At 43.6% G+C, this 60948-nt stretch overlaps 1 protein-coding gene across 2 annotated transcripts; it reads right to left on the minus strand.

Moving 5' to 3' along the window:
- Positions 1 to 9069: 9069 nt before the first annotated feature.
- slc43a1b (solute carrier family 43 member 1b) lies at positions 9070 to 58974 on the minus strand. 2 transcript variants are annotated; one of them, XM_080464753.1, is made up of 16 exons: positions 58858 to 58974; positions 45207 to 45374; positions 42831 to 43014; positions 37504 to 37559; positions 35571 to 35647; positions 27398 to 27490; positions 26867 to 27000; positions 25000 to 25142; positions 22116 to 22256; positions 21858 to 21893; positions 21570 to 21696; positions 21283 to 21412; positions 21079 to 21152; positions 20334 to 20457; positions 20015 to 20210; positions 9070 to 9706 (listed from the first exon to the last, which is right to left on the minus strand). In XM_080464753.1, exons 2-15 carry the CDS (start codon positions 45358 to 45360, stop codon positions 20016 to 20018), a joined length of 1668 nt encoding a protein of 555 aa, XP_080320879.1. In that variant the 5' UTR covers positions 45361 to 45374; positions 58858 to 58974; the 3' UTR covers positions 9070 to 9706; position 20015. The 2 variants fall into 2 exon arrangements, with proteins under 2 accessions (XP_080320879.1, XP_080320880.1); XM_080464754.1 differs by lacking the exon at positions 9070 to 9706 and adding an exon at positions 9802 to 9860.
- Between the last annotated feature and the right edge of the window lie 1974 nt (positions 58975 to 60948).

Consider the following 60948-nt stretch of genomic DNA (forward strand, 5'->3'; position numbering starts at 1 on the left):
TGTGCATGGGCATATCTCCCCCTCCCTTCCCGTTGAAAATAGCTCCTTTTATAGTTTTAGAGTTGAGGCTCACCCCTGATAGTATCCGATTTGTCATCAGTTCATTTAGACGTTGGGTTCTCTTGATTTGTTTTTCACTTTTATAGTGTATTGTTCTCTGCGCACGTCTCTGTAGTTTCATTACTAAAACTAGCAACAGCACCCTCCCGTGGTCAGTCATACTATCTACATCATCGTCAGTGTGTCTGCTGCTGTAGTGTAATCGCACTCCTTATTTTTCACGGATTAGGTGTTGTCAAGTGAAACGTTGTTGTGTAAACAGAGCCTCAGACGGGTTTTTCTGAGTTTGTGTGTTGAACGTCTTTCTGCTCTTTTGAGGGTCTGTTTCTCTCTCTATTTATTTACCCGGCACGGTGGGCAGGGAACTGTCCAAAATTATTTAACTTTTTCTTTTAATTCAGAATGACAAACAAACTGTATTGACATGAAATAACGGGATAGATAGAACACGATAAAACGATCAAAACTCCCCTCCTCTGTTCCCAGACATGACTGATGCGCCGTCTATCAGTCATGACCCAACCCAAATCCGATGCACAGCCCCGGGTCCAGCTGCAATGGCTCCAGCACTTCCAAAATCTTAGCTGATATTGCCTCTGCTGTCATGTTGTTGGTTTCCACAAATCCCACAGTCCGTTCTTTCAATGTGCTGTTGTGCAGGTATCTTACGCATACTGCCACTAGCTCTCTTTTTGACAGCTCTTTGCACTCATCTGCTAAAATCGCAAAATATGTGTCTGTCTCATCATGCAAATCTGCCTTTTTTTTTTGACAAGGAGTGATGCTGTGATTTCCAGTATCTCATTTTGTATAGTGTGGTGCAGTAGTTTACCATTCTTGGGTAATTCATCCAGTCGCCTTTATATTTCTGGGTCATATTTGTAAACCAGGTTAAGTAGTTCCAAAAAGTTACCCTCGTTTAAGGCATCTTGGTTTTCCCGATCTTGGTTAACTCCGGCTAGCTCAGTCGGTAGAGCATGAGACTTGCAATCTCAAGGTAGAGGGTTCATGTCTTGCGCCGGGCGCCACCTCCCGTGGGCTCATCATCCGCCGGAAAGGTTCTTAATCGGTGCGATGTGATCTGGGTGACAATGCTCAGACTGTCACCCCCGCAACCCAGAAACGGATAAGTGGGAGAGAATGGATGGACGGATGGATGGTTTTCCCGATGTCCACGCAATGGGATTTCTGGTTTTGCACAGAACAGGATGAGATCTATTACCATCATGATGTCCTGTCTATGGCTTTCAATGAAAGTATTACTGGCATCGTTGTTCAGCTGGTTAATAATATTTCCCTGTCCTGGCTGGTGACTTTGCTTGAAGCCATCCATTTTCCCCAGCGCTGCAGCAGGTGACCTGCTGGCTTCATGTTTGCCACAACCCCTCAGAAAAATGTTTTGAGTCTTTGAAGCCCCTATTAATGAATCTATCCTCTTAAGCAGCTTCAGGGAAATGAACACCAGACTTACAAAAAACAGCATTTCTTGAGATGCTGTATTCCAGCCATGGGAATTTTGAGTACCACCTATCAGAAAAAGTCCTATCTTTCCCTGATATTTGTGTGGCTGGGAATGTACGGAGCTTGGGCTGGCTTGCAGGCTTGAATATTGATGACAGGTCCAGGGGAGGTTGTGACAGATCTTCATGGGGAACGACGTTTGTGCTGGGCTGCTCAATCCTGTCTTCTATAACACATAACGCTATCATGTTACCTTTGCCTACTGCCAATATTCTTTTTCCCTCCAGAAAATGTGCATACAGACAGCCAGACACTAACATTAACATTAGCCTGTTAGCCTACTTGCCTTGCGAGGGGGGGTGGCTATGGGTGGACTGGATAGGGAGAGGGCAGACGAGCAGGATGGTAACTCATCACTTAAAATGGCAGGAGTTTCCTCCCCTTGCTCCTTGGAGCGTTTCTTAATGAATTTTTAATGAAAACAAGCTGCTTTGTTTTGCTTTGCGTTTAATTTTCGCCAATTAACAGTAACCGCCTGCGTCTGTCTCATTAAGCTTGTTTTAAAAGTTTCCGCGCCAACTTCATTCATTTCATTGGATCACTTGCTGGTGACGATGCAGCCTATGAGCAGGCTTAAGGGTCCACACGTGGGGTAGAAGCCACTGGTTGGCTGAGAAGCTTTCCTCAGGCTGCTTATTGGATGAACTGCTAGAATGAAAATCACTCACTACTCACGATAGCCTGGGTCAAAAGCATGGTCAAAATTAGTGGGCCCGGACCTAAAATGGGTGGGCCGAGGCCCACCCATGCCCAATAGTAGGGGTGCGGGTGGTTGGACCCCATGCACCCAGCCATTTTGGACCCCCGACCCCTTCACAAGGGTCCTCTGCCAGAGTTACATTAATTTAAGTACATTTACTTATTTATTCAAACAGCAATTACAGAAACATATTACAATGTATTTATTGGTCGAATTTATACATTACCTAAGCTTATAAATTTCCAGTAAACTTTGGGCAAGTAAAAATTTGTCCGGGCAAGTGCTCAAAATCCTTAATGTCAAGCCCTGTTACAGTTGAAATACTTATCAAGACAACATTCAATGAAGACATGCAAAATATTGCAACACTGTAATTTTAACCATTCAAATACCTAATATAACATTAAATTAAAAAGTACCTAAAAGACATTTAAACATAGTAAGTTTAACAATTTCAATATTTATCAATAAAACACTATGTTCATTAATGAAGTCCAAAAATTCATTGTAACACAGTTGAACACTTCAAATATGTAAAATTAATTTTTGGACTTTATAATTGAATGTTAACATTGTAAGTTTAACAGTATAAATACTTATAAGTTAAAGTACATTCCATTATAAAGTCCAAAAATGTATTTCAACACAGTAAGTTTAACAGTTTAAATACTGAACATTTATTATAGAATGCAAAAAGACATTGGAACACATTAAGTCTATTAGTTTAAATAGTTATTACAACAATACATTAAATTATCAAGTCCAAAAAGTCATTTTAACACAGTAAGTTTAACAGTTTAACTACTTATCAATATAACATTCAATAAAAAAGTGCAAAAAAACATTGGAACATGGTCTTTTTGCAAATAGCAGCAACATTAGCCACCAGTCTGGCGTAGCCATCTAATGGCTTCGAAAAATAAAGACAGTGGTTCATGAAGCTTCATTTGGTCATCACTACTTCAGGTTCCCTTTGCAACATCACCCTCCAGGCTGTCCTCTATCTTCCAGTCACAACTGGGTCTATATTCTCCACCTCTTTTTGGGGGGAATTCTTTCCAAACAAAGCAATGCCACCACGCTGAGGCTGGCTGGAGTGGAGAAGGGTTCCATGTGAGCAGCAGTTGAACATGGGTCAGTCGGTCCTGAGGTATGGGTGAACGCCGCTGGGAAGCGCGGGGCGACGGCCCCTGCTCCTGCTGATCCAAAGGGAATCGGATTCAGATCCCCAAACCTGGAGTGGGGGGTATAGGTGCCGGGAAAAGCGCTGCAAGAAAAGAAAATTTAAGATTAATTGTAATAAAACAATTCTGTTTACAGTTGACATATTTCTTAAAATGTAATGGAGTAGACGGATTAAAAAAATGCATAAAGATGGAAAATAAACATTTTTGTTGTTACTGCCATGGAGTTTCATTTTCTACTTTATAGCTTTTGCTGTAATTTTTGCCAACTCTCACTGTGATCCTCCAGTCTGTGAGGAAATTCCTTATCCATTCCAACATTATTCCTCTTATCCTCTTGTGATATACTTTAATTAACACTCCCTCCTTCCGCATCATATCATACGAAATGGCTCATCTGCTTCTGTTAGCGCTATTTTAGGAGAGCCAATGAGGGCGTAGGAAATGGGTCACATGTTGAGGGAAGGCCAATGAGAGCAAAGCACACGGCTGATTGGTTGGTTGGTTGTCAGGCAGATTGTGAGGTAGACGGCAGGGGCTGTCATTTCAGAGAGAAGGCACAAATGGCTGTAACTCAGGAAAGTCTGGAGTCATCTTCTAATTATTACTCATTCAATTCTGAAAAATGATGGTTATCTGGCAGTGTCGGAGCATGTGATGTAAATGTGTTTGAGTTTGAATGATCTGAAAAAAAAACCGAGTGGGTGGTAGTATGTGGGCGGCGTTTCAGACACCAATAGAAGACAATCATTTTAAAAGTAAGACTTTATTTTTGGTTGGCTTTTCAGACACCAATAAAAGTAGAAAAACATTTTAAAATAAAAATTTATTATTTTTTGATGGCTTTTCAGACACCAAGACAAGTAGACTATGAGACATATGGATGACATAAGGTCAGCCACAACTGGTCCATATGTGAGATGAAAAGACCTGGGCCACATACACCAAACCAAGTTCGGGTCACATGTGGCATGCCATAATATAAACCGTGCCATCATTGCCGGAAACTGGCCCACACCTGGTTTTACATACAACTTGCCATGCCATAAGTCAGCCAGCAGTACCTGATTGATGCCGGATCTGGCCCAGACCCGACTGCTTTCACCTCATCATCCAGTTGTTATGACAGCTCCGCACTGAGCATATAATGCTGCACAAAGCTAGCCGCGGTTAACCATGTAGCACCGACATACACAGCCAGCCGCGGCCAGAACCGGATCAGCAACACACACAGCCAGTCGTGGAACACCGGAGCAGGCACATGGCTAGCGGTGGTTAGTTTTGTGAAATCTTATTGGAATGCAGCCTTGGGCCTGGTGCGTCGTCTGTAGGTTTCACGAGCATATATTTCTATTGTTCTATCTATACTGGCACTCAGCTAGTGCTTAAGTACAAAACAGACAGGGAGATGGCATCAGGATGCAAAGTAGAGTTTTATTGTGAAAACTCCGCGCCCAGATCGATCAGCAGACACACAACATTCGCTCTCGTTTCAATGCTTATATGTGATTCTGAGGGTCTTCCTCTTGGCTCTCAAGCGCGTCCCGTTTTATTTTTGACCAATCAGCCATAGTCTGGAAATAACCGGGTTCTTTTATGGTCTGGTTGGGAAGCCCCTCCTATTCCAATTCCACTAGCTAAGCTGTTTTACCGGTGTCCCCTACTTGGGTCTATTCTGTGTTTTCCCTGTTCCTGCAGAAGACACGGTTATACTCGCCTGAGGGTGCTTCCCAATTTTTAAAAAACACTTCTGAGTTTTAGTACATTGTTTTGATACAGTCAGCATGCATATTATGTTTGTTTACACAGAGTTCACACAGATTACATATCAGTACTTCTTATTTGCAATTTACTCAACTATCTCATTTATGCTTGTCTCGCCTGGTTACATGTTGAACGCTGTCTGGATCGGATGTCGTAAAAGACATTCCTGCATCGTTGGCTACTGCTAGTTTTAAAACTGAGCTTAACAAATACAAACCACACAGATATTTCTGATATACAATAGATATTTATACCACATTAGCCACGGAGCACCGACAGACAAAGTTAGCCACGGCTAGCTACGGAGCACTGGAGCAGCAACCAAACAACCAGCGGCAGCTAAACACGGTCTACCGATCCATGCACAGCCAGCTGGCTAGCCACGGAATGTTGATCCACATGAGCAATGTTTAAAATTCTTAAATTCAGAGATAGATTGTCAACCCCGTTCACCATACAGAGCGACCTGCTACTATGGGCAACGACACAACACTGCAGTAGTCCCACCCACCGGAAGTTGTAAGACAAAATGATGCAATATGGCTCGCATCCTAGTTTTGGATCCGAATAAGGTCAATGCAATTTGCTTTGTAAAACGTCTAGAACAGTCATTCTCAAAGTGTGGTACTCGGGGCTCCCTCTAGTGGTACGCCAAAGGATCACTGAAATTAATATAAATGCGTTGACATCAACAGTGATTCACGGTAGCAGGCAAGAATTGATGGCAAGAGGTGGAGGTTTTAAAACCTTTGGGCCCTAAAGCTCATTTTGACTGTTTTCACTGCTGTTGTTTTTACCTTCATATCTCACTATATAAAGGGTTTTTCTTGAAAATGTGGTACCGGCGTGTGAACTAATCGGTTGCTGGGTGACCGGCTGTGACAGTCGGCGTTGTCATGTCCACCTGATGGTGGGCACAGGTGGGCATCTCCGCCTGTACAGCTCCGGACAACGTTTCTGAACATGAATTTCCTAAGAGTTCCTCCCCTGTACCATGAATAACGACATATACAATCGAGTTCTTATAAAAAATTAACTTTTTATGTGAAAACGGTTATTCAGCGGAGCTTTCTGTGGACTGACCCCGACAAAGGGACCTCATTTCTGGGTTCGCGTCACGGCAACTCACGGTGGAGCGTTTATACCCGTAACTTAGTCTGTACTGCAGCTGAAAACATTTTGAGGATTGAGCCAGCTCTGTGAGAAAAGGCCTATCTAAGCTGATTCTTGTGAAAAAAGTATTTTGTGTGTAAAATGACTTTTCACGTCGAGTCCCGGAGGTTAGCGGGTTGCTAAGCGTAGCATTACGGGCGATCGTGACACGAAGTGCCGCCACTGCTCTAACGCTGCCCGCTGATTACAAATATGGATGAATTGGACGGTGGAAGATGAGTTACTTCGATCGCTTCTAAAGCCGTTATCTACTTCATAATGTTTATCGTCTGAAATATTCAGTCCGTGAATAAAACATCATTTCCTGAAATGCCAGCCATGTTTCATTTTCCATTGGCTCGAAGTGGGGGCCATGTGACACGAGAAGGGAGGGGGGATCCCAGATCTATAGTAGAATGATAGAGAGACATTCGCTAGAATCCAATGACCATCTTTTTTATCAGATGGCATGAAGGTTTCGTTTTTTTTAGCCTCCGAATTATTTTTTTTCTTCAGTGGCCCTGAAACTCTTCCGTACTTAACATTTAAGTACAGTACAGTTTTATTTAATCTTTAAGAACAGGTTTTTGTTTGTTTTTCATTTATTTAAGTACAATGTTTATTTAACTTTTCTGTTCAATATATTTTAATTGAATCATTATTTAAGTACAGTCTTTTATTTTCTTTCCAGGCCGAAGATTCTGGGGTTCCTCTGTCTGCAGTTAGCCCCTCTGTGCTAACTCCAGTTAGCCCCTCTGTGCTAACTCCTGTTAGCACCTCTGTGCTAACTCTGGTCTGGCTGCATTGTACAGGAGAGGAGGAAGAAGCTGACAGTGTTGGGAAAGTTCAGTTCACAAATTTTAAAATGAACTAGTTCAGTTCATAGTTCTAAATTCACAGTTCCAAAAATGAACTTGTTTGTAGTTCTTTTTTTTTTCCAATATGCTGCCGCGAGCTATTACCCTCAGAATACTGGCATTTCCCCATTGTTGCCACCTATTCAGTCCACACTAGTAGCAGCTGCAGCTCCCCACCCTGACAATATATTCTCAAAAACATGAGGGAAAACTTGCTGCTTGAATGGTCTTTTTGAATGAGGAATTATTAAAACAAAAAACAAACTATCGGACAGTATTTCTTAAGGCGCAAAGGGAAATATCCCAGGCAGTGCAAAGTGCAAGTTAAAATAATAAAACCCTTAAGGCATTTTTTAGTGACTGGCACATACCTTGAAAGGCCGGCCGGGTTCAATGAGCCTCTCAGGTTTGCTGTTGACGTTGTTGATGTACAGAGTTGCTTCTTTAAACCCGGCGGGCAAAGTTTATACAAAACGGTACGATTTTTCCGAGCTGGATCATCACTGGCTTTTTCATAAAATTCTTTTAAGTACAAGGATTTCCGGACTATTGAGAGCATCGGATTATAAGCCGCACCCACTAAATTTAAAAAGGAAAAAAAAGAAAAAGAAATATCGGAGTTCCGTGATGCACCTGAACGCATCACCCACGTAGCTCATTAACCCTTAAAAAGCCGAGTTGACCGCTGCAGAGTTTAAAGCATGTAAAAAAAAACTTTTCGTCCGGAAGGTATGGTAACCATACGAAGATGAAGTATTAATCATGGAGGGTCTGAGGTAGTGCTGCTGTCTTACATTTGTTTTTGCCGCGATGCTTCGTATTTTGATGACGCGTGCAGCGATGCGACTCTGTGGCGACTGCTGTTGCCAGATTGATTGTTTACGGTGTGCTTTCGTTGGGTTTTTGACCGGAAGGCTCGGAATTCTGGGGGGGGGGGGGGGACAGATTTTGAGTAAGCTGTGGTCTCTCAGGTTTCATTCCAGCGGCCAAAGTGGCTGGACTTCCCTGGTTGAGGCAGGCGCTGGGTGCTGGCCTCTGGTTCCTGGTGGAGCACTGACCTCTGTGTAGGATAAAGAAAAGCCACCCCCATATTTTTGGTTTGTGTAAGTGTGTTTTTTATCCTCTTTCATGTTTAAGTTAAGAATATACAAAGTTAAAAGGGTTTAAATGTTCATGTTCAAGTTTTTTGTGGTGTTTGTTTAGTTAAATTACAAAAACTCTTACTTTTGTCTCGACCTGAATACACACGGTTTTCTTGTGGCCCATTAGTAGGAATGGCTTTTTCACGCCACAAGGGGGAGTGTCTCTCCAAGTGAGCAGACTCAGGAGTAGAAAAACACTACTTCCCGTATTGGTTTTGTGAGCAGGACAGAAGCACAAGTCTGAAGGTTTATGTGTCATTATATGTGTTTTGCAGGTGAGCTTGTACACTATGGGTAACACAGGAGTTCCATAAGAATAGGAGTATTGTCAAGGGGAAGAAAGTATACCGTTATCGCCACTGTGTGCATGTTTATTTAGAAGTTGTAGCAATAGCAGCTAAGGTAATTGAAAGAGAAGGTGCTGGCCCCATGGTGTTACTCTCTGTTTAATCAAGGTCCCCGGGTGTGAGTTCAGATAGAAATAACATCATAGACAAACAGTACTGGTTTATATAAAGCATTATTTGAGCCATTTAAAACACTACTTCCTGTTTTGATTTTGCAGCAGTGTTTTTCCATGGTCTGGTGAAATCCCAACACTTTAATATCTTATATTCAGTATTACAGTTTCATTGATTTAGAAGGAACTAAAAGCATATCAAGCATATCAGGAATAACAGGACATGAATAATAGGAGGACAAACTGAACAAATATTTTTATTGAATAGTTTCATTGATAACAGATGACTGTACACATCCGATACCATTTATCTATATGGTATTGTACTGTATATCGGTCAGCCTTCCCCTCTGACAGAAGTTATCTTCAATACTCAGGAGTTTGTTCAGTGTATCTCTTGGCATGCTCAATTCCTGCAATCTCTTTCATTTCATGTTGACTTTTCACCCTTGATCACCAATAACAATAAAATACTAACAGTCATAATGTGGAAACTAAGGTAGTAACATGTTATGATAGAATAAATACAGTTATGTGAGTTTGTCAGTGAGTGACAGTCTGAAGCCTCACACATCCACCGTGTCTTTTAGTCATTTTACTCACAGTTTATCACACATGAACACAAGAGTATTTCTCACACAAATGATTTTATAATTTCATCAGTCCTCACATTTTTTTTCATTAATACTGTACAAAATAGATATGTCCCTGTTTCCTACCATGACCTAAACAGGACTGTGGTTGTCTATAAACAAGCACAAACTGAAATGATGCTTTAATGTTAATTGACCACCATATGGAACATAATACATTCATGAACAGTGCTGCTCAGCTGCTCCTGTGATCTGGAGGTCCTCTGACGAAGTCTGCTGGCAGCAAAGAAGCATATGTCATCATTTTCATTCCTCTCCAGCTGTTATGGGATGTATAACACTGAGCTGCGTACAGGCCTGATATTCACCTCTGGTTCAGGACCTGTATATCTCAACTTTGCCTGCTTGAATCTGATCAAAGTCATATCTGCACATGTGAAAGAAAACCACAATAAGTGACCTTCTTGGATCTACAGCTGCTGTGTTTTTGTTTATGCTGACAGTGACTGTTCCTGTTAAAGGAGTCACAACCGGAAATCAAAATGTTCCTTGTTAAAACAAGTATATTGGTGTTGGACCTCAGTTGAACTGGCTGAGTTTTGTTATTTTGGGCTCTTTGTTTAAACCAGAGTCACTCACAAGGGCACGCACCACAAAACGGGAGATTTTGATTGTGCTCCTGTGTTGTCGTCACCACAGGAGGCTAATATTATAAACGGCCCCCAGTGGGTTCTGTTCAGTGGGAAACGGGTGAAAATGGCTCTTTGAGTGTTTAAGGTTGCCGACCCCTGGGCTAGCCCCACTAATGCACCATCGGTGTAGATCACGAGAGAACAACCGGAGACAGCAAGAGGAGACCAGTAAGCAGGGAGTGTGCAGTCCTCACACAGGGATTATGTGCTATATAGGAGGAACTGTTATTCACAGACAAGAAAATATTGTAGATAAGCTTAAAGAATTAATAGCACACTTTGCATGCAGTCCTTTCAGATGACACCAGGTGGGGCTCATCCCCCCCCCGCCCCTAATGACCAGTCCCCCCTACTAAAGTGTTTTCAGTGTTCTAGCATTGGTGGAGCAAACTACCAGGCACCAGTGGATTAAATTGATCTACAACAATGTTCCTGCAACTCTCCCAGCTCTTCATGCCTGTGCTAAACATTTCCTGCCTGAGTGTTTCACTAATTTGGGACAATACCAGGCGAAGACGGCATCGACCCTGCGTTTGGAAAGATTTCAACTGTCAGGGACTCATCTGCAGCTCAATTGGTAAGTCGTGTGACATTATGCTTAATTGTGTACGACACACCGAAGTTACAGGAGGCAGACAGCAGCTAACTGCTAATCAGGCTAGCGCTAGGTGCTAGAAGCTAGAGCTAGATACTAACGTGGCGGGTAATAACGTTGAACTCCTGTATTTCATTTCAAATCCCTGTGGTGCGTTGCTCTACGGCTCGTTGTCCCTTTTGTGTGTGTGTCTGAGCTACAGACCGCTATCATGAAGAGCGCTAGAATATCCATGATTGAGAGTTCCTGCGACCAATCAACGTGCCCCTAATGACCACCAGTCATAAATCTTGCATGTATTCTTGTGAAACAAAGTCGTGATATGAAAAAGGGTGAGAACGAGCTCTGTGTTAGATTTTTTTATTTTTTTTTAAATTAGAAAGAATAGATTTTAGGAGAATTTAAAGGAGACTGGGTACGTGAACAAAGCAGGCGATGACTCCTTCAATACAAAGAAGATGATGCTGAATAGCCCTAACATGTGTCGTGGATATTCTGTTGTTGTCGCTGCTGTTTTTCAGTTTTTCTGTCAGGAGAAGTTTATTGGGTCCTCAGGCACAGGATCCTGCAGAGTGCGTTCAGCCGTCTGCAGGATAGAGTGAGCGTCTCACAAGTTGCGCCTGTGAGTCTTAACCAGTGGGCTGGAGGAGGAGGGGTTAGAAGCAGAACCATTGAACTGATGATTTTTAGCTTTAACAGACCGTTAACCTTGGTTCCCAGGCAGAGAAGGCTTTGCTGGAAAAGGAAGTGAAACCAAGAGTTGATAGCTTAAAGCCAGGAAGATAGGAAGCCTATCATAATAAAATATAATATGAGTAGAAGGCGCAGATAGAATTTTACCACGACACATGGTTTGGCAAAGTCCCCGAAATGTTTTATGTTCTGTAAAACCAAAAGTGGACAGTGTGATATTGGTTTTCGTGTATATACTGTGGAAGTAAATGTTTCACTATGGATCTTTAAAAGAAGAGACGGCGCCAGGCAAGCTGCTGATCTTTAACTCCAAGCAATGTAAATCTATCTCCCTGCAGCACCATATTAACACCAGCTCAGCAAACAACACTAATATGTATATTTCTTTAGACCATTTTTTTCACATCCATAGGTGCATGATTGCCGTATGAAATTTGAACATAATGGAGTTTATCATACTTTATTATTTCCCTGATTCCTTTTACACATTGAATCAATCCTATTTCTATTGTGCGGCGGGGCGGCCCTATTATGACGCTCCAGGTAGCTGATGGTTGTCAAGGGTCTTAAATCATGTTAAGTGTTGATTTTATTCAACGTTCTACTTCAAGAACAGAGCAAGAAATATCCAGTTCTAAACAAGAACCAATAAACGTTCAGTGTCCAGGTTCTCATCCATCAGCAAGGTGTCTTATCAGTCCAAACTGGATCCTGCAGCAGAACAGGGAACTCAAACATTTGTGACAAGAGGACGAGTCCAGCACTAAGTCCAGGTCCTGGCACTGATCACAGGAAAAGACAAAAATAATGAGACCTCAGCAGAGAACTTCAGCAGCTTGAATGAAGGATGCGGCTTTGCTACGGTTCTGCTCGTACTAAACTCTTTTTCATCGATTCTAAACTTCACTTCCTGCACAGCCTGTACTGATGTGCACTGAGCCATAAGTACTTTCACATCATCTAGTTCCTCTTAGTAAAGGTGGAGAGACCTGAACAGTTGTACCTACCACAACTATTATTATATCAAATAAACAGTACTGGATTATAAGTGACTGTTGGTAAAACTAATCTATGTTCTCAGCACATTTACTCAGACAAACAAAAGAGTATTTAAAACTGATATGTTGGCAATGAAGCAATAAGAATCATTATTGACTTCAAACACAATTAAATTGATATCAGGCTGCAGCGTTTGCGTCTGGAAGTATTCACAGACCTGCAGTCAGTCTGACAGAACCTCCCTCCCTCCTGCTGCAGTCAGACGAGAAGAGACCCTCACCACACTGCGTCCACACTGCGTCCACACTACGTCCACACTGTGTCCACACTGCGTCCACACTACGTCCACACTGCGTCCACACTGTGTCCACACTGTGTCCACACTGCGTCCACACTGTGTCCACACTACGTCCACACTGCGTCCACACTGCACACTGCGTCCACACTACGTCCACACTGTGTCCACACGGCGTCCACACTGCGTCCACACTGCACACTGCGTCCACACTACGCCCACACTGCGTCCACACTACGTCCACACTGTGTCCACACTGTGTCCACACTACGTCCACACTGCATCCACACTGCGTCCACACTGCGTCCACACTACGTCCACACTGCGTCCACACTGCATCCACACTACGTCCACACTGTGTCCACACTGCGTCCACACTGTGTCCACACTACGTCCACACTACGTCCACACTGCGTCCACACTGCACACTGCGTCCACACTACGTCCACACTGCGTCCACACTGCACACTGCGTCCACACTACGTCCACACTGCGTCCAAACTGCACACTGCGTCCACACTGCGTCCACACTGCATCCACACTACGTCCACACTGTGTCCACACGACGTCCACACTGCATCCACACTGCGTCCACACTGCGTCCACACTACGTCCACACTGCATCCACACGGCGTCCGCACTGCGTCCACACTACGTCTGCACTGCATCCACACTACGTCCACACTGCATCCACACTACGTCCACACTGCGTCCGCACTACGTCCACACTACGTCCGCACTGCGTCCACACTACGTCCACACTGCATCCACACTGCGTCCACACTGCGTCCACACTGCGTCCACACTGCGTCCACACTACGTCCACACTGCATCCACACTACGTCCGCACTGCATCCACACTACGTCCGCACTGCGTCCACACTACGTCCACACTGCGTCCACACTGCGTCCACACTGCGTCCACACTGACAATAAACCGCGCATGCGCAAGGCCGCCGCTGGTTTACTGAGCGGCAAGTAAATATAAATGTTTTTTCAATCACACCAAAACAGATCCAGTAAATGACTGCATTTGACTGGCAGTCCTATTTCAATGACTAAAATAAAAACAAAAACAGTAGAATCAGCAGCAGGAAGCTCATTTGCAGCTCGAAACATTCAGGGCGGGTTTGTTTTTTTTACTAACTTTGTCTCTTCTACAATGTTATTCCTCTTTCCTACAATTCCCTTACAATTACACGTTAATGTCCAATTATGCAATTTAGGTGATGACGTCGTTTAGCGACTTCTAGCGACTTTGAGAACAGCCAATAGCTCATTTCCTTACTGAGGAGTTGGCAACACTGAGCAGCAGTGGACAGCGGGATGTCTAATTACAGGACTGTAACAGGACGGTAAAACGGTCTGTAGAGACGCTGCAAAGAATATGGCTCATTTATTACGTCATGTTGTTCGTTTACATTCATATTTAGGAACAAAATCTATTGAATGAAGTCGTCTTAATCCTGGGACGGTCATTGGTCCGTTATTTAACTGCTAACTTTGTCAGTGTTCCTGAGGATCATCAACACTGGACTAAATAGTTTATCATCTTATTTCAGTACAACACAGAAGAAAAGGCTGAAACAAAGAGTTGTTGTTGGGTTTGTTTTTTTAAGAGTAATGTCATTGTGAGTAATGTTGTACTACACAAGGAGAACAACCTAATCACTCCAACATTTATCAACATGAAGGACTTTATATTAGATATTATGTGTAAAATGTCTCACCAGGAGGATGATAGAACGTAGAGCAGTGAAGCAGGTGGAGAGACTGAGGAAGCTCAGTTCAGCTCTTAAAATGATGAGTGAAATGTGGATTAGCTCCTAATACGTTTGAAACAAACTATCTTGTGATGAGATGAGCTGTTAATCCATCCAGGAAGAGACATGGGAGGAGGTGGAGCTTCAGCGTGTGAGGTCAGGTTTAAAAATCATGTTATTGATTATAATAGATCCAGAAACAAGAACAGGTGAGGACTGATGTCAAGTTAATTTGTATTTAAAGATCATTTTCAATAATTATTTCATTATTTCATAGTGCTACAAAGGTTTGGGTTAAGTTCTGATCAGCTGATGAGCAGCCATACTCCACCCGTGTTCTGAATATCTATACGCTGAGATGCTCCATCAGGACTTATGAGTGATTTTTGTTTTCCCAGTTTAGTTTTGAAATAATTCACATTCATGCTGCACATTAGACCTCTGAAGACATTCTGTATGTTCAGTAGCAGGAAGGAGAGCGGAGGAGGAAGAGGAGGAGGAGGAGGAGGAGGAGGAGGAGGAGGAGGAGAGGACGGCACAGGGCTGGAGGGGAGGGCTTAAAATAAAGTAAAAGGAAATAAAGGAAATATTTCACTGTAAAGGTGAAGTTATACTGTAAACAGAGTTAACAGTGTATGAGTCTATATACTACATCTGCATATCAGTTGTTAAAAGTCTTTATTCTGTATGACCAGAATCTGAACACTGACTTTTTTTTAGCTTTTGTCAGTCCAATGCTGTTACTGTACATTAAAATATGTAATGTTGTCTGTTGTAAATACATGAATGCCATGAAGGGACCTGAAGGGCTGGAGGCAGTGAATCAAAGTGAGGGAGGGACGGGAGCAGAGCAACAGGTAGGAGAGAGAATAACATAGAACAGCAGATGTTTTATTAAAGTTCACTAAAAAGTAAAACAAGAAGGAGCTGCTGGCTCGTAGTAAGTTTGAAGTTATTCTACTTTTATGGAGCCTTATTGGACAAGAAGTCAAGATGTGAGCAATTTATGGCTGCAAATGTCAAGAGGAAGAAACATTTAGTCTCGCTGGCTCAGGTCAGAGTTTTTTAACCTTTTGTGTGTCGGTTCATGTTCGACACTGAAGAAATCCTCTGACATGCAGATTATTTAATCCAGGGCTGTAAAGTGGAGGACCAGAGTGTCAGTGAGGCACTAGGCTTGTCTATTAGATGTGAGAGGGATCACTTGGATTTATTTTTGATGACCAGACCTTTGCACTGAACCATACGTTATTAGAAAAGAACAGATCTTGTTTATTTATTAGACATAATTTTCATTGTTCAAATTTGCTGTATTGAGTTTCAAACTGAGTCGCTCTATTGTTCTATCTATTGTTCTATCTATTGTTCTATCTAAGGTTTTAGTAAGAGGCAGAACATTAAGAAGTATAATTATATGATGTTAAAACGTATCATTTTTGCATTTTAATCATCTGATATTCGAAAGTGAATATCTTGTCACATTATTCGTCTTGTTTTTTTATGTTACAAAGTCGTTACTGAAGAACCAGTTCAGTTGCCAGACAACCAGAGTAAATGCGTTTTTTACCACAATCAAATGGATTTTCACTAATATAAACATTAAAACCTTCACCTGTGTCCTACTAAACTTGTCTTTGTTCAACTGAAATATTTAGCTTGGTACTAAGTAAGCTTGGCTGTAATCATAAACAGCCAGACTGCAGTGGTACAGATGTTTCTTTAGTGGAACATTACTGCTGAATCAGCAGCTCTATGTTCACATGTCAAACTTTCACCTTCAGATGAAACAGAGCGGTGGATAGAACTGATTGACTATCAATTGTGACAAAGTGAGTAACAATCAGTCTAATTTCAGAGTAAACACATAAATAGCGCGGTGAGAGCCGTGAGTAAAGCTGCAGTGTGGATGTTCTGGTGCAAAAACTGATTCCCGTCCTCTGGAGCTCACTGACTGTTCTGCCATCAGTCTCTGGGGACGTCTGTTCTGTTCCAGCTGCTTTTATTAGGATTTACAGTTTTAACGTACAAATATACTAAACTGTATGAACACCTAACAACTAAAGTCAGTCTCTGGGAAAGTCTCGTGCAAAAAAAAACTGCAATTGAGATGATTTACCAATGGGTTACATGTAAAATAAAGAAATTATACATTTTATATTGCTTATTTTATTATCATACATAAATGATACGTAACACAGTTTTGTATATTTTTACATTATTGCTGTAAATCCTGATAAAAGCCGCTCGTGGTTCGGTCATGTTCTCGGGAAGCACTACTGCTGCAGACAGACGACCTCCTCCACCCTCCTCCTCCACCTCTAGTGACCGAGGATAAAACACAAAGTCCACTGAGCCTTTTTACAAGTCCCTGTTCAAATATCTAATTCAAACATTAAATAAACAGATAAAACTGAACTTTATCGGTTCGCTGAGTCTCCACCAGAATGTCTCCTTCCCTCTCCGACACTCTGACACTCGCTGCCCGCCACAACCATGGGGGCTGTTTTGGGGTCCAGCAGTGAGCTCTGGTGCTGCCCCCCCATGATGTCACTCTCCTCTGGCCTCCACCTTCACATCAGATTCTTCTTCTCCACCTCTGCAGTCACTGATCTCTCTGTGACTCTCACGCTATTTACAGTGATGACGACGCGCAGCTGATCGCTTATATTTTCTTTTATTAGTGATTCCACTACTGTGGAATTTCTCTCTAAAATTCCTTTTCTCCATCTTTTCTGCCAGGATTTAGTATAAAATGCCTTCGATCAGCAGGGTGAATTAGATGCAAAGATATTCCTGAGGTACTTTGCATTGATCGTTTATGGTAGAAAGTGGGCGAGTTGAGGGCGGGATCTGAATAGCGTAACCTTCCAGAGGTCTGTACTACGAAGCTGGATTTTCTCTTATCGAGATAACTTCGTGGATTAACCCTGGGTTTTCTGTACTACGACGCTCGCTCACTTCTCACCGGGATAAATCACCTGGTAACTGATGCTGAACTTCTAACCTGCTCCGGAGCAGGTTATGTTCTCGGGAAGAGGTCAAAGCCCCGCCTCTTGACCAATCAGATCTCTTGGAAAATGACCCGCCCATTCTTAAACGATGGTGATTGGTGCGCAGGTTGAGCTCTGAGCTGCAGCTGAGAGGAGATGAGAAATTAATTGAGAGTGATCTTTTTGACATAATAAAATAAATCCTGGTCTCTGAGGCTTTGAAGGATGTTTTTGTTCTTGACTTGTTCTAAGTCTGTTTATCTCCACGAGGGTTGATCTGGAATAACGATGTTAATGATCACACCTGACAGAACTGCAGAAACATGAATTCACCGAGCGCAGAACTACTCGTGCCGTAGCGATGATGAATTAATATTCCAACACAAAACACAAGAGAAACTCAGGCTCAAAACAACTGGATGGGAATTATAAACTAAAAGAAGATCAGTGAGGAAATTCAGCCTGAAACATTTCTACTGTAATAAAGTGAAATTGATTGATGAGCGGATGTGCTGTCTGTTTATATTGCTGATAAATTAATATTGTAAAATCTCACAAAGTCAGCATTAACAAGTCAGGAATGTTCTGGCTTTGGCTGCAGCAGCAGTGTTGCTTTTAGTTGCTGGATGTGTTTTAATTATTCATATTCTCAGATAGGGCTGCCACAAACGATTAATTTGATAGTCGACTAATCACCGATTATTTTTTCGATTGGTCGACTAATCGGATCATACGTAAATTGAATGTAAAACATACAGCTTATCGCACCAGCATGAAGCTGCTCTTATATAGCCATCATTGGTTTTCAGCTTGAAGTGTTTAAGGTATATGCTAACTATCAATAAAGACAATTAAGATGATAGTTCAATGAACCTTTAATGAAATATGCTTGTCGCAGCAAACGCTTGTTTAACTGTGAAGCATAAAGTGCAGACAGCTGAGTGAAATAAGGAAAAGGCGCTGGCCTGAACAACACAAGAATAAATACTTTAGGTTTATTTTTTAGGTTTTTTTCTTTCCTTAATTTGTCTTTGGCATCAAACAGCAACAATGAGGGAGGCACCTGAACTAAGGAATTATTAAAGTCTGGGTCTCACTGACTCAAATAGAACAAAAGTGCATTTTGTGCTCAGTGCTCACAACTGTTAACGTTTACAGCTATACGAGTAAGTAGTTAGTTAGCTCTCTGTTTACGCTAATATTAAAAGCTAACTAGCCAGTTAGCTTCCCGAGACGACGGTCCCTCTTCATCGTTGTCACGAGCCACAACGTGCTTCCTGTTCAGGTGCTCGTGCATCGCACTTGTGCTGCCGTGGAAGGCAAGTTCTGTCTTGCACACTTTTCTCTTTTGTTTTGAGCTCCGTTGCCGCCGGGGAGCCGCGATAGCAGAGCCCGTCTAACTTCCGGTGACGTCACGGCTGACCCCGATCACCACTACTGCGCATGTGTGTCAAGGACTGAAAGGCAGATGGCGGTGCAAGGTGCCGCAGCAGTTTTGAGAGAAAAACAAACATAAAAAAAAAAAAAACGACACGTCGACTATTAAACTAGTTGTCGACGATTTTAATCGTCGACATAATCGTGACTAGTCGACTAATCGTTGCAGCCCTTATTCTCAGAGAAGAATTGCTACTTCGGTAATCTGTAAACTGTCCTGCAGAGCTTCTCTGTGTGTGATTGGTCAGACACTGAAAACTCTGCCCCTTTCATGTGAACGCACACATGTAAGTCTGGGTTGAACCAGCGAGTTCATAACCTGCTTCTAGTAATGGTGATCAGGATCGCGCACGTCTGGATAAGTCAACCCAGGAAACAGAGAGAGATCCTGGTTAAGTTGATCACGGTTCATAGTCAGTCAGGTGGACTGTAATCTATAAAAGGAAAGTGCATGCAGATGTGCGTACGCACGGTTTTACCGATCCAGACTTTTTGGGGCGCACGCCATTTTTAGCTTTTGGGCGCATGTACATCTTTAGTAGGAATCCTACGCAAGGTTTTATAAATGAGACCTGTAGTTTGTAATTTAGTGTCAATGGTCAGTTTCTTACGGTGGTACAAGTTAAGCTATTTGCATTTAGTTTGGAAATGTACCCGTTTGGAAAGACGGATTACAGATGAAGTGAATCATTTTAAAATTCCCCCAGTTTTCATATCAAGGTTATTACAATCCATTTATGTTTTGTTCTTACATTCATTTACAGCATCAATGATTTCTTTTTAGTCCTCTGCTGTGAGGAACATAGAGCTTTGGTTTGTTTCTATGAAATTATCATTCAATCCTGAGATGAAGATGGATTAGGGATTTCTGCTGCCCAGTTTGGTCCAACTCATTAATGAAAAAGTGTTTATAACTATTAACTATATGTATATATTTTTAACAGCTTTATCAAAGAAGTAGTGAGGAAAATGATGTTGAGAGCCATTTCTAATGTTGTTATTTAATAGATGCCATATTCCTTCCATATTGATTTTGTTTTATTCATTATTTCACAATAGCAAATTCACAACATAGCAACTCCTCATTGTTAGCAACCTGTGATATGAAGTGTTTCACCTTAAGCACTGTGTCCATTCGCTGGGAGCTCGTTAGCTGGATGCCCATTGACTTCCTTTAATGCAGTTCCATCATCTGAGTGATGGGTTGTTTCTTCACGCTCTGCCTTCGCTCTGATCAGGGTCCTCCGGTGGTAGAACAGGTAGCTGGGCAGCAGGAAGCCAGCCAGAGAGAGCACCAGGAGGCCCAGGTTGATCTGTGGTAGGGACAGACCGGTCACAAACCTGTGTGTGTGTGTGTGTGTGTGTGTGTGTGTGTGTGTGTGTGTGTGTGTGTGTGTGTGTGTGTGTGTGTGTGTGTGTGTGTGTGTGTTCCCTACCCAGTAAGGGTCTCCCCCAAGAGGTCCGAGCATCAGTATGAACAGAGGCTGTTGCAGCAGGGCGAATGCAGCACTGACCATGGACTGCAGACCTGTCAGGGTCCCAAAGTGGTTTGCTGGATACCTGCAGAGAGCATCAGACTTAAAATGAAAGCAATGTCAGAGTCTTCCCTCCTGGTAACATACAGCCTCACTACCATAGGCACTGAAATATTGATGTGTTAAATGGTAAAACGTATTAGTCTTCAGAGTGAGTCAGCAGACAGATCTTAAACGTCGTGCGCTCACCACTGCTGAGCATGTCCACAATGAGGGAAACTCTCTACTTTCCTCGGAAATGTTTCCTTAATTTGATTTAGTCCTCGTCATTTTACCAAGAAAAGTCTTTGTGCAGGAGACTCAGATTTTACTGGATTATTCATTCAAACTTTTTTTTATTTTTTTTTTTAACTCTAAACAGAACATTTGGAGCTTCAACAGGGAGAGAAGGGTCCTGCTTGGAGATAGTCTGCTAATAATAAGCTAAATATATGTACATTTTGTGTTAATACCTGGGAGATGCTACAGAGGGGTTGGAGAGATGCTGATTGCACAGCTCTGCTCTATGCAGTGATTTCTATATTGTTGTCTGGCTCTGCTATATGTTTGGAGCTGATAGGAGCAGTGTCAGTGAACCAATGGAGAAGCTCAGTCCAGCTGAAGGACGTCAGGAAGAACTCCTCTGAGGGTTGAGCCCAAAACTCACACAGCAGAATAGAGACCTCCACAGCAGGAGTGAATGAATCCTCTCACCACGGTGTGCAGAACGAACGACACCATCTGTGAAGGAGCAGTGTTCACAGTGAATACACACTCTGTGTGTGTGTGTGTGTGTGTGTGTGTGTGTGTGTGTGTGTGTGTGTGTGTGTGTGTGTGTGTGTGTGTGTGTGTGTGTGTGTGTGTGTGTCACCTGTAAGGGCAAGTTGTCAATCAAGGAGAGGACTCCAAAGACGACCAATAAGAGATTAGTGAAGATGAAAGCTCTCATGGCGTTGGTCAGTTTCTGAATCTTTCTATCTCTCTTTGGAGGATCAGATGTACTGAGAGGGACAAGTATCAAATGTCAAAAACACTTTATAGTCACTGTTTTACACTGTGGCAGAGGAAAACCCAAGAAAAGGTGTATAATATAATCAGAAGTTACATCCTGGCCTGCTATCTGCACTACGACTCGGTATAGACAGAAACAGTTTATACATCTTGTGTGGTTGTGGTTTTTCCTCTTCACATTCCTTCATCTTCCAGTCCATGATGTAGCCGATCAGTGGGCAGGTCAGCAGACACAGCAGCTGCATTGAACCGAAGACAGACGAGTAGAAACCAACTGCAGAAGACATGCGGAGACGGACAGAGGGCCACACAATTACAGATGGACGACACATTTATGCTGCAACTACAAATCTGTCCATGTCAACAGACCTGATCTAACCATCAAGTCTCACATGTAAAAGACGCCACGCAAGCCTAACTCAGAGATCACGGTACCTTTTTCCTCCACCTCCCTCTGCAGCTCTTTAGAAGCTGAAAGAAAGACACACCAGGGATCAGCAGGGAGGTCAGGCTTTGTTATCAAGATGTTCCAATGTACACAAACATCAGAGAAGCCACCAGACTTCTCTCATTCCCACTGTGTTATCAATAACACATCATGACCAGTTCCACAAGTCTCGGCACTCGGTTCGATTTGGACTCAGATGCTGAAGGTAGAACGGAAGCTAACGTGTTGGAGGTTATGGTTCTTACGGTTGGAGTCACCGTGAGTGACAAGGAACTCCATCATCTTATTCATGGCACCCATGAAGAAGATGATCCTCAGCTGGGTCACTGCCATCGTGATGAGACTCCACAGCAGGATGGGGGAGCACACTGATCGACAGAGTGGAACTGAGAGAGAGAGAGAGAGAGAGAGAGAGAGAGAGAGAGAGAGAGAGAGAGAGAGAGAGAGAGAGAGAGAGAGAGAGAGAGAGAGACAGAGACAGAGACAGCGAGAGAGAGAGAGAGAGAGAGAGAGAGACAGAGAGAGAGAGAGACACGGAGACAGAGAGAGAGAGAGAGAGAGACAGAGAGAGAGAGAGAGAGAGAGAGAGAGAGAGACACGGAGACAGAGACAGAGAGAGAGAGAGAGAGAGAGAGAGAGAGAGAGACAGAGACAGAGACAGAGACAGAGAGAGAGAGAGAGAGAGAGAGAGACACGGAGACAGAGACAGAGACAGAGAGAGAGAGAGAGAGAGACAGAGACAGAGACAGAGACAGAGACAGAGACAGCCAGAGAGAGAGACAGAGAGAGAGAGAGAGAGACAGAGAGAGAGAGAGACACGGAGACAGAGACAGAGAGAGAGAGAGAGAGAGAGAGAGACAGAGAGAGAGAGAGAGATAGAGAGAGAGAGAGAGAGAGAGACACGGAGACAGAGACAGAGACAGAGAGAGAGAGACAGAGACAGAGACAGAGACAGAGACAGAGAGAGAGAGAGAGAGAGAGAGAGAGAGAGAGAGAGAGAGAGAGAGAGAGAGAGAGAGAGAGAGAGGAGAGCAACAGAGAGCAAGAGATCATATGTAATGCAGAAGATCCACATCATTCATCTTTGTCCATCCGTGAGCTTCATCCAGTTCATGGTTGATACTTCAAATCCCAGCTGGGAATCTTCCACAGGTGAACGGTCCATCACAGGACAAACAGAGACAGACAGTCACACCAACAGGACATTAACTACCTGACACACTGGTGTTATACTGAGGAACAAAACACACGTACAGAAACCTGACCTGGACTTTAACCCATGACTTTCCTCTCTATAAGACCAACGTGTAAACCACTACACCTCCATCTTTGGAGCGCACTGTCACAAAATGAGGAATTGTCTTTTCAATGTGGTCTTTTGGCAGTTTGAATTCAACGTTCCACGATCCGACTGCAAACCTTGAGAATCGAATGTGTAAGCGGTCACTGTGAAGAGTACCGTCCTCTTTGAAGTCAGGCTGGATGGTAACACTTGGATGGTAGTACTTTGAGCTCCAGTACCTCTGTGAGGAACCTGGGAGGTGTTTTTGACCAGGACTTATCCTTCCACTCCCACATTAAACAAATCTGCAGGACTGTGTTTTTTTCACCTGCATAATGTCTAAAATCAGGAACATGTTGACTCAGAGTGGCGCTGAAAAATCAAACCATGTATTTGTTACACCCAAAATACACTTGTAACTCCCTATTATTTTTTAAAAACCTGTATTTAGCGTTGTTTACATAATCTAATAATAAACAGCATCTTTTAATGCTGCTAATGCCGAGAGTGCCAAACTGAAACTGAGTGCCATGTCACTTTGTGTGTTGCTCCTTTTGGTCATTGAACTCTGAATCTGTCTGGAGTAGTCCTGGACCAAAGCAAACAGACCGGATTAATAATTTTAGTCCAGGTTAAGGACAAGTCCTGAAGTATCTATCTTGTGTGATATGGCCAGGATTACTTCGGACCTCGTCCAGGACCAATAAATCTGATTTGCTGATATTGCAAACAGAGCGGATTGGGACAGAATTCTTGACAGAGACAAAAAAAGTCTGTCCTGATCTTTTAGCGGCATGCTTAAGGGAGGCTGGCTCAGTCTCTACTTTTTCTCTTCATTTTATTGTACTGTAATAATCCCCATGGGGAATTGACCCACGGTCAGAGGGAGCCGGTGAGGGCCGAGCGTCTTGCTCAGGGACCCACGGTGCATGTTTTTGGGGCTGTGGGAGGAAACCGGAGTACACAAAGGAAACCCCCGCACACATAGGGGGGACATGCAAAGTCCACACAGGAAGGTCCCTGGTGGTTTAGACTGCTGGAGACCTTTACTCCACTGATCATCTTTCCTGTGAATATCTTCATTTGATTAAAATTTTTATATCACCCTGGCAAACATTTCATCTCTCTCGCTCGCCTCTCTGTAAATTCCTTTAGTTACTCTAGTTACTGTAATACTGCTTCCACGTTCTCAACATCCTTCATCACCCCGACCTCAGGAAAGCCAGAGGATGAAGAGATACTAGAAGAGACACGAGCCTCCGGTCATGTAGAGATGTTCTGGTGCTGCTTTCAATCCTGTTCGTCAGATTAATTACTTTGTTAGCTTTGTCTGTCACTTTATGTTCAAGTCTCCTGTTCTTTGCTGCAACTTGATTAATTTCTGCTGCTCTGCTGTGCCTCATTATCTTCCCGCTCCCTGTGTGTATATGATCCATCCCCAGTCTTGTCAGTGGCTCGTCTATCACGTTTGTCCACAGCTTGTCCTTGTAGCCGTCTGTCTCGACTACCTTCGCCTGGTCGCCTTGCAGACTTCTCACTTGTGTACTGAGCCCAATGTGCATCGTCCAGTAAACTGTTTAAATCTCCATTTTTCTCTAAACCCCGATTGTCTTCAGGCGGTATAATGTTTATGCTCAAGGTGGGAAGTGGGAAAAAAAACTGTAAATTACAAGATAAAATCAAAACAAACACCACACTTGTGAGTTATGTGTGTTATCCAAAAGCTTTACAGAGGACAGGTCAGTATTATTGTGTAAAAAACATTGTAAATACATTTGATTATAGATTTTAGGCTACATTTTGCATGTACTGAAGAGGTAGTCTGGTGCCCTGTTAGTGATATTTACCCTGGGCTGTGTTTTCAGACTCTGTCTGCTCAGGTTCTGTTTGCTTGTTTCCCATTGTGTCCTCCATGGTGGTCACATGAGTGAAGTATCTGTCTCCGGTCATCCTGTCATTCATCACAGTCCCATTCAATTTCACCTTTTTACTGTTCAGACAAGAGGAAGAGAAACAAAAGATGCAACCTCACTGTTCAGTCTGACATCAGACAAGGAGACTATACAAGTGTAAGGATTTGAGAAGGTCCAAGTGATGAAGGCTGGACGACCAGTTCAGAGCTTTCCCACTCTGCCATAGTTGCAGCTTTGTTTACACTCTAATGTTTCAAGTGAAAACACAGTTTTTACATTTTTGTTTTCGTAAAGTTTTGTATTCATACAGCAACGTATTGAAAATGATGTCCTTTTACCTAGAAACCGCAGAAATGTTGAATATTATGTAGTTTTCGTATTGGGCCACTACTTGTTGCCTTTTTGTAATAAAACCACACGTACGTGCACGCAGAGAATAATACGCTATAAACATTAACACAGGGAGCACATGGACATTCCTATGGACAGACAACCAAGTTGGACTGTTATCACGGTGACTGTAAACTAGAAAACTACCAAGTCCCAGGAGAAAGTGGACTGGGAGTCATGACATGACAAAGATATATTGTTCTTATTGTCTGCTGCTCGCTCATGTGAAGAACAACTGGGCGCTATTCCAGAAAGCGGGTTTTGTGAAAACTCTAGGCATGTTAACCCTGAAATGAGGGAAAATCTGAGTTTCCGTTCCAGAAAGAGAGCTGAATTAAGTTCGGGGTAACAGTCTCTGTGAACGGACGCTGCTCGCTGGCAGGTTTTGTAGAGGAAACCCAGAGTTTCTACTGTCTCCTCCCACCTGAAGCTCCCAGAAATAATTTGAGATTACTTTAGACTTTGCTTTATTAATCTCTTAGGATGACTCCGTCGGGGAAATTTGAGTTCCAGCAGCTTAAAAGGAGAGGAGCAGCACACAGAGGATAACAGAGATGAGTTACAGGAAGAAAGGTAATTCACCTTAACTTAACTAAATATAGAAGTGTCAAAAAGAATTACACTCCTAGCAAAATATTGTACAAAAAAATAGTGCACAAAATATAAGATAATATAACTCTTAACACTTAATTAGACTCCTAGCAAAATATAGTACAAGAAATATAAAATAATATAAACTCTTAACCAACCTTAACTTAACTAAATATAGAAGTGACAAAAAGAATAAGACTCCTAACAAAATATAGGAGTGAAAGTGGCCGAACGTTAAACTGCACTGTGGCTACAGAAAGAACTATTAACAAGTATGATCATTTGCGGTGAAGACACCATTAGATATTGCACAGTTTGCATTATGGGATGTGAGATGGAGGATACTTAGGTCATTAGAGAGTATTCCATGGGGATAATTCCTTCCAGAATCGACCTGTGCCTCACATCAGAGCACATTTTATGGACATTTTATCCCTATATAAATAAACTCAGAGATCAGGAAGAACTTTTCTGGAATACCCCCCGTTTACTCTGGCCGTAGTGAGATGAGGGAAAACACCTGAGCTTTTTCAGAACGTTGTGTTTTTCCCAGTTTCCATAGAGATGGAGTCGTCCTGGTTCCAAAAAACTGCAATTGCGGTGTCAACAAAGGTTTTGTATTTTAACTTGAAAATGTTTCCATGAATGGGCCCAATAGTGTTGAGTTCAGGTGGTCAGTACAGAGACCTGACTGATGCATGAGGAGAGTGAAGTGTTGAGTCATATGTTTTTCCTCATCATCCACACTGTAACATTCTAATCCAGTTTAAAACAATTTCAGGAGAAAACTATTGGTTAATGAAATAACTTTTCCACGGACATGAATCTGATGTCTTCAGGTGCCGGGAAGGATTCACCGGGCCAGTTCAGGAAGCAGTTGATGAAAACCAGGCAGGCCATGCCAGACCACACCCACATAATGATCCTGAAGGACACCCCAAGGTCATAGATCAACTAGAGAGAGAGAGAGAGAGAGAGAGAGAGAGAGAGAGAGAGAGAGAGAGAGAGAGAGAGAGAGAGAGAGAGAGAGAGGGAGGGAACGTGAGCTGGGTTAGACCATCAGGAGACAGGTTGGTTTTACCCTACTGATGATGTGTTGTTGCATTAGTAATCCTGAGAGAGCGAGCGAGCGAGCGAGAGAGAGAGAGAGAGAATATATATATATATATTATAACATACAATATATATTATACAATAATATGTTTTATTGCATATATATATTCATTGAAAACAGCTAGACATAATTGTGTGTGTGTGTGTGTGTGTGTGTGTGTGTGTGTGTGTGTGTGTGTGTGTGTGTGTGTGTGTGTGTGTGTGTGTGTGTGTGGTGTGTGTGTGTGTGTGTGTTCACCTTGACACCAGGAAAGGTGACTGCTGAAGAGGCGTAGGAACCAATCATCAGGGAGAGGACGGTCGACCGGACGTTCCCAAACATGTTGGGTAACTAGATGATGGTTGGAGACAATAGAGCAATCTTCTATTATCATTTATATTTATTTCAGAATTACTGCAACGTGTGCATACATATGTACACAGTTTTAAATGTGACTAAAATGGTATGTTATTTTTTCAACAATAGCATTTCTGAAAGAAAAGAGCAAGATGGACAGTCTGAGTATCACGAGTGTGAGAGAAGCGTCACTAAAATGTTCTTTGAACAATTGAAACCAAAGCGGAGCTGTTCGGGAATGCAAAGGTTTCTTTATCCAAATCCACAAACTTTCACTCTACAAGGTGACACACATCTGTTTTAGCTGCTTCTACACATTGGACTTTAAAAACAAAACTAAACTAAACTAAACTAAACAAAACAAAACAAAACAAAAGAAGAAACGTTTCACATCTTCATCTCTCACTGTTCTGTATGAAAACATGACATCACTTATTCACTGTTCCATTCTTGACAAGCAATAGATGCAAGATTCAGAAGGGGGAAAAAACAAAACGTAAACTAGATCCTTAGTAAAGAAGCCACGTTCACTTTGTCAACCAAATGCATTTCCAATACACCACCAGCAGGTGGTGCTACTGGAGTAGAAATACACAAAGTGAGACTCTGCCCTAGGACCACTCAGCTGAGTTTAATCTATTCAGGCCACTTCTCCACTGACTTACATTCATTCTCTGCATCTGTATCTGAATTCAGCCGTAGAAAAATGTTCTGACCCCGACATTCACTAGGTTTCCTCCTGGGGACATCACACAAGCCCCCAAAGTTTGAATGTATAAGAATTAGTCTCCACAAAAGTAATAAGTACCAGCATGTGTGCACGCAGGCACGTTTTTGTGGTCGAAGCTCACACTGTCAGAAACATTCACTATGTATGCAGATGATGATGTACTCAGTGGTAGGGAACCTTCACTGAGTATGCAGATGATGATATACTCAGTGGTAGGGAACCTTCACTGAGTATGCAGATGATGATATACTCAGTGGTAGGGAAGCTTCACTGAGTATGCAGATGATGATGTACTCAGTGGTAGGGAACCTTCACTATGTATGCAGATGATGATGTACTCAGTGGTAGGGAAGCTTCACTGCATTGGAAAAGAGTCTGGATCCTCCATGTTATTGTTATTACACGAGCAGAAAAACTACTGTGTTAATGAGCATAACGACACGTGGAGAAAAACAAAAGGGTTCCCTTTTCTGGTTGGACAGAAACTGCCGTGTTTTTAGAACTAAAGACAGTTTTCGAAAAGTGCAGCTTCAGAGATTCAGAATGTTGTAATGCAAAAAGTTCAACTCCAGTTTACTGTTTTCACTTGAAATCATGGTACAAACCAGTGGTTCACAAACATTGTCAACTGGACCCCCTTTCAGAAACACCAACACTTTCCCCTATCTGGCCAACGATGATAAATATTTGATAAAAACAGCAAATTCAACATAAAGCAGATTTTTAAAAAAACAACGCTGAAGCTAATTTAGATCATATCTTTAATATATATATTTATGATGTTGTTTGTTCTATACTAGTGGTGATATCCATCGTCATGTCTCGTCAGCTCTGGGAAAATGAAAATATAAAGGCACTCCTCACATCACTCCTCACATCACTCCTCACATCACTCTCACTCTCACTATGAGAGGAGAATTTTTATTCTTTTTGTTTTTTTAACTTTTATGTTCCTCGCTTGATGTTATAATATACCATAGTGTATACCAAATGTCACCTAAAAACCACTCCACTTCACCATGCAACTCTCAAGTTGTCTCACACATATGAAAACACACACACACACACACACACACACACACACACACACACACACACACACACACACACACACACACACACACACACACACACACACACACACACACACACACACACACACACACACACACACACACACACTCCCATCAGGGCCATAGCCAGAGGTTCAGAAATACTGAGGTCCTCCACTCATTATCCCAAGTAGTGACCGAAATTAAATTAAAATTGAAACATTTAAAACAGGTGATTTCACTATATGTTGTGAATATGTGTGTGTGAATCCACTCATAAAACCACCCAGTTCCAAAGTATTTAAACACACACACACACACACACACACACACACACACACACACACACACACACACACACACACACACACACACACACACACACACACACACACACACACACACACACACACACACGTTAAGGTTTGTCACCTGGAATGTGTGTGGGATGAACACATTCTCAAATAAAAAGACAAAACAATTGTTGAACACTTAAACTACAAGCAGACATCGTCTTATTACAAGAGACACACACACATACTACAGGACATCACAATGATCTCACCACAGTTCTCTCATATACTGAGCTGGCTGTACTCCGAGCAGAGAGGTGCAGCGACATTAATCAGTTATCAAATACAGTTTTCTTGCAAAGACAAAATCCCTAACAATGCTCACATCCCTTCTCAACTCCAGGACATGATCTATCAGCCTCTTACACATTATTGCAAGCTTATGTTTCTGTTTTGATGACATCATTTCTCGAGTGATCAAACTCCTAAAACTACTCATAGTTTAGTGATAATACGTGACCTAACTGGCTTCCTGAACTTGACTTCAGAAAGTACGGCGCCATCATATCAGTCCAGCCAGAATGGACCAAGTGGACCTCAACAGAGCAGGTAAAGTAAAGCTACGCTTGTCTCCTGAATCTGGTCGTGTCCAGTGTTGTTTTGTCTGCATGATTATTGAACTGTCGACATTTCCGACTGTTTCATTAGTTCAGGATGCTAATGGGGCTAAGTGAACCGAGCCGTGTAGCGCGCTTGAGCTCAGTTAGCTTTAGGTGTTGCTGACCTTCATAAAGTTTTTTTTACTGGACAGTGTCAGCGTATCTTGTGTCGTGTATCTTATCATGTATTAACTTAATTTCATTGCACACTAGTTGTAGCGGCTACTTTCTCGGCTGATTCCTTTTCTCAGGCTAGTTTTGGGTCCTGTAGATTGAACGACGCGCTTTTAGCCTTTACAGAGACGCTGGATCCAGGACGCGAGTTGACATGGATTTATTGTAACGCACTAACAGCTAGCACAGCGGACGAAAGGACTAAACCGAGTCAGAATTAATACTGGATGAATAAAAGAAAACCAGAAAATAAGGCAGAGCGGTCCACAAAAATTGCGGCTACCCAAACTGTGTCTCTCCTTTTCACCCCCCCGAGGTGAGTGCACCTTTCAAGCCTCCCATCCGCCCCCCAGCCCGCTCACACACGCCCCCATCTACTCCCACGCAACAATACTCCTTCATGCCACACGGGCCAGCAAACACACACACATTCACACTGGGCTCCCCAAACCCTGATTCCTATAGTAGTTTTCCAGCCTTTCAGTAAATACTTTTGTAAATAAGGTAGGGCATACTTTTAACTCACTTGAAGTCAGCAAAAAAAAGGCAGCAAAGAAGATAATATTTTATGTGTCAGTTTCATTCTCTGTGGTGTCACAGCAGCTCAGCAGCTGGCTGAACCTAAACAGAGCAGAACAAGACAGTAGGCTGGTACAGTAGGTGGCTTCACCTCAAGCCAGCGACCTTCACATGTCGGTCTGCAGCATTAATATTTGTCTTCCCTCTTTGAAGGACCAACCTCTCCTGGGTGAGGTCTTTGAATAAGTCCCAGGAAAGTCCTCACTGACATCCAGTTTGTAATATTAATCATTGTGTCACTGTCAAGTCCGTTTAATTGTTGTGCTGCTCTTGATGTGAAAAGTTTCTCTTCACAGGAGGTTTTAAACTGGACTTTACTCAAAGAACCAGACCTTCAAATTCTTTTTTCTATATCGAAACAGCAGGTGAAAGTTCTTTAGGTTAAAAAAACCAGCTGTCTATCTAAGTTTGAACGCCACAGAACCGTCACCATCAGGAGAGGAACATGTGTTTTGCTGCGAGGTGAGCTCTGCCATTGAGTTCCTGCACACCTGACAGGCACACATCTTCTACCCGGCCTTTCAGAGCGCTGAGTCGCCAGTTCATTAGTTTCACCTGATCCTTGTTGACGGCGGAGAGAGAGGCAGAAGCAGCTCACAGGCAGTTTGACAGAACAATCACTGCAAATGTCTGAGCTTTCACTACGGTGTTACCCCATTAGGCCACAGATGGTGGGATAACAAGCATTTATTTAAATAAACATCTTAGAGATTGTTCTTTTATTACAGTTAATCACAAATTTTGTGAAGCCATAACTAACCTGTGTTAACTTGTGGTTAGTTGACTGTGCAACCACAAACAGGAAGGGAGTGATTGAGGGTGAGGACCTACCAGTCTCTCACCAGGTGAAGAAGCAAGGTGAGTAAAGGCCTCTTCATACTCCATAAGAACAAGACGAAAGTTCGGCAGTGCGGGGTCCTGTCGAACAAAATGACGTCATTTCAAATTTGTTTTGGCTGTTCCAACCACCCTGGCCGAACTATGTAGGAGCCGCACTGCCGAAACTTCTGCACTGCCGTGTGCTGCTCATGCGTGTTCCAGTTCGCTCATGACTATCAGTCATATTTTAATCATATTTAGCTTGTAACCTCACTACTGTACGAGCGCCGCAGCTCGTTAAAATGTTGGAGTGCAGGCTAACGTGATGCACCTGAACGCATCACGAACAGCTGTCAGCTCCTGGAGTTAAAACTAGACTAACATGGCGCTCGGACAAAAACTCTTTTATTACTGAAAAAGTTCAGAGAAATGTATTTCTGAAAGCACTGGAGGCCAGAAATAAACTACTGTTGAAAAGTTTAAACGCCGCTTCACAGACTTGTGCCTGCTGCGAGGGTGCGTGGCCTGCGGTGAGGGGGCGTGGTCTGTTGTGAGGGGCGTGGCCTGCGAGTTCGGCAGCTTCTTATCGGAGTATGAACAGTCCTGCCGAAAAAGCTTTTTTTTTCTGCTGCTGGCTGACGTCACTGCCGAATTTTCTTCTTGTTCTTATGGGTTCAAAAGGGAGTATGCAGGCGCCTTCAGTGTGTTCCTGCCATTTGTAACATTAAAAACATATCAAACACATTTTATTGTGAAGTCCATAGTAGTGATGTCTGTCTTTCTCAATCTGTGAAAATGAAGAATGGAAAGAATCAGCTTCCTGAACTCAATCATATCGGCAGGTCTGCACATTTAAACTGCTCTCTCCCCTTTTTTTAATGTTTCTTTCTCTCCTTTCTTTTCTTTAGTCCTTCATATTTTTCTATTCTTCCAGACATTGTGTTGCTAATTTTTCTTTTTCTTTCGTCATCTGTGACTGAGGAAACCAACCAAATGCTGCTGTCAACTACTCACTGCTTGTAGTTCTATTGTCCATCCATCCATTCTCTCCCACTCATCTGTTTCCGGGTGGTGGGGGTGTCAGTCTGAGCACCGTCACCCAGATCACATTGCACACCATGGTGAGCCCACAAGAAGGTGGCGCCGGGCGTGGGACACGAACCCTCTACCTTGAGATTGTGAGTCTCATGCTCTACCTACTGAGCTGGCCGGGGATTAGTTGTGGTGTTCACATGTAAAATACTTGCTCTCAAGCTGGACTGTTCTGTTCCACTGTTCTAGGTTGTTTTTTAAATCAGCGTCTGAGGTTATGTTCTGGGTTCAGTAAAACCTGTCACTAATCATTGTACCGAAGACAGTTTCTTCCAAATGTGGTAATGCAATACCTTGTCATTTTTGTAATCTAAATGTTCTCTATGTTACCAATCTTACAAAGTCTGCTGTACAAATGAGCACTTTGTAATAAACTACAGCAATATATGATATGACGTCCAGACAAGACGTAAATACAACGTCCAAGAAAGACGTCTAAAAAACGTCCATTCCGGTCCCTCTGAGGACGTCTCCTGGATGTATAGAGATGACATCTGTTCGAGGTGTTTTGGACACTTTTTGCTGGGGGTGGTTGACAACTTACTGTTATCTACTGTTATTGTGAAATGACTGTTTTAACTGCTACTTTACATGTGAGGGATGAATATTTAACAGAATTTTACAATTATTATAAAATATAGTATGATACTGTAGTGTATCCATCGTAAATTTACAGTAATTTGTTACAGCGTATGTAAGTTTCTGAACACTGATGCAACACATTATCCATCCACCCATCCATCCATCCACCCATCCATCCATCCATCCATCCATACATCCACCCATCCATCCATACATCCATACATCCACCCATCCATCCATACATCCACCCATCCACCCATCCACCCATCCATCCACCCATCCACCCATCCATCCATCCATCCACCCATACATCCATCCGCAGGATGCACCCTGGACAGGGTGTCTAATAGAGAACACGAGCTGGGTTAGACCGTCGTGAGACAGGTTAGTTTTGTCCTACTGATGATGTGTTGTTGCACTAGTAATCACTTTGAGTTACTTTTCCTTTTTACCGGTTCCAGTTCTTCTAGTCATATTAGCTTTTTTGTATTTTCTAACTTTTCTTTGTTTGTTTAGCAGAGATAGAGAGAGAGGGTGTGTTCTCCACCCAGGTTAGGATTGGCTGAGAACTGGAGGCTGAATTTAGAACAGCATGTACTGCTTTTCCACACACACACACACACACACACACACACACACACACACACACACACACACACACACACACACACACACACACACACACACACACACACACACACACACACACACACACACACACACACACCGCTCTGTGACCTCACAGAATAACCAAACAGCCTGTGGTGTTACTGTGAAGTTTCAAGGTGGTTATTGTTGTTTTCATGTAAATGAAATATGTTACTCAGGACCAACAGCATACGTAAGCATAAAGTTTAGAGAATAAAACAATAAAATAAAGTAAATACAAATATGTAATATGTAATATAGGTTACATAGTGCAGCAATATAGACTACAGATAATAAATAGTTTAGTTTGATGGCGTGGGGCAGTATTAGGGCTTCGGCATATCGTTTGTTTGTCTCACAGATTCCAGGAAGAAGGAACCATGTTGTTTGGGCCCTGGTGCAGCAGAGTGTTTGTCCAGAGGGAAGCAGGCTGGTGTACATGTCCTCTGTGGATGGCAGGCTGCAGTGGGTGTCTTTCTCTGCTGTTTCTCTGCAGAGCTGTACACCACGCTCCACCCTGTACGCAGCCAAGCAGGTCTCGTACCAGGAGGTGATGGAGGAGATCAGTGTGTTCTCCACGCCTGTCAGCAGGACTTTGTTCCTTTGTCTTGTCATTTCATTGCAAACTGTGCTCCTTCACACCCAAAGTCAAGTCACACAAGTACACCACCCCACTGGGCAAGCACCGTCCACAGACGTACAAGACAAGTTGAAATCACGTCCATCCGTCCAGGTCATTATCTGACAAAACCAGTTGACAAATGATACATAACAATGATGGACTATGACTCCCACAATCGGTTCAAAGAGACGGGTCACAAGCTGTCTGTTAAGTCCAACTGTCTCTATAATTATTGATTTGTCATTGAAAGAATGAGACAAGTAGACCATGACAAGCAGGAGGAGACAACATGTGAAGTGTGATGCAGATTTCACAATGTCTGAGTTACGCCCAGGTTTTGCTTTGGTCACAAGGCGTTGAGCTTTTCAAGTCTCCACGGAGCAACCGTTGATACTGTGAATACAATTACATAGATAAGTAGATGTTTTATCAACATTTCTTTTGTCAATTGTGTCATTGGCACTGCGGTTAGCGCTCTTGCCTCAGAGAGAAGGTTGTCGGTTAAAATCCAGCTGGAGGTGTTTGTGGAGTTTGCATGTTCTCCTCGTTTGTGTGTGGGTTACCTCTGGGAACTCAGGTTTTCTCCCACCTTCCAAAAACATGCATGTGAGGCATGTTGGTGATGCTAAATTGCCCCATCCATCCATCCATCCATCCATCCATCCATCCGTCCGTCCGTCCGTCCGTCCGTCCGTCCGTCCGTCCGTCCGTCCGTCCGTCCGTCCGTCCGTCCGTCCGTCCGTCCATCCATCCATCCGTGCGTGCGTGCGTGTGCATGCGTGTGCGTGCGTGCGTGCGTGTGCATGCGTGCGTGTGGATCATACAGTGAGTGAGGTGAAGGTCAGGCAGATTCCTCCAAAGCCGTTGAAGGAGACAGCGAAGAAGATGAGGAAGGACAGAACTGATGGAACACACAAAAAGTCCTTTTAGTTTATAATGTTAACTTTAACTCTAAAATTGCTCCCTGACTCTCACGTGTTTCCTTCTACTGCTGCACGCTGCGGCTTCATACTGATGGGATCAATAGCATGAAATCGGTGGGCAACATTCTGCTCTTCAGCTCCTCTGTAGTGACTCCATCACACGTTCACTTAATCATGTGGAAATAAGCTATTTATCTGGTGTCTCATCATATAAATAGGAGTTCACTGTCTCACCTCTGAACAAATAGAAATGAAACACATGTGAAGAAAAACACGGTGATTCATTCAACTTCGACGCTTTCATATGTGGAGAGAGAAAGAGTGAAAAGAGCAACTCTCCTAAAACAGCCTTTTCAGCTTAATACTGTCTGAACGGGTAAAATCACTGAAACGGATCAAAACAGCTGAGGTGTTCAAAATAGCTATAATAGCTGAAACTGCTAAAATGGTGGCAACAACAACAACAACAACAACTAAAGAAAAAAAAGAAAAACACCTACACTCCAGGTCAGGCATTTTAGAACATCCCAAATTTTCCAGTTTTTTTATTCACAGTTATTCAGTTCAAAGTGTCATTACACTTGTTAGCGTAGAACCAATAATCATTTGAGGTTGAAAAAATAAAATAAAATCATGGACTCTGTTTATACACCAAAATGCATTCTAACCTTTGGACTCATCAAAATTTCCACTTTGACAGGAATAACAGTTGAACACAATCTTGTCTCCTTCCAGCTCCGTTGCAGAAGTTCCCATAAATGTGAGGCTCTTGTCGATTGCTTTGTTTCATTCTTCTGTCCAGTTCATCCCAAACATGTTTGACAGAGTTTAAGTCTGGGCACTGTGCTGGCTTCTCCGTGTTTTCATGTTGCCATCCTGTTCTCTTTTCTAATGGAGGTAATGGAGTTAGAACTTTGCTTCTGGGGCATTATCTTGCTGGAAGATGATCCCCGGACCAAATAGATGCCCACCAGAGGGTATTCCTCCTACCAGAGGGTATTCCTCCTACCAGAGGGTATTATGTCTACCAGAAGGTATTGTTCATACCGGAGGGTATTACTCCTACCAGAGGGTATTATGTCTACCAGAAGGTATTGTTCATACCAGAGGGTATTACTCCTACCAGAGGGTATTGCTCCAACAAGAGGGTATTACTCCTACCAGAGGGCATGGCTCTGCAGAATGTTGTGGTAGTAGTTTTGGTTCCGGGTGCCTGTTCCTCTGTCCAAGTTACAGTCCCTGAATCCAGAAACACAGCCCCAGAACTTCACACTGTGGTCACTCATTGTGATACCGGCCTTTCTCCCAAACAATGGTGTACAAAGATCCTGCTTGATGAGCCCAAGATTTCAAAAGTTGGAACACCTGTAGGAATTAGTAGCACCGATGTTCAACGCTTGATTGACCTCCATTGCTGCAGAACAGCTTTAAGTTGTTAACCCATTTCTTGTTCCCTGAATAAAAGGCCTATTTGTAAATTTCTTAAATCTTCATATTGTTTTCAGTTTGGAATAACATTACCTTTTTTTATCCTCTGGTATTTCAACACATACCTTTGTAACAATTTCAAGCTGTTCACTGGACTTGAAAACTTGAACTGCTATAAAAAGCTAGAAAGACTGGGGTGTTGTAAAACCTTTGACTGGAAGTGTAAATGGCTAAACAGGGGGAGAGACAACTGGTTTGGTCAGAAGTGTTGCAGAAAGGTGTGACCAGTTACTACATGACTCTTCAGACCTGGGTTTTTGTTAGAGTTCAACGTGTGGTGTGGTGTGTTGTGTTGTGTTGTGTTGTGTTGTGTTGTGTTGTGTTGTGTTGTGTTGTGTTGTGTTACCTTCAGGTGTGTATGCAGCAGCAGCGATCATTGCACAGGAAGCCGCAAAACAGGAGCTGAAATACAGACGCAGGATGTCAGACAGGCAGTTCAGATCCTGAAGTGCTCACTGTCACGGGTCCAGTTTTCCAAAAACGAACACGATGCGACAAAATGATGGCCAGTCGGCAAACTGCAGTTTGGGGTGGTTTTATTTACAACAAAGTGCTCATATTTACAGTGCAGGATTTAACTAGAACAAAACAAACAAACAACTACTTCTGTAGAGGACATTGGCTTTCTTATTTCCAGCTCACAACCCACCATACTCCTAGGCTCAGCGACAGCCCCGTTTAAGTGAGCAGAGCTCTCCTTTATACCATAAGCCCCTCCCTCGGGCAAACCAACTATTGATTACAGGGTTTTTATTACACAATTTACGTCAATGCAAACCAAACGTTCTGCAAGCAATTATAAGCGTTCACATAATTGTACAGAGGGAAAGCCCTTTTTATCCCGGTTTTCTCCAGGCCGGTTTAAGCCCGTGACCATAGGGTATACCAATTATCCGCACTATAATGGTATAACCCCGTTTCTTTTGCGCGCCACTAGGCGCTCTTAACCGAGAACCCGGAAGTACCTCAGTTTGACAGTTCCAGCCGCAGGTAAGCATGTGTGTGTGTGTGTGTGCGTGCGTGCGTGCGTGCGTTCGTGCGCGATGCGTAGGTGTGTGTCTGTGTGACGTGTAGGCAAAGAGTGTGCACCCTCCTTTGCCTACAGCAGGGAAGCATGTCCAGGGACCCGGGAAACAGTTTCTGGAGTTGATCTTTCCAACAACAGTGACAGCGCTGTGCGCGCGCTCCCAGCACCGGCTCTCTCCGCCAGCGGAGAGAGGAAAGGCGCACCGCTCCGGGCATGACGGTGCGTTCAAGAGCGCTCCGTCACACTCACAGATAGGGCTTTTCCACCAAAAAGAACCAGGAGCTCGTTCAGGGCCGGTACCAGGGCCAGTTCTTAAATGAGCACCGCCAAAGAACCGGTTCCTTTTCCACCACTAACGGAGCCAGTGAGAGCCACTGCGTCACTCCTAAACGTGATACGTCACTGATTTCACCAATTTGGCGCTAACAGCCTCATCCAGGAACCAGGAGACGGACTGTACCAGTAGTTTAGTCCGGGTCGGTCCATCTAGTTTGGCCTGAACCTCAGATGCACCAAAGAGCGAGAAAACATTACGTCTCTTCTTGTCTCTATTGGTGTTTTTTTTTACGTCCGTCTTGTTTTAGTCCGGAGCCCCAGAGTGGACATAGAGGGGAAAAAATAATGCGTGTATGAGTTTGGGGCTTATTTTTCAACATTTGGGCGTTACATTGTGAATTTCTTTCACTTTATTTCTGGACGTGTCTGAATCAAAAGCTTCAACATGGAGGAATGGAGGTGTAGAATGATAGAACGTTGCTCTAAAAACTGTTTCCATGGCAACCTCCGTAAACACTCTGATTAAAGTTCTCTTTCACATGAAGCCGTTAAAAGACTCATTTTATGTCTATAAACTCCAGCTTTCATTTATAGTAGTTTGTAGTTTGTTTTTTAGTTGCTGATGAACCAAAGTATTCATTATAAAGAAGTTCTGTGGTTATAAAATAATATCGGAGCGGAGCGGAGCGCCCCCTGCAGCCTCACACTGCCTTGCTCAGTGGCTGCAGCTCCTCAGCCGGCGGTCAGAACGTGAAACAAGACCTGGACGTGACGTTATAATAATAATTATATTATAATAATGTCACCATGAAAAGTGTGGAAAAACCGACAATGGAAAACTGCTTCTAAATTATAGCCGACGTAGCTGACTGACAGGAGGAGCTCTGCAGCATCTTGAGAGTCGTGGCTCCGCAAACGCGAATTAAATAATCTTGTAAACACTCCGGGGCTCCGTGTTCGCTGTAGGTTTCAGAAAGCCGATACAGCCTCGCTTCAGCCTTTTAGGTAGAGATACCTCTAGAGATACCTCCAGAGATAACTCCGCCCCCAGCCGATGACACGTCGGGCCCCAGTCTGGCTCCTCTTTGACCCAGCAACGAGGTGGAGCCAGCGTAGCACCGGTTTGGCCGGGGTTTTGGTGGTGGAAAGACAAAGAACTGGTGCTAAGGCTGGTCCTGGACCATCACTAGCACCTGGTTCTTTCCAGTGGAAAAGCCCCGTCACTAGACCTCTTTATAACCATCTGAAGTTCATTAATAACATCTGAGAGCCTCTGAATCTAACAGCATATCATCCCTCTGCACAGAATGACTGAACACATTTGTGAAATTATCATTTCTTTTGTCAGGAAAATTTCATACAATTCAATTTTAGTTCAACGAACACAAAAGAATAAGGTTTCAAATTTTAACTAATACTGTACAATAGTGATGTCGAAAAATCTCCTTACTCATGCTGTTTACTTTGTTGGCGGGTTGTTTGTGAGTGGATGGAGAGACTGTGTGGTTTTCAGAGGAGTCACTTGGAGTGTTTTGATTGTGGAGAAGAGATATAAAATTGTTCAGATTGCTTATTTTTTGAACCCGTACGTTTTGAAAAAGGAACTGATGGACTCCAATTACAGTGTAATATGATTTATTGTGGGCTCACATCAAAACCAATCAACAGACTCCCTCCGACTAAGTGACATTTTTTAATTAAAAAGCCACTATACCAACTTAGATTACTTTCTTATTTAGAGTAAACAAGCTCACTCTATTCCAGTCTACCTCACTGAAACGACTTAGTGGAATTTACATCTAATGAGGTCTGTTTGTACTTTCGAGAGTCAGCAGCAGGAATAATGTGTAGGTCATTGAGATGCCTTTTCTGATCTTTTCTTTGAGATTTGAAAAGAAAACATGATTTAAAAGAATATATATGTAATGTAAGTATAGGGGAACACTATATGATATTTGATCAAAATCCACATTTTTAGATTAGCGACTTGGATGTGGAACATGGGAAGAAGCCAGAGCTGCTGTGGGACATTCAGATGTAAAGTTCACATGTAGTTGGGCTCACATCCACCCACAGTAACTAAAGAGCTGAATAAGAGAAGGCCTCTCCGTCAGGCGGTGCACACAGTGTTGGGCACTGGGCAGACGTTTGTCCTGATGGACAAGAGGGTCGCTTCACTTAAAACACAAACAACAGTGTTATCCACCCAGCAGCTTTATTAACATCCCACAAAAAAACAATGATACATTTTGCACCAGATTCTCACCTATTTTATAACAAAACACTTTCTGGCAGTTTTGTCACACTTTAGTGACTCTCGCACATGGCAGCCACACAGAGTCCATCTATCTCCACCCCACCATGTCACTGGCCTTTCTGACGAGTTTGTTGAGACTGTGGTGTTGGACAGTGTTGTGCCTGAACGAGTTCAGTGAACGCTCGTTCATGAACTCGTTCACAATTTTGGGCGAACGTGAACTGAACGTTCTGTATTTCTGCCAGGTGAACGTCACTGTGAGCGGCGCTCATGCTGGCGTTTGTGAACAGCGCTCTCTCAGTTCAACGTTGTTTTAGAGAGTTGCCAGATTTCCATAGAGCCTTCCAGTCGAAAACCTGGCGAAAGCTCACCGTAAACGAGCCTTATCATGTCGGGGGGAAAACAGCCAATCTGGCAACCGCAGCCACCACAGAGTCGCACCGCCACATGTGTCAGAATGTGAAGCATCGCGGCAAAAACAAATGGAAGACAGCAGCACTACCTCAGACTCTGCCTCCACCATTAATACTTCATCTTCGAATGGTTACTTAAAAGAATTTTATGAAAAGATCAGTGATAATCCAGGTGGGACAAATCGTACCTTTTTGTATAAACTTTGCTCGCCGGGTTTCAAGAAGCAACTCTGTACATCAAGAGCGTCACACCAAACCTGAGAGGCTCATTGAACCCAGCCAGCCTTTCAAGGTATGTGCCAGTCACTAAAAAGTTCCTTGATGGTTTTACTATTTTAAGTCGTAATTTGTTTGTTGAACCTGCCTGGGATATTTTCCTTTGCACCTGGAGGACTACTGTTCGTTTATTTTGCACCTTAAGAACTACTGTCCGTTTTTTGTTTTTTGTTTTAATAATTCCTCATTCAAAAAGACCATTCAAGCAGCAAGTTTTCCCTCATGTTTTTGAGAATATACTGTCGGGGTGTGGAGCTGCAGCTGCTACTAGTGTGGACTGAACAGGTGGCAACAATGGGGAAATGCCAGTATTCTGAGGGTAATAACTCGCAGCCGCATATTGGGGAAAAAAGAAAACAACTATGAACTAGTTAATTTTTGGAATAGTGAATTTAGAACTATGAACTGAAGTAGTTCATTTAAAAATTTGCGAACTGAACTTTGAACTAGTTTATGTAGAAACTGAACTTTCCCAACACTGGTGATGGATGAACTCAGCCTGCTAATCACATTCTATGATTGGTTTTGATATCTTTATTTTGAGCATGTCAAGAAAGAAACAAAGCCATCAGACAATTAAAAAAAAATCCAAATAAGTAAACAAATGTAGAAGAGACAACCCTGCCCTGGCCATAGCACAGAAACAGCCTTGGTCAGGGTCACCAATGACCTCCTAATGGCCGCAGACAGCGGCTCTCCATCTGTGCTCATCCTTCTGGACCTCACAGCTGCCTTTGACATGGCTGACAACGCCATCCTCCTCCACTGCCTGAAATACACCATTGGACTCATTTCCGACTGACAGAACTGAGTACGTTGCCCTGGGATGGGCAGAGTCTCACACCCACAACGTCACCTGCGGTGTTCCTCAGGGCTCAGTGCTGGGCCCAACCCTCTCCTCCATCTACATGCTACATGATTTTTGGATGGTCTTTTTAACGTGTAAAGCTGGTGCCATTTGAAAAATGGAGTGTACTATAACTAACATTTTTATTTCTTTTTTTTGCTTTACTTATTTGGATGTTGTTATTTTTTTACTTGTTTGTTTCTTTTTTTACATGTTCGAAATAAAAATTAATTCATTCATTCATCTCCACCCTCATCTGGGCTCATGATCTTTGGATCATGACTGAAAGAATGAGACGAGAGGATACAGGCATCTGAAATGAGTTTTCTCTGCTGGGTTGAACTCCTCATTCTTCATACATTTGTATTCGTGACAAATAATATTAAATCTTTTGTGCAAAACCACAAGTTACACCAGCTACAACAGCTGCAGTGTGGAGATAAAGACATTTAAAAATGTAATACCTATGGATCTGTATAGCCATGATAACCCGGTACTCAGTAATGTACCGGTACATAGCAGTATTTTAAGAGAAATATACAGATTAAAAAGATTGTTTTTAAAATAAACGTCATACCTGCCAATGAGCCTCAGTGGCCGTGGCCCAAACCGATCCATCAAGATGCCCAGGGGCAAGGTAGCTGCGCTCAAGAGGAACGAGCCGATGGTGAAGCCAAGATTCAGGACCTCCTCCTGCTCCACACAGCTGGGCCAGCCTCCTCCCTCATTCCAGCTCATGTTGGACTTCTCCGTGTGGTTTTCTGCATCAAATCATCAGAGAAACAAGAGAAACCCAAATAAAGATAAAATAATCCAACTAGAGGGCCAGCGCAGTCAAGAACTTTATGCTTTGACCTCTTTGCTTTTTCTAAATCATTAAAGCGGTGATGGACTACTTTAGTTACCCTGAGGACCCAAAAACATCTTCATAACTACAAGATCAGGGGTCCTCAATAAGTGGCCCGCGGGCCGGGAGCCAACTGTCTGGCCCGCGCCGGCCCATGAGCTGCACATCAACGTGAAATAAAATGGGATTTGTGGGGAAAAATGTGCTGCTCTAACTTTTTTGGACCTCATCCCACACCGTAGTCGGAGCCGGCGTCTGTGCGCGTCTGAGGTAATTACGTCAATGCGTGCTCTCCTCGGACGTCCACGGATTTAAATTTCACGACCGGCGAAGTAAGTCAAAATTAAACAATGAAATAACACGAGCTGCAGCGTGAAAAAGCACAAAGTTGACCAGGAAAAGCTTCATTTCAACTCAAGGCTACCACGTCATCGCCAGGACAGACAGTATTGGGACTGCAGCGTACATCAACAGGCAGGGAGGCCTTGGTTCCCCTGCCCTTTGCAAGCTGGCAACCCAATTGTGGCAGTGGGCTTACCCACTCTTTTGCTCACTCAGAGCTGTACATGTGCCAGGACTGTCCAATACAGCAGTGGACATCATGTCAAGAGGGGGCCCACATCCAGAGGAGTGGCGGCTCCATCCTCAGGTAGTCGAGGAGATTTGGCGTCGCTTCAGCAGGGCAGTCATCGACCTGTTTGCTTCGAGGGAGTCGATACATTGCCGACTCTTCTCTCTCACGAACGACAATCCACCTGATCTGTTCTACACCATTCCCCCTTTCAGTCTTCTCCCACCCCTCCTCCAAAGGATCAAGGTGAACAGAGTAAAGCTGCTTCTCGTGGCTCCCATGTGGCCCCACATGCCATGGTTCTCAGAGATTCCACCTCTCCTGGAGGGAACACCATGGGAGCTCCCACTTCGGAGGGCACCACTGTCTCAGGCCCGGGCATCATCCACCAGGGCGGCTTATTCACACCATTGGGGGGTCTTTACTGCTTGGTGTGGAGCACACAAGGTGGACCCCTACTTAGCCACAGCCCAGGAAATCCTGCCATTTTTCCATTCCCAGCTTGAGGCAGGAAGGTCTCCCGTTACCTTGCGAGGTATGGTGGCATCCAAATTCCACCTGTCCCACTCAATTGAGCTGCACTCTCCTACAAACTCTGAGGGAAACTAGGAGGACCAGCACCTGTCTATGCTATGCCCAGTTAGGGTTCTGGCAGAGTACATTCAGCGCACACAGTATGGGCTCAGGAATGCCTGTCCCTTCCGGGGTTCGGGCACACTTGACCCGTGGCATGGCTACCTCATGGGCCATATGGCGAGGTGCCTCGCTGGCTGCCATTTGTGCGGCAGCAACGTGGTCATCTGAGTCCACCCTTGTTAAGTTTTTCCATCTAATTTTAACAAAGACCAGGCCTCTGCCCATGTGTGGGGTCTCCTTTGTGACTTACTCATCGACCTGAGTCTCCTTGGAGGTGTTGGCCTTTGCGTCTTGCAGATCCTTATCGAGGTTCCTTGGGTCTTTCTGGGACTTGCGGTCCGACCTAAGCAGTCCCTCCACCTTTCAGACTTGGCCCTTGCGTCTTGCAGGCCTTCATCGGACTGGCATGTAAATAGTGTACATTTGTAAATAGTTCATCTGTAACATTTCGGTGTATTGGGTTATGGGCTACACCGCCTTCTCACGGGGGGTCTTAAAGAGTTACCCCATACATATGAAATATGTAACTGGGTGGAGAGATAGTCTCGAGATGATAGAGAACATACACCTTATAACCATGGTTCTCTGAGCGAGAGACTATGTTTCCAGCTCTTTTGGCCGTTCGGAGACATGTGTCGATCAAACTATCACTGAATTCACACCCACACAAGTGCTTGATAGGGAACCTGTGGGGCGTGACCAGGCAAGCCAGAGTGTCTTAAAGAAATATCCATGTACCCTGACGAGCAGGGTGGTCTTTCCTCATACACATGAAATGTGCAACTGGGTGGAGAGCTAGTCTCTCACTCAGAGAACCACTGTGACAATGTAACCATAGGTTCCTGTAAAAATCAACACTTAGAAACAGTAGCAGGTTGAGACAGAGATGGGGGTCTTACCAACACAGAGGTGGGAGTAGAAGCCTTCATTCTTCAGCATGATGAGCAGAGAGGCCCAACCCAGCAGAACAGCAGAGAAGAACAGGTTCTCTATGATGGCGGTGACGGCCATCCACAACCTCCTCCTGTAGGCCTGGGCCAAGCTGGGAGCCATGACAGCAGGAGATCCTGGAAGAGGAGCCACTCACCTTAACAGTAAGCTCTCACAACAATGTTAATGCACACATCTTTAGATTCAGGACCACTCGCAAGGCGGCGTTTTAACTTTTCAACTGCACAGCTTATTTCTCACCTCCAGTGCTTTCAGAAAAAAAGTTCTCAGAACTGTTTCAGTAATAAAAGAGAAAGTTTTTGTCCGAGCCGCGATGTTGGTCTGGTTTTAACTGCAGGAGCTGACAGCTTTGAGTGAGGCGTTCAGGCGCATCACGTAAATATGCCTCAGGCATGTGAACGAGCTGCGGGACTAACACAGCAGCGAGGTTACAAGCTAAATATGATCAAATGTGACTGATAGTCATTAGCGAGCTGGAACACGCACGCGCAGCACACGGCAGTGCAGAAGTTTCGGCAGTACATATTGGCCTTGGGTTGACATCAATCGGATATAACTAGTTCGGCCAGGACGGTTGGCACAGCCGAACCAAATTCCTTCGGCCGGAGGGAGCTGGTCGAAGGAAATGACGTCATTTTGTTCAGCTGGACCCGGTGGTGCCGAACTTTCTTCTTGTTCTTATGGAGTATGAATCAGCCTTAATACTCCTCCATACATCGACTGATCCACGACCACATGAAGTGACAATATTACATTTAGTTTTTCCTCAACACACTGGTAATGTTCAGCATCAGTAATTGTGTTTCGATGGACACAGATCATGTGAAATAAAGTCTGGTCGGGGTAAAGACCTCCTGATCCGATAGGGTCCATTCACGATGGACCAGAGTTCTGGTTCCCGTCCATCTCATAAGTCTCAAGGTATTTTTTCTTGGACAAGTCAATCAAGTCAAGTCATAGGTTACGTCATGTCCAAGTCAAGTTATATGTTATTTCAAGCCCAAGTCAAGTTATCTTATTTTCATGTGCAGATTTAACTGACTTGGATTTGACATTACCTTGACTTGACTTGCCCAAAAACAAATGACTTCATACTAAAGGTGCGTTTACATATAGGCACGATTACGGTGGCCCAGAAGGGCCAACAACACAACACAGCAACTAAAACCACAACACAACAACAAAAGCCACAACAAAACAACAAAGAATCGAAACAGAACAACAAAAGCCGCAACACAACAACAAAATCCACAACACAACAACAAAGAATCGAAACAGAACAAAAGCCGCAACACAACAACAAAGAGCTACATCGGAAGGACACAGCAGTCTGAGAACTTTTAAGAACTTTTCTTGTTGTGTTGTGGCTTATGTTGTTGTGTTGCAACTGTTGTTGTGTTGTGGTTTTTGTTGGTGTGTTGTGTTGTTTGCCCTCCTGGGCCACCGTACAAGATGAGCTATGGAAATCATTTTCCCGACATTCCTGACACATTCCTGACATTCTTTATGTGATGTAATGCATCTGAATAGAGTTCATAACAGTGCGTGTAGGTGCGTGATGTTCCTGATATTTGTGGAAAGTCTTGTTGGCTGCCAAAAAATCTTCCAATAATATCAAGAATCGCCTTGATGTGTGAAGTTCACAACCGAGCGAGTCGATTAGTTGTGATGCACAATAGAGCGTTCACTCGCCTGCCACATCCACCTCTCTGCCAAACTCTATGGCATTTCTTTGGATGTGGCTCAATCTGGAGATTATCGACAGGACCACATTAGAGACGGGGTGATTCTCTTTTCCTCTCCAGCGCGATGTGCCCCATCACACATTTCACCCTGAGTGGTGCTCCCATCGCTCATAGCAAAATCCACCACTGCAAATACCAAATCCTCGAGATTCACCACATTCCTGACAGATTGGTGAGAGAAAGTGACATTCATGGAAGACTGCGGGTGCAACACCGTGGAACAATGTTGGTGGCAGTGCGTAACGACTCGTGATGATCCGCCACGGTTTCGTGCTGTCACTTGTAATGCATGATGACAGGTCGAGGCTGTCTGTGACGCTGCGTGACGGCTCTGCCTTCAATCATATCATTTAGGTCAAAATCTGGATTCTTGGTCAGGAATTGAGTTTCGTGCCATTCTTGACTTCATTATGCGTAAACGCACCTTTCCATGTGTGAGTTGGTCCCATGTCCGCCATGAACACACTGGTTCTGATCCGCTCCAGAGTTGGAGTCTCTCTGTTCATGTCTGCTACGTGACGTCATGCTTCACAAAGTTTAGACAAAAATATAGTTGTCAAAGCTGAACTGAAGGATTCAGAAGAAGTTTTGCTTTGGCTTCCTGATCTGACTCTGAACAATGAGAAAGTTTCCTCAACGAGCTCATCTTCAACACTTCCTGCTAAAGTGGGAGGAGCATCAGGTCATCGTGTCACAAAGCCTTATGTGATCGATCCACTGACTGAACGGGAGGACATGGAGCCTATCAACCTGCATCTGAGTCTCGGTCTTCATGTAAACAGGACAACATGATCTCCGCACACACACACACACACACACACACACACACACACACACACACACACACACACACACACACACACACACACACACACACACACACACACACACACACACAGGACTCTATTTCCATTGTCTGTTATGAAATAATACATATTAATTCTAGTAATAAGTATATTAAATAATGTGGGTTTTTAGAGGTGGGGTTCATTACAACGGGGGCACTTTATCAGTATTTGCACTTTTAAATATTTGCTCAGTTGCATGACATTAGGTTTGTAGTGGCTGTGATCGGCACGGTGGCTCAGTGATTCACGCCGGGTTTGAGTCACAGTGTGAAGGTCTCTGTGTGGAGTCTGCAAGTTCTCCCTGAGTGTGCAGAACGGTTCTGCAGTCTAGAAACACGTGTTTAACTTGTTGACTGGTGTCCACAGTGGACTGACAGTCTCTCCATGTCACAATATTTGACAAAGGTCAGACTGGACACTACAGTGTTTCGTCACCGTCACCAGAGCCAGTCTGTGGTCTCGGTGAGATCCTACATATACCTTTGAAACATGTCAGCTTGTCACGAAAGGTGAAAAGGAGTGAGGTATGTGCTCTCAGGGCCGAACAAGATGTGACCAAACAGGGACAGGACTGATCCTTGACCTTCACCACCAGCTGTAGCTATCAGCTATCACTGATCCCACCCACGTGCACAAATCCAATGTCTGTCTATCAGAGGACATTATATTCAGTCATGAACAACTCCTGGAATCTAACCTCCAACACTGGTGAAACCTGAGCACAGGCCGAGCTTGTGACGTGACAGAGCAAACCAAAACAGTGTCCACCACTTGTTCTCTGTTAGACAATCAATTATTAACGCTTTTGTGTGTGTGTGTGTGTGGGGGTGTGTGTGTGTGTGTGGGGGTGTGTGTGTGTGTGGGGGGGTGTGTGTGTGTGCGTGTAAGAGAGAGTGAGATAAACGCAGCAATGACTCAGCAGGTTTACAGTCACATGTTGGCACAGAGGGAGTCCTGATCACACAGAAATAGTCTAGGTCACCCTCATTCTTTGTGAAAGACACACACACACACACACACACACACACACACACACACACTCACACACACACACACACACACACACACACACACACACACACACACACACACACACAGGCCTCTATTTCCACTGTCTGTTATCAAATAATATATATTAATTCTAGTAATAAGTATATCAAAGTATATTACTAATTATATTACACACACTGGAGTTACTAGCTACTGTAAATAAGAAAATAACTAGTTATTATTGGGAAAGTAACTAAAGTTACTTTGTGTAGTTGTTTTTCTCATTAATTATTTCTCCTTGTTTAAGTAGTGGTTCTTAATGAAAGGTACGACTCTCCAAATATAATCGCAGTGGCAGTGAAACTAAATCTAGAACTTAAAATGGTTCAAGTGCTGTGACTTTCCCTGAAAGACCCAAAGAAGACCAACCTCTAGTGTCAGGTACCATCTCCATGTTTATAAGACTAAACAATGGCATTCTTTGATATGAAACTGTGCTTTACCTGTCAAATAAACGTGTAGCATTCGCCAAGCCAGTTGCAAGGACTTGAACTGTTGTGCTGCAATGCACCATGGGAATACTTAATAAAATGTTACTTCAGGGGCCACACACAGTGCAGGTTCATCGGTGGGCTGGACTGGTAAAATAGTACCATAATAACTTTTAAATTTTACTCGTGAGTGAAAAGTTACGTATGTTTAATGTCCTCCTGCCACAGTGTTTCTATTTGAATATGTCAAAATTAAAGCCTCTGCCATTAACAGGAAGTGATTATTCTCAGGGAAAGGTCTTTCATGTTTCCTGACACTTAAGTATATCCAGAGCGCAGCTCTCTTAATCCAGTCATTTATTGATTAAATTTGTACAGTAACGGACACGGTTGAAATTGTAGAGCAGTACACTACTTTTATACAAACATACTCAAGTAAAAGTAAAAGTACTGAGTTTCAAAATGACTTAAAAAAGTATAAGTACACAACAAACTACTCAATTACAGTAACACGAGTAAATGTAATTCGTTACTTTCCACCTCTGCCAGCTTGTTGGTGTGAGAGACTAAGGCAGCAGTGCAGCTCTACGTACATGTTTTTTTTTAATAGAAAATTTTATTACAATTTTTATTTCAAAAACAAACATCACACATCAAAACCTAAAACAACATTTCCCCCACACAGATTTTAAATCAGACACACTACTACTGGACAATATCACTCCACTCCAACTGGGCAATAAGTGGTGCTATAACTATAATAATCTATAAGAACGTATTTACTATGTAAAATACATCCACCCCCATACTCTGTACATGTCCACACTTTTAGGCACCGTGTGCATATTTTTCTATTATATTGTATTTTTATCTGCTTTTTTTAGTTCCTGAAATGTGTGCTTCTTTCTCTTTACTATCCTGCTGTACCACTGCACATTTCTCCACATGCGAGATAAATAAAGGGATATCTTATCTTATCTTATCTTATATCTTAAATAGATTCACTCTGCCTAAGAGGGACAGAGAAAAAGCTATCTATCTTGCAAGATCATCTTTAATCCTGCGAATCAGGGGTGTACAGTTTGCTTTTTTATCAAGTGAGGGACCAAGAGAGTTCAGGGATTCAAGGGCATCGCCTCACATTTTTAGTAATTAATCTTATAGCCAGAAAACCGACAGAAATCAATGATAGTTTCCGCTGCCCTGGCTACAGAAGTCTTGGCAGTTACTCAGAAACAGCAAGACATCATCAAAATACAGGGATATTTTTTGGTGTATAGGCCCGAGCTCGATGCCTGACACTAACGGGTCCTTCCTAAGGGCCTCCGCTAAGGGTGCAATAGTGAGGGCAAAAAGCAGTGGTGATGCAGGACATCCCTGTCTGCACCCACGCCTCACACTGAAAGCAGGAGACCTCAGACCATTTGTGATAACTGAAGCAGCATAAAGCAGAGATATCCTCTTAATAAAACTATCGCCCAAGTTGAATTTGTTAAGAGCCTCTAGTAAGTAAAGCCATTCAATCCTGTAAAGGGCCTTTTCTGCATCTCAGGAAATCACAAGCGAACTATGTCTTATAAGATTTAGCAGTCTCCTTATATTGTTGCGACCATCACGACCCGATATAAAACCAGTCTGGTCTACTGAAATAAAATGAGGAAGGATACACTCCAGTCTCCTGGCCAGTATTTTAGCAAGCAATTTCTGTTCTACATCCAGCCGAGCGGTCGGTCTGTCAGCGGCACCGTCATCCGCAGGCTTTCCCTTTTTAAGAATTAAGGAGATGTTTGCATCCATCATGGTGTGCGGCAGGGCTCTTCAATTAAGCAGCCGTTAAGCAGCAGATCACAAAAAGCTTTATAAAGCTCTTGACAACACCCAAGCTCTCTACAAGAAGGGCCAGAGCAGACTCCATCTGCTGCGGAGACTCAGGTCCTTTGGACTGCAGGGGGCGCTCCTGAGGACCTTTTATGACTCAGTGGTGGCATCAGCCATCTTCTATGGAGTGGTCTGCTGGAGCAGCAGCACTCCGGCTGCAGACAGAAACAAACTGAACTAACTGGTGAGGAAGACCAGCTCTGTCCTGGGCTGCCCCCCCCTGTACCCTGTGGAGGTGGTGGGAGACAGGAGGATGTTGAAGAAGCTTTCATCCCTGATGGAGACCGTCTCCCACCCCCTACATGGTACCGTCACATCACTGGGCAGCTCCTTCAGTGACAGGCTTCTCCACCCGCGGTGTCTGAAGGAGAGACTCCGCCGGTCCTTCCTCCCTGCTGCAGTCAGACTCTTCAACCAAGCCTGCTCCCAGTAGACCACTGCACACCACCACCGGACAATATCACTCCACTCCAGCTGGACAAGAAGTGGTGCTATAACTATAATAATCTATAAGAACGTATTTACTATGTAAAATCCATCCACCCCCATATTCTGTACATGTCCACACTTATAGGCACCGTGTGCATATTCTTCTATCATATTGTATTTTTATCTGCTTTTTTTAGTTCCTGCTATGTGTGCTTCTTTCTCTGTACTATCCTGCTGTACCACTGCAATTTCTCCACATGCAAGATAAATAAAGGATATCTTATCTTATCTTATCTTATCTTATAAAACTTTGGAGTTACGCCATCTGGCCCAGGGGCCTTGTTGTTTTTTAAAGTGCTGATGGCTTCTTTAACCTCCTCATGTGTAATTGCCCCGTTCAACAACTCCCTCTGTGCATCCGAAGCTTGGGGTAGATGGACACCCGAGAGAAAATCTTGTGCCAGAGAGTCAGTGTGACAGTCTGACTCTGAGTTATACGGATAGCCTGGGAGTTGGGTTTAGCCTTCACCAAATTTTCTAAATATCTACTCGGTTTATTCACAAATTCACACGTCTTATGTTTGGCGAATAGGAGGGACGTCTGAGCCTCTTTCGATAGAAGAGCGTCCAGGGCTGCAGTGGTTACATCAATTTGTAGTTTCAAATCTGCTGATGGGTGAGCAGTAAAGTCCTCCTGAAGTTTATTTAATTCTTGTTCAGGATTCTGCTTCTCAGCTCTCTGTCTTTTCTTAAGACTGGCGGAGAAAGAAATTGTGACTCCGTGGATAACCGCTTTAGCAGTCTCCCACAGAAGATTTGGGGAGACGTCAAGAGTAATGTTCTGTGCAATAAAGTAATTGAACTGTTCTGTAGAGTATTGTTAGAAGTCTGGGTTCTTAATAAGATGGTGAGATCTGGCACTCTCTTAAACAACGTTGAACTGTGAGAGCGGCAGAATGAATGCGCTCACAGTGACGTTCATCAGGCAGAAATACAGAACCTTCAGTTCACGTTCGCCCAAAATATGAAGTTCATGAACGAGCGTTCACAGAACTCGTTCAGGCACAACACTGCTTCTAATTTGGATGAAGAGTTCTCCATACATCCACATAATGTAAATCCCTGCAGCAGCCAAGTAAATACTGAGCCAGTATTAGTCAGTGCTGATCTATTAGATTTATCCAAACCAGGACTTAAACAGGTAAAATCCCTGCTATCACAGAGGATTCATCTATCCACTCAGAGAAAATGGAAAACACTTTGGTTTGGAAATCAGGGGTGTGAGTAAGGGGGGGCATATAAATTCAAATAGGAGACCGTTTCTCCACAGAGTTACTTTAATCATAACGTCTGCCTAATGTGTCAGCTTTAACCTCCACCTCTGTCACAGGTGAAGACATATGAACAAGGATAGCTACACCCCTGCTTTTAGAAGTGAAATAGGAGTAAAAGACCTTAAAGTTTATAAAACCTTGCGTAGGATTCCTACTAGAAATGTACGTGCACCCATAAGCTGAAAATGGCGTGCACACAAAAAAAATTTGAATAAAAAAAAACGTGCATACGCACATCTGCACGCACTTTCCTTTTATAGATCCCAGTCCACCTGGAAGGTTCAGGCCCCGCCCTCAACACGGCCACTTTCTACCATAAATGTTCAAAGCAAAGTGCCTCGTCCATATTTTTGCATCTCATCCAGCCTGTTGATCGGTGGCATTTGACGCTAAATCCTGACAGAAGGATGAAGAAAAGGAATTTTACGGAGAGAGAAATAGTGATGGAGGAGGTGGAGGTCAGGAGATGATATTATTTGGTGTCACAGTAGTGGAATCACTAATAAAAGAAAAGAAAACGATCAGCAGCTCGTCGTCACTGCTGGAAATAGTGGGCGAGTCACAGAGAGATCAGTGACTGCAGAGGTGGAGAAGAAGAATCTGAGGTGAAGGTGGAGGTCAGAGGAGAGTGACATCATGGGGGGGCAGCACCCCAGCCCACCGCTGGACCCCAATACAGCCCCCATGGTTGTGACGGTCAGCGTTTGTCAGAGTGTCGGAGAGGAAGGAGACATTTTGGTGGAGACACAGCGGACCGATAAAGTTCAGTTTTATCGGTTTATTAAATGTATTATTAAATATTTGAACTGGGACTTGTGAAAAGGCTCAGTGGACTTCCATGAAGAATACCTCCACAGCTATCCAGGTGACGTAGTTCAGTGAGCAAACCGCGGCGCTAGCTACAACATATGATGAACATAAAGATCGTGAATAAGAAGCCTCATCTAGTCTGCTAAATTATTTGATGTATTTATTAGAGGCATGATCTAGACTTTTAAAGGATATTTTAACATCCTGATATGTGTTTACTATTATAATATGGGAAAGTTATGATGATGATGCCAGATGTTCTCCTTCACTCTGCTTTGCTTCTGCATGTTTCTACTATCAGATACTGTGGAGGGACAGGTGGTGGTCAGAGCTCCATGCTTCAGGTCCATGAGGAAACATGAGGAACCATGAGGAACCTCACAGACTGCAGGTTTGAAACAGTCAACAGAGTCGGTTGGTTCATGTTCTTTAGCTTGAGTTCCCATTCTTCATCCCTCATAGATGCCAGCTGAAAAACTTTCATGTACAATGGACATCTCCTGTACGACTGAGCGCTTACTATTCCTCTTAGACTGTCTTTTCTCCTGCTGCTGTTGAAGTTCATCTTCAAACTTCATTATGTTTTAACAACTATTAATATATATATATATGTGCTAAAAACACTTGTGTTTTACATCTCACTGGGTGTTGACAAGCTGAGTTGTTGGTTTATTCCTGTAGTTGTGCAGCTGGTAAAGGCTTTAACCACCATGTAGTTGAACTCCTTTATCAGACTGCACACTCCTCCCAGCTCCAGCTACCAACTGTTCCTCCTGCACGAGTGGCCTACAGACCAAGAACACAGGTAAAAAAAAAAGTGGAACCATTTTTATTTCCTTTGGTAATATCATTTAGTATATAACAGTCTCCTTTGTAGTTTTAGCAATTTAAGTAAAACTCTTAACTCTCACAAACCTATCCCTCCATGTCCTAACAAATTGCTCACCTGTCCCTTTATTTATTTAATTGTTTATTTAAGTTATTTATTTGTTTATTTCTTCTAAGGGGATCCATCCTGAACCTGTCAGTGGTTCGAAAGCCCAAAACTGTGGGAAAAAGATGTCTGCAGGTCCACGGTGTACAGAGCTCACACAGGTATAGTTTATTGGTTGGAAATGTTTTTATGCAGGGGCTACAGGGGTCCTCCAGAGTTATGTGACTCATGTGTTTGTTGGACCACTTCCTGATCCCGACATCCTGGCATCAGGAGAACAACTACGCCAACTGGAGTCCCAACCACTCAGAGCTCTTGTTTTAAGTGGCTTCTCAACTTTGGAGTTGGTCCCATCCAAATGTGGGCCTGTGCCACGGGGTCACCAATGTCCTCCCAGTGCCCAACTGATAAGTCCTGCGGTGGCATCATGCTGCACCTCATGGCTCCAGACGTCCCTGCTCTTCCTTTGATGCTGCACCGTCCTCCCAACATGTGTTTTGTTCCCACACTCGGCCAACTTATGCATCTTCGGTCTCTGCAAATGTCACTGGAAATGTCTGATGACATAGAGGCCGGAACCAGGGAGCAGTCCAGATGTCCTGCATGGGTACAGCTCCGACAACCGAGGCTTACTGCGAGCCATTTCCGTGATGCGTGCAGAGGAGGAGTCTGCTGGCACCGCACTGGCAGCTCAGGTGATCAGGGGCTCCACCAAACAAACTGCCACCATGAAGCGCGGCCTGCAGATGGAGTCGGAGGTGCTGGCAAACTCTGCTGAGCTGATGAGGGTCAACGTCCTCCCAGTGGGATTCATCATTCACCCCGAGACATCATATCTTGGGGCAAGTCCTGATGGCAGGGTGTATGACCCATCAGAATCACCCCCATTTGGACTGGTCGAGGTAAAAAGCAGCACCAAATAGGATGTGGCCCAAGCTGCCGACCTCAAGGCTCAGGATGACCACACAAGTCTGAGGCGTTCACACGCACACTACTGGTAGGTACAGGGTCAGCTGGTAATCACTGGATGGGAATGGTGTGACTTTGTCACTGACACACTCACAACAATAACTGTTGAGCGAGAGTGGCGTGATGAATCGTTCATTGGCCAGATGAAATCTAAACTGGACAATGCTAAAGCGATAGCCACTGGAAGTTGTTGAGCTCCACATCCGGTTTAAAACTCGGAAGTGTGAAAAAGGCCTATTGGGCTTTTAATCCCATGAACATTCCAAGAGCACATTCTGATTGTTGCATTATCAGCCATAATGCCACTCAGTAAAAGTAATTGATCTGCCTGATTCCCTTGTCAACATTTCAGTATCCAGTACAAACCTTTTGATAAAAACACAGACAAAGAATACAAATACGAACCTCTGAAGTGTGGGGGAAAGCAAAAAAACCCAAAAAACAACGAAGCCCAAAAACACCACCCTCCTACTCTCAAAATGTTCCCCCAAACGGAGCATCTAGTAAACTTTGCATTAAGCATCCTACTTCTACTAAAGCAGTGCTTCACTTCACATCAAAAATTACAAACGTCAGAGAAAAAACTAAATAAAAAAACAAACCTATGTATAAGATAGGGATGTCCCGATCCGATCGGTAGATATCAGATCGGGGCCGATATTAGTGATTTGTGAGTGATCGGGGATCGGCAAATCCAGCCGATCACCCTGTCGATCTAAAAAAAACAACAAAAAAACAACTCGGTCCACAACGTCCCCTAATAACCAGAACAATCAGGGACTAGAAGCTCCGGTCGAGCTGCAGAAGCTAGAAGCAGGCGGAGCGGGGCCATAGACCTATAAAACTAGAGTTATATGTAGTGGTTTATGTGTTTATGTGCAGAAGTCTACTTCTAAATTTCTATGTGGTCTGTCTTCTTCTGGGTTTATGTTGTGTTTGGTGAGTCACAGCGCCCCTAAAGGCCTGGCATGTGTACTACATGCCCTGAAGCCTGGTGTTGAGCCGTGTTCATAGTGAGGTGTGACGGAGGTTTTTTGGGAGAAGACCAGGGAGGACAAAGATCATGTTTTTGTCGTGTGGATGTTCCTCAGTTTACAACAACAACTAAAGAGAAAGAGAAGAATTTTGTTTCAATAAGTGAGTTTTACAATAATTTCTAGCTAAACAAAGCTTCTGCCAATAGTGCTTTTAGCTTCAGACATCTTAGTTGCTCCAATAATAAACTATTGAGTATATTTGCAATAGCAATGTAAGTATCGGATCGGGAAAGTATCGGTATCGGCCGATACTCAATTCTAAAAAATCGGATCGGTATCGGGGGCAAAAAAGTGTGATCGGGACATCCCTAGTATAAGATAGTGTTGGCACCCCCCAGCTGGGGCGCCACGTGAACTCACCACTCAGTCCTTCAATATGGAAACCAGAACAGGAGAACATTACTATAAATGAGAAAGGACTTAGAGCCAACCTGTTCATCAGTCTGCACTACTGCTGTGTGAAGAAGGCGACCTAATGAGATGACGGGAGTCGACTTCATCCTTTATTTCCGTTGGTACTGGAGCGCTGGGGGTATGGTGTTTTACTACATCTTCTGGTGTAGTAAAGCTGTACCTCCCGCCATTGAACGTGATCCGCAGCCGAGCCGGGAACAGCAGATAATACTGGAGGTTTGCGGCACAGAGTTTCTTCTTGATGTTATTAAAAGAGGTTCTCCGCATGGCCACTTCAGTTGTGAAGTTCGGGAAGATATGGACTTGGTGTCCTCGAAACGAGAGTGGCCGTTTCTCCCGAGCCAGCTGAAGGATGTGCTGCTTCACTCTAAAGTGATGAACCCGAATTATTATCCGTCTTTGAGCTCCATGCCCAGTGTCACAGCAAAAACATCTGTCAGAAAACCTGTAATTTGTGGCCCCTCCGAGTTCTCTGGGATGCCAGGTATGCCCAGATTCTGGCGCCTGCTCCGTGACTCCGGGTCCTCCGTCTTGGCCATTAGCAACTTGTTGCATTTCTCCAGAGTCTCACATTGAGCCTCGAGATGCAGTCAGCCTGTTGTCACAGTGAAGTTTCGATCACATCGAGTCGTGAGTCAACAGTAGACTGTAAAGTGTCCAAAGATGAGCCAGTTTCGTGTGAAAAGGATCCAATAAGCTTGATTACCACCGAAATGGAGCCGCCATCTTCAACGTCAACAACGTCGCTGTGTCCGGGCGGCGAAGTGGCGTGAGCGCCCTCGCTACCTTGTGGAGTGGTCGGGCCCGTAGCGAGAGTTTCCTTTCCCAGACAAATGGAAACGCGTCTTGATCGTCCAGAGATTAAGAAGAGCTAACTGGGAAAGTAAAAGATGACGTTTTTACAGTAATCAGTTGATAAATGTGTTGGAGCCGGTCAGGACGCGTCTACCTCACCACCGTGATGCCATGCCCCCCCTCTATGTACATGTTTGACCAGAGTCCGACCTGGAAAAGGCTCCAGTACACCATCACCACCACAGTACAGCATGCAGTGTCAGCTCACCACTCACAATCAGCTTCAAGCTCAGTATCGGAACAATTCTGATCATCCAGACTTCAGCTCAGTCCAGATGACGCTGTTCAGAGACTCCAGGATTGAGCTGTCAGGTTTTTACGTCTCATCATCCACCACCAGTGTTGCCACAGGTGCCTTGAAAAAGTAACCCAATTGCAGATTACTAGTTACTCCTTTAAAAAGTAACATAGTTAATTTACTGATTACTTGTTTTAAAAAGTAATTAACTGAGATTGCAACTAAGTTTGAATTACTTTCCGACCCCGCACTGCCGAACTTTTGTCTTGTTCTCATGGAGTATGAAGAGGCCTTGAGAGAGATAAAGCAACCACAGAGCTGTGAAGACCGTCACTGCAGACTGCCTTGGACTGAACAACAACATATTACACCTCGTTTCAGGTAAAACGTCTCCACACAACTCTGTACAGCCAAATATTACATAGTTAGGTTTCATCTCTGTCTCCATGCATGATGCCACACACACACACACACACACACACACACACACACACACACACACACACACACACACACACACACACACACACACACACACACACACACACACACACACACACACACACACACACACCTCAGAGATGACCTCCACACACAGCTGTATGCACAAACTTTAAAGACTCTTACTTCTCTTGTCGTTCTCTCTGCAGGTGATCTGGTCGGTTCAGAGGACGAACTGTCCACCGCTGTTTTTGGCACAACACAAACAGTGAACCTCCTCTGGGCTGTCAAAGTACCGTGTGTGTGTGTGTGTGTGTGTGTGTGTGTGTGTGTGTGTGTGTGTGTGTGTGTGTGTGTGTGTGTGTGTGCGCGCGCGTGTGTGGGAGGGCCTACTAAAACTCCATTTATAGACATACTGTACATATACAGAGGACTGAAGAGTGAATGTGAGTATAAATGACTGTGAGTGAACGTGCCAGGGAATCCAGCTGCCACACACACACACACACACACACACACACACACACACACACACACACACACACACACACACACACACACACACACACACACACACACACACGCACACACACGCACACACACACACACACACACACACACACACACACACACACACACACACACACACACACACACACACACACACACACACACACACACACACACACACACACACACACACACACACACACAGCCCGCTCACTGACCCTATCATGTGGGACTGTTGACACATTGCTGGTGAGTCTTATTGTCTGCCAGTGCAGAATAATGTACTGCTTTTTATTAGCATTTTGTGAAAAGTTTTATTTGAAGATCAGGTAAAATCGGAACTCAAACAATGTTTGAGTTGTAAGCAGCTGTTTGGATCCATAAGCAATACGAGGCACGACACAAAGGCTGCTGACAAACAACTGAGTTTCCAGTTCGACATAGACTCTTCTGGGCAGAATGATAAATTGGATATTTCAGTAGTTGGAGCACACCGTCCCCTTTTGTAAACATTTGGACCACCACCCATGTGAGGAGAACAAGATGGGAAGACCTGAGCACAGCACCAGGCTGATTGCTCAACGTGCAGTGTTTATTCAGACATGGAGAAAAGAGGACGTTGATGATCTGCAGGCTGCGCCAGAGATCGGCGTTATGAACGTATTCAAGGCCGAGGGGTCAATGGAAGTCACACCACTCAGGGCCTGGTCCAGATCCTGATGTGTTGGCTTTGGTTTGATGAGGACAGAAGTAGACAGACTCATACAGATGGCCTTCCATAATCTCAACCTCTGTCCAAAACTATATTCAGCCGAATCCCAGGAAGACATGTGACAGAGCGGTCCACTGGAGGTCCACTGGAGGTCCACTGGAGGTCCACTGGAGGTCCACTGGAGGTGCTGCAGGAGTTGGAGGTGCTGTTGTAGTTAGAGGGTCGGGAGCCGTCTCGCATGGGTTAGTGGTTCTGCAAAAAAGGGCAAGATGGAATACTGGCCAAAGTCTATCGCAAGGATTTATTGGACTTTTTTTGAAATCATGTTGTTGTTTTTTTTATGTTTTAGCATAAAAATGTGGTAAATGTTACCTTGGGTTTTGTGTTCTTAACTCACTGTTGATTTTATAGAATCCACAGCCATTTGAAGTCCCCGGGCTCGAGATGGTGTTGGTCTTTGAAACATTTTTTTATACAGTTAGATATTTGTAAGTGGCTAGTTATAGTTTTAAGCGTTGTTAATTTAAGAAACCAAACCTGCGGGTTCCGATTGGCTCATCATGTGCAAGCAAGCAAGTCTACCACCAGTGATGCTTCTCGTACATGGTTTTAGACAGAAATCTGTGTTTTGGGCGTCCATCCGAAAAATCTGGGTGTCAGGGAGGCATTCTGGACAACTAAATACTACATTGTGTAGAATTTGCTTCTTAAAAGTAATATATTTCCTTTTCTCTTTGACACTTTGGTGATGCGTCCAATAACCTTTCTTGCTTTGTTAAAAAGTTGTAAACCTGTAAACTATGCACTCTGAAATAATCTTAGTTTTTAATTGAACATTAGATGCTTATTTGTTGTCTGCAAGCCTCCTATAGCTCCGTCCCAAAGCCTCAGTATGTCAAAGTCACACATAAATTGGTGATGGTACAAGAATGATTGTCAATACTTAAATCAAAATCAACATTTTCACAGCAAAAAATATTTTATTCTTCAATGAAAAGGATGAATAATGTGCAGTTATCCAAACTTGTGTCAACATTTTGGAAATGAAAAATTAG

Source organism: Lipophrys pholis (genome assembly GCF_963383615.2).
Source record: "Lipophrys pholis genome assembly, chromosome: 5".
Taxonomy (NCBI): Eukaryota; Metazoa; Chordata; class Actinopteri; order Blenniiformes; family Blenniidae; genus Lipophrys; species Lipophrys pholis.

Coding starts and splice junctions, on each gene's coding strand:
- slc43a1b (XM_080464753.1), bottom strand. CDS start 45,360: ATGGCTCCCAGCTTGGCCCAGGCCTACAGGAGGAGGTTGTGGATGGCC. Junction 27,491..35,570: donor TGACCTTCACCTCACTCACT/GTATGATCCACA, acceptor ACCATCATCTAG/TTACCCAACATGTTTGGGAA. Junction 25,143..26,866: donor CCTGAAGACATCAGATTCAT/GTCCGTGGAAAA, acceptor TTGTCTGAACAG/TAAAAAGGTGAAATTGAATG.